This window comes from Gracilinanus agilis, chromosome 2, assembly GCF_016433145.1.
Source record: "Gracilinanus agilis isolate LMUSP501 chromosome 2, AgileGrace, whole genome shotgun sequence".
Lineage (NCBI taxonomy): Eukaryota > Metazoa > Chordata > Mammalia > Didelphimorphia > Didelphidae > Gracilinanus > Gracilinanus agilis.
Window position 1 is genome coordinate 535,813,417 of NC_058131.1, and position 68,537 is coordinate 535,881,953.

At 33.3% G+C, this 68,537-nt stretch overlaps 1 protein-coding gene across 1 annotated transcript; it reads left to right on the top strand.

The window, feature by feature from the left end:
- Window positions 1–29,766: 29,766 nt before the first annotated feature.
- DPH6 (diphthamine biosynthesis 6) lies at window positions 29,767–60,463 on the top strand. The gene is made up of 4 exons (XM_044665140.1): window positions 29,767–29,789; window positions 34,083–34,177; window positions 42,668–42,861; window positions 60,254–60,463. Exons 1-4 carry the CDS (start codon window positions 29,767–29,769, stop codon window positions 60,461–60,463), a joined length of 522 nt encoding a protein of 173 aa, XP_044521075.1.
- Window positions 60,464–68,537: the final 8,074 nt, after the last annotated feature.

Below are 68,537 nucleotides of genomic sequence, written 5' to 3' on the forward strand. Positions count from 1 at the left end.
TTCACTGAAATATTGGAGACTTAGTAATTTCTTTCATCTTTCTACTATTTTGAATAATAAACCTGAAATACATAAAGGACATAAAATCTGCAGATCTTTACATTGTAGAGGTTGTCTGGTCCCCTTAGACACTGATGTTCAAAGACAGTCATGTGTACAAAACATCAGTGATAATCATGCTTTCTATTAATGAGAGGAAATTTAGGTCAAATGACACATTTTTTTTTTAACAGTCCCATCACCTAGGTGTTCAAAACTCTCATCTGCCTAGGGTTCAGCAGTAAAATATTAACATTTTCTCTTTCAGTATCCTTCCCTTTCCTCTAAATGGATCAATCTCTCCTAGATGGCAGCTAGATAGTCTGACAAACTAATATATGCTAATTTGTTAATGAGTACTGATGTAGTTTTATGTTTTCTTATAAAGATAATGTCTTTGCATTTTAACAGACTTTCTGTTAAGATCCAAGAGAGTGACTGTTATAAAAGGAATTTTACAGATAATGTAGATAGGAAAAGAGAAAGGAACAAATATTTATTAATAACCTACTATGTGCCAGGCATTGTCCCAAGCATTTTACAAATATTATCTCTTTTGATGTAAAAGAAGTTTTTGTTTGTTTGTTTAGCATAATGGAATTTTCAGGGCTTCTTGCATATTCCAATATGGTAGTTGCTTACTGCCTTTAATAGGACTAATTCTGGTAAGGGATATGCCTCATGAGTAAGAAAAAAATGGATATGGCTGGATTACATTACACATCCATAAAATTATCTTCATGAAGTACTGGTGGCCACAGATGATAATGAATAATGATAGTCAAAGAGAATTCAAATGAAGCTTAACAAAAAAGGTTGATCTCATTTTTAATTGACATTTCTTTATTCCCACAAGTTCCTTCTTTTCCTCAGACAACGTTTAGAGATTATGAAGTGAGTACATGAATTGCATTAGGTATGTGCAATCAAAAGAACCAGTAAGTTTAAAGTCAAACTGATAAAAATGAGGAAAACTCACAAGATAATTAGAGAACCAAGCAACATTAGCTCACTGACTGAAAAAGAATGCTGGTGTGTGTGTGTGTGTGTGTGTGTGTGTGTGTGTGTGTGTGTGTGTGTGAGAGAGAGAGAGAGAGAGAGAGAGAGAGAGAGAGAGAGAGAGAGAGACAGAGAGAGAGAGAGACAGAGAGAGAGAGAGACAGAGAGACAGAGAGAGAGAGAGAGAGAGAAAGAGAGAACAGAGACACAGAGACAGAGACAGAGACAGACAGACAGACAGACAGACAAAGCTAACTATGTGTTAGAGTACTAAATGCTAAAGATATAGGAAATACAAATAAGTAAGATATTCCCTGTCCCAAAGAAGGAAAAACAAAATGTAAAGAGGAACTAAAAGGTTCAGGAAGCCTGTTGAAGTTTGACTTGAAGATGACTTATTGGCAAAATGAGGAGGTTAGACTAGATGATCTCTGAAGTCTTTTCTAGTTCAAAATCTATGAAATTGTGATGAACCTAACCAAAGTGGCATGAATGTTTTGTCTTTCCTTCTCTGATTCCACTTTCTCTCTGACAGTCTTCCTTTTTCCACATCCCTTCTCTCCATTCTGAAGCCCAACAAAAAATAATAGATCTTATTATCAAACATCAAAAGATATTTGGTTTTAAAGTCTTTCCTTTCCCAGAGATCTGACAAGTATACTATTCTGTGTTCACTTAACTTATTTATAGTTTCCCTCTTTATATTCAAGTCGTTCACCCATTCTGAATTTATCTTGGTGTAGGGTGTGAGATGTTGATCTAAACCTAATCTCTCCCATATTGTTTTCCGAATTTCCCAGCAGTTTTTGTCAAATAGTGGATTCATGTCCCAAAAGTTGGGCTCTTTGGGTTTATCATACACTGTCTTGCTGATGTCATTTACCCCAAGTCTATTCCATTGATCCTCCTCTCTGTCTCTTAGCCAGTACCATATTGTTTTGATGACTGCTGCTTTATAGTATAGTTTAATATCTGGTACTGCTAGGCCCCCTTCCTTCACATTTTTTTTCATTATTTCCCTTGATATTCTTGATCTTTTGTTATTCCAAATGAAATTTGTTATAGTTACTAAAAAAGCTTTTGTACAAACAAAAACAATGTAGTCAAAATCAAGAGGGAAACAACAAATTGGGAAAAAATCTTTATAACGAAAAACTCAGACAGGGGTCTAATTACTCAAATATACAAGGAGTTAAAGCAATTGTATAAAAAATCAAGCCATTCCCCAATTGATAAATGGGCAAGAGACATGAATAGGCAATTTTCAGGTAAAGAAATCAAAAGTATCAATAAGTACATGAGAAAGTGTTCCAAATCTCTAATAATTAGAGAAATGCAAATCAAAACAACTCTGAGGTATCACCTCACACCTAGCAGACTGGCTAAAATGAAAGAAGGGGAGAGTAATGAATGTTGGAGGGGATGTGGCAAAATTGGGACATTAATGTATTGCTGGTGGAGTCGTGAACTGATCCAGCCATTCTGGCTGGCAATTTGGAATCATGCTCAAGGGGCTATAAAAGAATGCCTGCCCTTTGATCCAGCCATACCATTGCTGGGTTTGTACCCCAAAGAGATCACAGATAAACAGACTTGTACGAAAATATTTATAGCTGCGCTTTTTGTGGTGGCAACAAACTGGAAAAGGAGGGTATGCCCTTCAATTGGGGAAAGGCTGAACAAACTGTGGTATATGCGGGTGATGGAATACTATTGTGCTAAAAGGAATAATAAACTGGAGGAGTTCCAGGCGAACTGGAGAGACCTCCGGGAATTGATGCAGAGCGAAAGGAGCAGAGCCAGAAGAACACTGTACACAAAGACTGATATACTGTGGTAAAATAGAATGTAATGGACTTCTGTACCAGCAACAATGCAATGACCCAGGACAGCTCTGAGGGATTTATGGTAAAGAAAGCTACCCACATTCAGAGGAAGGACTGCAGGAGAGGAAACACATAAGAAAAGCAACTGCTTGAACATATGGGTCGGGGTGGACATGATTGGGGATGTGGACCCGAAATTACCACACCAATGCAACCACCAACAATTTGGAAATTGGTCTTGATCAAGGACACATGACAAAACCAGTGGAAATGTGCATCGGCCATGGGTGGGGGGATTGTGGGGGGGTGAAGGGGAAAGTAGGAGCATGAATCATGTAACCATGTTAAAAATGATTATTAATAAATGTTTAAAAAAAAGATATTTGGAACAATTTCGGAATACAGGATATCATTTTCTCCCTCTAGCTCTAGCTATCTACCTATCTATATATCTCTCATTCTCACTCTCTCTCTCCTTGTTGGAGCTAACTTCTACAGCTCCAAGGTGGATTGTTAAAATTTCAGAGTAATTATTTAGACTTCAGAAGTCAGCAAACTACAAACTAAAGATTGATTGATTGATTGATTTTTTATTGTCTAGTCTTAAGAAAATGAAAGAAAAATTATTAACAAAACACATTAAACTTAAGGTGTGTCCTGCATATACTTTTTCAGAGAACTGATTAAGTACTTATCCACATACTCCTGCATCTATCCATATTATCTACCTATTCATCTAGCTAGCTAGCTAACTAGCTATCTATCTACCTAGCAATGTATTGTAATTATGTGCCACATCTTAGGAAGGGCTTGACAACCTGGACAGTATATAGAGAAGGGCAGTTTCAAGTTCATGTCCTACAAGGACTGATTGAGGGAGTTTGGGATGTTTAACCTGGAGAAGAGAATTCTGAGAGAGTATCCATGGAGAGCCATCAAATACAAGAAAGAACAGGTTTGTTTTTCTTGACCCCAGAAGGCAGAAGTGGAGCAATAGATGGGAGCTGCAGAGAGGCAAATGGGGGCTTAATTTAAGAAAGAAAAAAAAACTTCATAACAATTTGAGTTTTCCAAGAGCATAAATGGTCACTCCAGAAAGTACCAAATTTCTCCTTCATTGAAAGTCTTCTAGGAAAGGCTGAAGGATCACTTATTAGGTATATTGTAGAGGAATTCTTTTACAGGTAAGGGTTGGATTATATCATTTTTGAGGTCCCTTTGTACAAGACAAGTCTTTGATATTCAAAATGCAGAAAGGAAAAAAAATCTGGAAAATAGTCTTGTAACGGAAGATGAAGGTGAACAGCAAAGCTTTTTAATTTTAATAATCGGTTAAGTGGAGCAGCTAGGTGACTCAATGAACTGAGAGCCAGGACCAGAGATGGGAGGTCCTGGGTTCAAATCTAGCCAAAGATACTTCCTAGCTGTGTGACACTGGGCAAGTCACTTAAGCCCCATTGCCTAGTCTTTACCATTCTTCTGCCTTGGAGCCAATACACAATATTGATTCCCAGACAGAAGGTAAGGGTTTAAAGAGAATAAACCAGTTAAGAATAATCATCAAAAATAGAAAAGGGGGCAAGTTCCTCTGTTGCCTTAGCAGTTTGTAGCAGCATCTACTTCTGCAGGGAAAACAAAGATTTCTAATCTTGGAATTTGGCAGGTAAGTAGAGAACAGATTTTCCAATAGTATTTTGGATTTCATGAGATAAATGGATTTGTGATTTTTCTGCCTGTTCTATATTTAGTCTTGATGTTTTATAACCTGTTTGGAGTTTTAAATGAAATATTTTTAAAAATTAACAGATATGATGGTTTACTTTTAATCACAAATCACTGAATAATTTTCAAGATCATTCAATCTTCCTTTTTGTGACAGGCAAGACAGTTCAGAATTGTAAAGGTGAATATCTCCCAGAATATGTGGACATTTTTATATTTAGACTATATGCATGTGCACACATCTGTGTGTATGAAAGAGAAGAGAACAAAAACTTAATTAATAGGTCAGAGTCATTAGTGATTCAGTGTTGCTTTTGGAATGCTGATGGATTTCTCCTATTTATTAATTCATCACTAAACTTTCTGATTTTACCAATTACTAAGGTTGAAAAAAATGCATGAAATTATTTGAGATATTTTTACCAGCCTACAGCATACCATATTAAGTTCCTTTCAATGGTATGAATGTTGTGTTAATGAATACTGTTGTCAGTTTTATGCCAATGAAACTTCCAATTAAGACAGAAAAAAAGTCTTCAGGTCTTTTTTTTATTAATGAGAAATTAGCTGGATAATCAGACTATTTTTAAATTACAATCTATAGTATCCTCCCTTCCCCCCCCCCACCTTGGTTGAATTTAATTCTAAACTGATAAAAACATTTTTGAATGAGTTCTATCTGTAAGCTCTGCTTATGCTCATATCCTCTATCCTAGGCAGATTAATAGTACCTGAAAATAGTCCTTTAATCATTCATTGCTCTAAGCAAGGAATTCTGTATTATGCTATATGTTCATATATGTGGGAAGCTAGAATGGTATAGTGCAAAAAGTACTGATCCTAGAAACAGGAAACCTGAGTCCAAATCTTCTCTGGTTATGTGATCCTGGGTAAATCACCTAACTTCTCTGACTAAAAGTTTCACCATTTGTAAAATAATAATAACAATAATAGCTAGCATTTTATAACATGCTAATGTTTGCAGTGTTTCATGTATGCTATTTGATCTTCCCAACAGCTGAGGTAGGTACTATTGTTATCATCATTTTACACATGAAGAGACAGAGAGAATAAATAGCTTTCCCAGTAGACATTGGAAATACAACTACAAGGAACAGAAAAAGAGTTCTATATGAAACTGAGAACTTTTATATGTAACATTTTTAAGTGTATACTAAATTTAATATGAGAGCAATATAAGTTTCACAGTTGTCCATGTCCCCTTCTTAACTTCTTTCTGCTCTCTTCCAGTATATTTTACAGTGTTTCTTTGAAGATCTTTTCTTCTTTTGGAAATCACAGTCACTATTTCTCAATTGCCTCTCACCCTCAAAAATACAACTTTATATATATATATATTGGCTAATGACCTCTCTATACATCCATATCAATTCTTTAGCCAAATTTTCTTTTTCTTCTCATCAGAATTTTTCCACTTCTGCAATTTCGGAATTTCATTCTTGAGAATTTCCTATCTCTTCTGAACTAAATTTCTCTATTGAGTTCTATTCCATACAATCTTATCTATCCTTTTTCTAAACCCTTCAAAATCTACTCTTCAAATTTTTAAGATGTATGTCTAGAATATGCTCCAGAATATTTTCATCATTACCACAAATTATAATATAGATTGATCCCTCTCCTTCCTGCCTTCCAGGGTTCCTATGATTTCTACTTCAAGAACCAGTTTCTCCTGGTTGATTAGTATCAGCCCCAAAGTATTGATTATTTTAATTGATCCTTCCATCTTTTGAAGGAATCATAAAGCAAGGCAAGAAATTATTTGCTCTTCTGTTTTTGGCAGAAAGAGAACTCTAGATTCCCAGTTAATTAAAGACCATAGGCAATGAAATAATATTAATACTAAACATATATGTACCAAATGCCATAGCATACAAATTCTTAAAAGGAAAAGTTAAATGAATTAAAGGAAGAAATAGACAGCAAGATTGCACTATTGGGAGACCTCAGATTTATACTCTCAGAACTAGATAAATCTAATCATAAAATAAATAAGAAAGAAATCAAGGAGAAGAATAGCATCTTAGAAAAATAAGAAATGATGGACTTGTGAAGAAAGCTAAATAGTAATAGAAAGGAGTATATCTTTTTCTCAACTGTACATTGTAGCTTCACAAGAGCCGATTGTGAATTAGGGTATCAAAATCTCACGCTTAAATGCAGAAAAGCATAAATATTTAATACATCCTTTCCAGATCACAATATTATGAAAATTACATTTAATAAATGAATGAATGTGGATACATAAATTAAAAATTAAATATAAATGAAATGATCTAATTCTTAAGAATGAGTGGGACAAAAAACAAATCAAAGAAACATTCATTTCATTACAAAGAATGACAACAATGAAACAATATCCCCAAATCTGTGGGATACAGTCAAAACAGTACTTGGGCTGAAAAGTATATCTCTGAATGCATACTTCAATAAAAGAAAGAAAAAGCAGATCAATGAATTTTGGCACAGGACTAAAAAAACTAGAAATAGAACAAATTAAGAATCCTCAATTAAACTACAAAATGGTAATCCTGAAAATCAAAGGAGAGATGAATAAAACTGAAAGTAATAAAACTTCTGAGCTAATAAGCAAAATTGGAGCTGGTTTTATGAGGGGAAAGCCAATAAAATAAATAAACCATTGGTTAATTTGATTTAAAAAGAAGAAAAATAAATCACTAGTATCAAAACCAAAAAGTGTAAAAACTACAAGGACTATAATCTGTTAGATCTGTGAATAAGTGAAGAGTTTATGACCAAAAAGTTAGAGAGATTATGGGAATTATGAAGATAAAATTAAAGTAATTATTAGGAATTTTTTTTGCTCCATTATATACCAATAAAACTGACAATGTAAGTGAAATGGGTTGATATTTACAAAACATATAAATTACCCAGATTAACATAAGAGGAAATAGTATATTCAAAAAATCCTATCTTAGAAAAAGAAATGGATGAACCATCAATGAGCTACTTAAGAAAAAAATACAAGGACCAGATGGATATACAAGTAAATTCTACCAAATATTTAAGGAACAATCACAATACTACATAAACTATTTTTAATTAGGCAAAGAAGGAGTCCTACCAAATTTTCTTTATGATACAAATATGGCTTTGATACCTAAACCAAAGAGGACCAAAAAAAATTTAGGTAATGAATAATCTAGGCAAAATTTTTAAATAAAACACTCACAAGGAGATCAAACAATATATCACAAAAATCATAGGCTATGATCTAATGGGATTTCTACCAGGAATGTAGGGCTGGTTCAATAGCAGGAAAACTATTAGCATCATTGAACATACCAATAATAAAAACAGCAAAATCATATAATTATATTAATTTATGCAGAAAGTCTTAAAAAAACAATAACATCCATTTCTATTAAAAACATGAGAAAGCATAGGAATCAATAGAGCTTTTCTAATGATAAGTAGCATCTACCTAAAACCAACAGCAAGCATTATCTGTAATGGGAATAAACTTGAAGCCATCTCAGGAGGCTCATGAATGAAACAAAGATTTCTATTATCACCACTATTATTCAACATTGTACTAGAGTTGCTAGCTATAGCTGTAAGATAAGGGAAAAAATCTGAAGGAATAAAAGTAAGAAGTGAGGAAACAAAACTATAATTCTTTGAAGAAGATATTATGGCATACTTAGAGAACCCTAGAGAATCAACTAAAAACCAAGTTGAAATAATTAACAACTTTAGCAAAGTTTCAGGATATAAAATAAGACCACAGAAATAATGAGCTTTTCCATACACTACCAATAAAACCCAGCAGCAAGAAATAGAAAAATTCCATTTAAAATAATTACAGATAATATAAAACACATGGGAGTCTACCTGCCAAGGCAAATATAAGGTTTATATGAATACAATTACAAATTACAATTACTTTTCACACAAATAATGATATATCTAAACAATTGGAGAAATATCAATTGTTCTGAGATAATAAAAATGATAACTCTATCTAAGTTAATTTTCTTATTCTCTGCCATACCAACCACACTACCAAAGAATTATTTTATGAGGAAAAAATCATGAAATTTCTCAAGGAGAACAAAAGGTCAAGAATATCAAGGGAGTCAATGAAAAAAATATGAAGAAAGGCAGCCTACCAATTCCAGATTTAAAACTACATTACAAAATAATAATCACCAAAACAATTTGGGACTGGCTAAGAAAGAAAGTGGTAAATTAGTAGAATAGATTAGGTACTCAATAAACAGTAATAAATTACCTTAGTAATCTAACATTTGATAAATTTAAGGTTCCAAACTTTGGGGGTTAGAATTCACCATTTGGGAAAACTGGAAAACACCTTGGCAGAAATTATACATAGATCAATATCTTACACTATATACCAAATTAAGGTCAAAATAGATTATAAATGATTGAGACATAAAAGGTTATATTATAAGTAAATTAGGGAAGGTTGGGAAAACATACCTATCAGATTTATGGATAAAGGAAGACTTTATGACCTAACAGATAGAGAGGATTATTTTACTTCAGTAAAATAGATAATTTTGATTGTATGAAATTTAAAAGTTATTACACAAACAAAACAAATGCAGCAAAAATTAGAAAGAAAACACAAACTTGGGGGAAATTATAGAAAATTTCTCTGTTAAATGTCTTATTTCTCAAATATGTAGGGAATTGAACCAAATTTATAAAAAAAAAATAAGAGCTATTACCCAATTGATAAATGGTCAAAGGACATGAACAAGCAAGCAGTTTTCAGAAGAAATCCAAACTACCTTTAGCCATATGAAAAAATTAAGTCACTAGTGATTAGAGAAATGTAAATTAAAACAACTCTGAGATACCATCTCACACTTATCAGATTTGCTATCATTACAGAAAAAAATGACAAATGCTAGAGGGGATATGGAAAAATGTGGACACCAATATCCTTTTGGTGGAATTGTGAATTAGTCCAATCATTCTGGAGAACAATTTAGAACTATGCCCAAAGATCTATAAGACTGTGCTTACCCTTTGTCATAGTAATACCACCATGGAGTTTATTGTACAAAGAGATAAAAGAAAAGGGGGAAAGGCCTATCTGTACAAAAATATTTATAATAGCTCTTATTTTGGTGGCAAAGAACTGGAAATCAAGGGGTACCTATCATTTGGTGATGGATTAACAAATAATGGTATATATTATTTTGATGGAATGCTATCATGCTATAGGAAATGGTGAGCAAGATGCTTTCAGAAAAACCCTAGGAGGACTTATATGAACTGATGCAAGTAAAGTGAACATAATCAGAAGACTATCGTACACAATAACAATATTATTTGTAAATATGATCAACTGTTCAGTAATTAAGACAGTGAGGCAAAACAATATTGAACAATAGTGAAAGATCCTATCTACCTCCAGACAGAGAACTAATGAAATGTGGATACAGAATGAAACAGACTTACATTTTTTCTTTAGTTTTATTGCTTTATTTTGTTTGTGTTTTCTTTTTCTACAAGGTTAATATGTAAATATGCCTTGCATGACTTCACATGCATTATGGATATAAAATTGTCTTCTTAGTGATAGGGAAAAGGTGAAGAAGGAGGTTTTGGAACTCTAATTTTTTGAGTGTTAAAATGTTTACATGCAATTGAGAAATATTTAATGAAATAAATGAAAATAATTTTTAAAAAAGAATGTAGCCTTAAAAGACTCTCCTCAGATTGGTTGCTATGTATATATGGTGATTATATATAATACTGTGGCAGATGCAGCCATATTGCAACCATGCAATTTTGTTCAAAGATCTCCTGAGAATTAATATTTATTGAAGCACAAAAACAAGGAGAGAAATCTCAACAAAGATGTTTATTAGTATCATGGAGGTTATTTTATGCAAAATGCAAGGGGGAAAATATTTCCTACTAATAGCACTCCTGTTAGAAGATGATAGTATGCTGACTTCATTCAATCCATAAGGCCTCTTTAATGATACTCAAAGTCAAGCAAAAGAGAATGGTCTAACCATCTGCAATGGAAAAAGCAAATTGGATGTATTCTCCATTTTGTTTGCATTATCATATGCTTCATCAGAGCATATATTGTGGACTATGGAAATAGAAGTATAATGAATTGGGCCAGAACTGAACAGAAAGAGGCAATCTGTTTGAAATTCTTTTGGGAAAGTGTGCAGTACTTGCAGTTAGGCCAATCTACTTACTATCACAAAAGTTAATATATTTTAAAAACTAGGATTTCCCCCAATAATACTATAAGCTACAAATCATAGAATATCATAATTTCAAAAGAATCCAAATTACAGATTATTCAGTAATTGAAATAATAACTGAATTCCACAGCATATTTTGGTTTATAGAGCATTTCATATGAGCAAATATACCTATTGAAATTTTATTTTTTTGTTGTGAATTTGAAAAAATCAACAAATATGAAACATTAATCAACAGAAAGAGAATTATGTAGGAAAATGTGAACTTTTATTATATATAGTTATTATATGTATATTGAGGAATTTTATGACTGAGATATTGTAACATGGAAAATGGCAGGGTGGAATCCTGCCCTGCCATTTTCCATGTTACAGATATATACATGAGAAACCTTTTGTTGGATGAAGGTTTCAAGGCAACAGTTTCCTCTTTTGAATCAAATGTTCTTTTTTAAATAATCACTAACCAAGAACTGTATGATATGTACTTTTTATATCTTTGAGTCAATTGTGTGACTGTCAAGAATATCATATGTGAAAATTTGCCTATCCCTTTATCATACCTTCAATAAGAAAGTATTCAATAAGTATGTAGAAGCCAGGATGTTTTCCAAGCTTTTGTTATATTACCTTTCTTTCAGATACATTGGGAACCAATTCATCAATGCCCTCAAACTCTTCTTCCTTCTGTGAATACTCCATCTTTCAGCTTTTCTTCCTATCTATATTCTTTATAATGGCATTTCCTACTTTTTCCTGTTGCCCACAGAAATTGAGGCACTGAAATTGAAATCTCAATGTAGAGGCTATGATGTCCTTGTGTTGAAAAGAGTTTGTTATAGAGTTCTTTATATCTTTTCTATTTCTCTTCTTTTTGGTAGTTTGGGATTCTGTAAAAGTTGTATTTCTTGGCAGAATTTCTTTCAATTTGTTTTTTCTTTTCCAGTGCTTCTTGCTGTGGTGATACTCCTGATGATCTTGTACAATCCTCCTACATAAAATTTGCAAGGGAGTTTATATTCTAAATTAATCTTTCTCTTGGCTTCTACTTCTTTTCACTTAGCAAGAAACAATGCTTATTGGCTGAAGCAATTTCAAGGCTCCTTTGTTCTCTTCATTATAGCAATGGATATATTTTATTGAATATTTTTTAGGCAAAGATTTTAATCTGGGTTGATGCCTATTCTTCCATTGATTTCCCATTTTTGGAATCAAAAGTTCATCAGAATAGATCAGCTTGAAATTGTTTTAATTGTACAACAGTCATTTTCTTATTTTATTCTTTCTTCTAGATTTTAATCTTTGCCTTAAGAATTCAGTAGTCTAATTGTACACAGGAAGCTGATTTGGAAATGACTTTAGCATAGGTACTAAACTGTTTCCATTGGTCAAAAAATTTTAATATAATATTAAAGAAACATATTTAAAATCTTTTTTGATATAATGTTAATTGGTATTTGCCATGCATGTCAAATGTCTTTTGACCCTTTTTTCAAAAAATTATATATGGTGATTTATCAATGGTTTATATGGGTATAGGATTCTGGGTTTGGTTGTAAAAGATTACTCTATTACAAAAATGAATAATATGGAAATAGGTATTGAGTGATAATACATGTATAACACACTGGAATTGCTAGTCAACTCCAGGATGGGGGGAAGGGAATAGGGGAGGGGAAAAACATGAATCTTGGAATCATGGAAAAATATTTAAAAATAAGTAAATAATTTAAAAAATAAAATAAAATGAATAATAGATAGAAGTAAATATCCTATGTATTCCATAAGTTTTTGCCCTCTCTGGTTTCTTGAGCCTAAACTATATATTCCAATACTTTTTTTTCACTGTTCTCCCTTTATGCTTCCTTTTCTATTGAATCTGGAGGCAGAATGGTTCAGTAGAAAGAGTACAGGATTTGGAATTAGAAGACCTTGTTCTAATCCTTCTCTGTCACTAAATGAATATTTTGACATGAGTCAAGTAATTTAATTTCTCTAGGCTTTAGTCATGTCAGTCGTAAAGTGAGGGTTGGACAAAAATCAGTAATATCAAACTCAAATAGAAATGCGTACCTGTGGTCTACATATTAACTTAGAAAACCACAAATTAACACTAACTATGTTGTATTACATTTTCATTTATTCTGTTAAACATTTTCCAATTAATTTTCATCTGGTATAACTGCATTCTAGAGTTTTGCAAAAAGCCTAGAACCAGAATGTGAGTTTCTCATAGGCTCCCAATGATTTAATTATATTTCCATGCTGATAATTCACAAATCTACTTTACTAGCTCTAGTCTCTCTGTGGTTCTCCTTTCTTTCCACTCCAATTGCCTTTCATACACCTCAAGCTGGATGTCCAATAGACATCTGAAACAGGACTCATCTTTTCCCCTAGACCCTCCTCCCCTCCAACCTTCCCTATTATAGTAGAGGGTAACTCCATCCCTCCCATCTCTTAGGCTTGCAACCTAAGAGTTGTCCTAGATCCCTCACTATTTCTCATCCCTCTACAAAAGCTGTTGCCAACACCTACTGATTTCACTTTTACAATATCTCAGCAATATGTGTATCCTTCTCTCTGATACTGCCATCACTCTAGTGGACTCAATGTCTCACACCTTGTTTATTGTAACAGCCTGTCGGTAGATATGTTTGCTTTGTCTGCTCCCAATCAGACCCTTCTACATTCATCCACTAAAGTAATTTTGCAAAGGACAGTTTTGATTATGTCACCCTTCTACTCAATGAACTGTATAATGCTCTGCTTGGTATTGAAAGCTTTTCATAACCTAGCCTCTCCTATATTACAAGTTTTCTTACTCCTTCATTCTTCAATATGTACTTTTCAATCTAGTGACATTAACCTCTTGGTTGCGCCACAAATAAGACATTCCATCTCGGCTCCAGTCATTTTCTCTAGTTGCTCCCCATTCCTGAAATGCTCTCTCTCTTCCACTTGAAATACTGAACTTTTTAACCTTTCAAATCCCCCAAATCCTACTTTCTTTTTGTTTTGTTTTGTTTTTTTGTTTTTTAAACCCTTAATTTCGGTGCATTGTTTCATAGGTGGAAGAGTGATAAGAGTGGGCAATGGGTGTCAAGTGACTTGCCCAGGGTCACACAGCTGGGAAGTGGCTGAGGCTGGGTTTGAACCTAGGACCTCCTGTCTCTAGGCCTGACTCTCACTCCACTGAGCTACCCAGCTGCCCCCACAAATCCTACTTTCTATTGGAAACCTTCCTAATCCCTCTTAATTCCAGTGCTTTCCCTCTATTAATTATTTCCTATGATTCTATATAACTTTATTATATCCTTTTAAAGCTTGCTTTGTGCTGGGGAAAACAACATGCAAATATATAAATAAATATACATAGATATATATACAAATGTATATATGTGGATGCGTATATTTGTCTTGCTACAGAAACTGTAACCTCATTAAACCAACAAAACCAAGGATCGCCTAGTCTGGAAGATTGCTCTCCAACGGAGTCCATGATGCGTGCTGGCGAAAGCCTTTGGGAAGCCAGTTTGTTGCCAGACAAGCATTGAGCTGGAACCCACCAGGGAGGAGGAAAGTCGGAAGGCCAAAACAGACCTGGCGAAGATCTGCCGAAAACAAAACAAAGACCGTCGGAATGACATGGGCCCAGTTGGGGGAAGTTGCCCAGAACAGAGTCCGTTGGCATGAGATGGTTGCAGCCCTATGCTCCTAGGGAGTCAACAGGAATAATAATAATAATAATAATAATATTTGTATATGTATGTTTATATGTATATATATGTATATACATATGTTATATTTTTTGTTGTCTTCCTCATTAGATTGTAAATGCCTCTTTTTATATTTCTAGTACTTACAACAGCACCTGGCACTTAGTAGGAGCTTAATAAATGTTTATTGATTGATTAATTGGATTAGATGGCTTTGAAAGTCTACAAATCAACAATCCTATGCTGGACTCAACTCTTTTATATAAAAACTGCAGTAATTACAAATCTCTCCTAATAGCAGCACTTTGCATCATCCAGAGCCAGGACAATTGGAATTTTTTTTTAGGAAAAAGTATAAATGTCTTCAAGATTTGGGTGATCTTGTTATAATGGAGTCTGGTGTGTCTGGAAGAGGACGGTAGAGCTAAAAGTGGAGTTGAACTAAAGGGGTACAGTAACACTGTTCTTTCTGCTCCTCTCCATTCTGGATATCTTTAAAAACTAAAGAGGGAAGTGTGAGACATAATTTGACTCCTACCATATTTAAGTAGAACTCTGCCCATGCTAAATCACTTTTATCCCTGTGTTAATTTCCAATCAATATTATTCAGTTTAATGTAATTCCATTGAAGTAGTGATTAATTCTCTCATATTAACAGCCCTTTATATATATTTAATGAGTTAAGGATAATCAATTAACCCTGAATTCACAATACAATTATGGGTTATCATCTTAAGATGGGCAGTTGAGTAAGTTTTCTTCACAGTAGATAAATCTTAGCACATGCCCCCTTCTTGACCATAGTTAAAGAGTCCTCACCCTAGTTTTGATCATCCAAGTTTCTCATGGCACAGGATGTCACACACTTATTCCTTATAGTACAGGATGTCATATGAAAAATCCCTGGCTATTTTGGGAGCCCTATGTCCTAGCCTCTTTAACTGATTGACTAACCCTAGGAAGAACATGACCTTCTTAACTCTTTGATAATAATCTTTTGCTACTATTTGGTCACTTCTGCTCCTGTTTAATTTTAATCCACATAATAAAATTGTATACATTGAGTAGTACCAGTCCAGAAAGGTCCCAACTAATGGATTATTGTTTGAATTTAAAGATTATGAATGCTGTACCTTGGAACAAAGGAGAGTCTTAGATGGCAAAGAAGGTCTGTAATCTTATTTGTTACACAGGAAGGGTTCCTTCATAAATAGTCATTTGTAAGACCCCCAAACATGTCAGGCCAGTGGTCCTCACAATTATTGAGTCTTCTGAGTCTGCTTAGAGACTTTATTTACAGATTGGAGAATTTGGGGGTTAGAATAGGCAAGTCATATCAACTAGCTGGAAAGGGATCTAGAAAAAAATCTTAGACAAGGAGTCAGAAGACTTGAATTCTAGTTCCAACTCTACTACAAATAGCATAATTTTGGACAAGTGGCTTAAGTTATGGGTGGCTTAGTTTTCTCTGCTCTAAAATAAAGGGGTAGGTGATTTCTAAAGTCCGTTCCAGCTCTAAAATAATTCTATCATTCAATAAATCCTATTACCACCCAGATTCTTGGGAGAATAAGAATAGAACAACCAGTACAGAAAGAGCTATGTGTTGATCAAATGAAAGCTCAAGGATAGAATAATAATTGCAATTTTGTGCTGTAATTCTAATACATTGCCTCCAATGGAATTAACTTTTTCTCCAACAAGCCTGAATTTGTTTCCTAAGGTTAGTTTCTCCATGAGTACAACCCTAGAAAATTTTAGCTAATGATTAGTCTCCAGAGGAGTCTGTATTTTTCCATTTAAATAAAATAACCTACTCAACTACACCTTTGGCCATTAACACCCCTTTTTAAAAATATCTTTTGTTGGAATTTTTAATTTATCCAACAGTTCTACAGTGCATATCTGGGCAGGGGACTATACATTAGCTTTTACCATAGTCATGAAACATTTCTATATATGATTGCAAGCTATATATGCTTCAGGACAAAAAAGCAATGACAGATGGGTATGGTGTTGATGATGCTTCCAATATTTACAAAGCTTCAGTCGACCAGCCTCAAATGATTGATCTAGGGTCCAGAAGCACTGAGATGTTTGGCAAATATTTGAATGAAATCAAAATAGGTGTAATGCTAAGCCTGATGTCATTTCATTTTAGACTAATTTTATACAGAAGCTGTTGAAAAGAATCAATGGCTGAATGGAGTCACCTCTACTTATTTCCTGCAAAATGTTCTTTTCAGATGAAGTTCTTGAGAGGAAGCAGTTTTTTTCCTTTTTTTTTCTTTTCATTATGGACAATTATCATAGACTTGGAAATTCAGAATGTGTAAGGAGAGATGATATTTTTCTTTCAATACTACAAAGTAGACAGTTTTATGGCTCTTCAATTTTGACATATTCTGACTCAGTTCAGAGTTGAAAGTCAGGAAATCTAGGTTCTGCCATTAATTCTCTATGTGACCACAATCCCATTATTTAAATTTAACTTTTTCATGTCTCAATTTCTTCATTTGTAAAATTGGGTTGGAAATCTATCCTTCATTCTATTTCACAGGGTTGTTATAAGATCACATGAGATAATGATTGTCAAATCATTTTGATTGCTTTAAGAAAAAATATATGTAATTCCATAATATAATTTAGACTTAATTGTATTTCATAAGAAATTTCTTTCCTAGAAATGAAGAAAAGTAAGTTATCAAGAAAGAGTTTAGAAATAAATTTAGAGGATAGAGAAGATTAAATATTTCTTGTTATAACTGTATAACTACAAAGAAATATTTTTTCTTAATGCAGTTATATAGAAAAACATTTGACTATGGATATTGGCTCTCTATATAAATGTCAGTTGCCTCAGGTAAATGACAAGAATTTCCTCATTCAGATTATATTTGTCACTTACTCTATGATCCATCTTTCTTAGCTAGGAGTTATGATGAGAGTCTGATACTCATTTTATTAGAGGTTAACACTACTGATATTATGTCTTTTGGGTTCTTTCCCATTTATTCCACTACCATCCATTAGAGAAACCATATTATTATTCTGGGGGAGAAGCAGAATGGCAATTATATATTTCATAAGATGTCCCTAAAAGAGATTAAGAGATATATCAGTTCCAGTTGGTGAGGCCATGAGGGAACTAGGAAATAGTACTTGATCAATCAGAAAGTGAGACGCTAAATTAAGGCCTTGGAGATGGGTGTTCTGAGGAAAAGAAAAGGATAAAAAAAATATACATAGCATTCCTACCACTGAAGTCTAAAATCTAGCTGGGAAATCAAAGTATAAATATATGAAAATAAATTAAAAGCTGAATAATAAGAATAAGACCATGTCAATATGATAATGATTCACGATTCCAGAGAACCAATGATAAAACATGTTATCCATTATAAACATGACAGATTTGGGATATAGAATGAAACATATATATATACATATGTATATATACATACATATGACACATATAGAATGAAACATATATAAATTAATTAGCTTGACCATACAAATAAATGTTACCAAAAATTGTTTTTCTTTGGGGAAAGAAATAGATTTTTCTTAATTTTTAAAAAATAGAGATGAAGAATATTACTGATGTGAACTATTGCATACACTCTCATATGTCCCTCTATTAATAGTTTTTAAAACTCTTTTGTTTGTCATAAGAGACCTCTCACAAAGTGCTAGTAATCTGCAAATGTTTGTAATACATTTTAAAAAACACATCAATAAAACTTAAAAAAAAAGAACGAGAACATTAAAAGGAACGATAATGATAGTGAATAGAGAAATGGTCTTGGAGTTAGTAAATCTTGTGTGCAAGTACAGCCTCAGATATATAGTTCTATATGACCTTGGGCAAATCACACACAAAATCTTTTAGTACTCTAGGTAATTCATAGCTTTGGTAAAGAGAGTTCCTTATAAGCAACTCCCCATTTGGATGAAATCACAGGTCAGACTAAAATAATGATGATGATAATAATGATGATGATGATGATGATGATGATGATAGCTCTTCAAAGTTCAACCCATTATCCATGTAATATATGCAGAGTAGGGAAGCAACAACAAAGGGAATTCCAGTCAGTGATGTACAGCAGGATTATATGTGTCTTGAAACTATCGTAAGTGCTATGAACTGTTAAGAACTCTGAAACACTGGTCATTTGGACTCTAAAGATGCTTCTAGCTGGGTAAGGATTCCAGCCAATGTGATGAAACTGCTCCTATGAATCTAAGAAACAGATAAGTCAGCATAAGGTTACAATCTGGCCCTACAAGATTGTTATGATGAGCAACTTGATGGAAAGGAAAGAGGAATAGTGATGTTCCTTTGTATTTTGATGCTACAAAAATGTGATATATAAGAAAAAGTCAGAAATATGAATACCTCACCTGCTTTGGAAATGCTTCAGTGCAGATGACATTGACCACTAAAGCCAGCAAACAATGAATGCACATGAAATGAACTGGAGACATGAATATTTTAAGTATTCATCTATACTATGTCATAACAAAGGCGGAAACAGATCTCATCAGTTATAAGAAAAGGCTGCATAATACTTTTTTTTTTTTTTTTTTTTTTGGTCAAAGGTATCTCACAGCTCCAAATCACACAACATATGTCAGGTTAGGTATAAAAAAACTTTAAAAAAAAACTAACTTCTTCCCAATGCCAAATTAGAAAAAAATAAGAAATTAAACTAAAGTACTATTCAAATCTGAAAATAGAAAAGTTGAAGATATTCCTTAATATGACTGAAAATCTTGGCTTAATGCAAATACCAGAAATCCATCCCAATAATGAAACATAATGCAATGCAATACAATGCAGTACAATATACATAAATAAACTCTTTCCTTCTGTCTAAGGCAGAAAAGCAGTAAAGGATAAGTGACTTGCCTAGGGTCACATCTGAACCTTAAGTCTAGACCTAACTCTCAACCCACAGATCCCCCAAATGCAATACACATTTATTAAGGATCTATAATGTGCCTTGCATTGTGCTAAGTGCTAGGAATAAATATAAGAACAATTACAAAAGATAGTCCCAAGCTTGGAGGAGTTTACAGGTCAATAGGTAAAACAACACAAAAATAAGGTGAAGGGAAGGCAGAGGGATAATGACGGCAAAAGTGAAACTAAGTAGTATAAATGGTGGGAAAAGAAGAATTGACTGGGCTTCTGAGCTCTCTTTAAAGGAAGATTTAGGGAGGACTTTTTTGCCCCTTCTTTAGGCATCAATCCCTCTGTAGATATTCAGAGGAGCAGAGGTAATTGAGGGTATTAATTAGGTATAAGTATGGAAGCTGAAGAAATTCCCATGATGATGAGTTTCCTGGTAAAACAGCATAAATACAGTAGTCCCCTTGCTATATCTCGGTTCACTTATCATGGCTTCACTGTATCATGTTTTTTTTTTGTTTGTTTTGTTTTTTAATCTAATTCTATATTGTGGAGTTACACTTTTGGCACACTATTGGCTGATGGAATGAAAGGCAACCAACCATAGCACTGTGTTCTGTATTCTGGGCACTAATTGGCACAGTAACTATGTATAGGTTAATAAGAGTGTGGAAAAGGTTTATAGGAGAGTGGGAAGGATTTATAAGCCTTAAAATCTATATAAATAATAAAATAAATATAACACTGCTACTTCACATATTTTCACCGACCATGGGGATCTTTGGAACGTAACTCTCGCAATAGGTGAGGTATCACTGTGTATCAAATCATTTCAAAAAGGAAATGGGAAAACTTTGATCGGAATTTTGAAAAATCATATTTGATTATAATGGGATGAATTCAAATAGACAAATTATACCCAAGCTGACTAGGCCAGCATAGCTGGTATCTGCTATATCTATCATGAGCAAATATATTTCTCACAGCAGCTGATGAAAAGCATAACATAATTTGAGAACCTTAAGTCCATAACATATGTAGCAGCTATTGTTAAGTTGTGATGAACCACTGAAGGAAATGTGGAATAAGAAAAAATAGCAAACCTTACCATGGCAAAAGCAACTTAGGTAGAATTACTTAAAACCTGTGGAAGGCATTTGGAAGTTGCATTACCATTTAACTAGTACATAGGCCCATGGTAATCAACCTATAGCATGCATGCCAGAGGGGCCACTCAGAGCCCTCTCAGTGGGAACAAGTGCTGTTGCCCAGCACAGAGTTCACCAGAGTTTGAAAGTCTGAGAGATATGGGACTGGACTGCTCCCCTCATCATCTCCACAAGCACGTGAGGACATTTCTCACATCACCTACTCCTTTAAAAGGTTCTCCATCACTGACATAGGCCATTTTGCTTAATCAAAGGTTACGAAGAAAGAAAGAAAAAAGAAATCTGGGATAGGAATCCAAAAACAAAGGCACTTCAAAACTTCTAGATTCCCTTATTTCATCAATTGAAACTAAAAGTCAAAGGATGATGTAACATAAGGAATCAAAGCAACATGAAGAAAAAAATAAATAATTCTATATACAATTTTTTTTTACTGTTTTACTGCTTGAAATGAAAGCGAATCAGAGATAAGAAGGAATGTCAGAAGAAATAAGATGGACAACATTTCTTATTGTTTATATAGTTACAAGAAGAATAACAATGAAAATACAAGTTGGATCAAGTGAGAAAATAAAAAAAATACTTGAACCATATTAAGGAAAGACAATAGTCATATCAAAAGAAGTGACTGAAACTCTACAAAAAGGGGTCAGCAGAAGCCCATGGTCTGAATTCTATCCATTGCCTTTTATTGCCTCATAAGGTAAGAATGGGTTTTACATTTTAAAATGAATTTTTTTTGAAACAACCACACATTCATTTAGATATCTTCTCTGGTTGTTTTTGCACAACAATGGTAGAGTAGGATAGATGGATAGATGAGATAAAGATAGATGTGGAGCTTTTATTACTTCTCATTGACACTTAGTGCATTACAAATTAGAGCAACATGGTTATAACTCAATAGTTTTAAATGCCACAGCATTGCCAAATTATGACTTTTTTTAAAAATTACCATTGTCTATGCCTCGTGTCAAAACAAGAAAGGAAAAAAATGTTTTATTATATTTTCAGACTGAAATTTTTTTGAATAAGAAGAACCACCCTAAACTTGAACACTGAATGTCTGTCTGGAAATTAGCTTTTACTGAAGACACGATAATGTTCTTAATGAATTAAACCTAAAATCACAAGGCAAAACAGTGCTTATATGAGAAAGTTATAATGAGATAAAGTCCAGTCATTGACAACTAACATTATCTGAATCACAAGTAATATCAAGCTATTTTATACATTCCTTTGCTGTCAAAAGTTAAAACAAGAAGATTTTCATTCCCACACACATTCATAGCAGTTCTACTTTCAGAGCTCAAACTACAGTAGTTCCAGTAGCATTCTTCAGATCTCAATGAAAGGGCAAAAGAAAGGTCCATATTTCACAATCCATTTAACTATACAATTAAGGAGCTTGCATCCAACCATCAAGTGGAAATGATTCATCTATAGCTAGGTGGTGGATAGAGTTGTTGGGCTGGAGTCAGGAAGAACTGAGTTCAAATTCAGCTTCAGACATTAGTTATGTGACCATGGCCAAGTTATTTAACTGCTGGTCCCTGATTATGCATCTTTAAAAGGAACTACAGTATCTTTGCCAAGAAAATCCCAATTGGGGTCACAAAGAGTCAGACTCAACAACATCAAATCTGTAATATAAAGACCCCTCAAAGGAATCAAAAGTATGTGGGAATAGGATCAGGAACATGCATTTTCTGGAGTTGTTCTTCCTTACTGATCTTGAACCTAGGATGCTTTGAGCAAATGCTTAGAGAATGGGCATACATCTTTAAGCCACCAGTGCAAGGTCTACAGAACTGTAAGTGTAAAGCAAAGTTGTCAAACATACTACATGAATTTTGCAGTCAACTCACAATATTCCCAAATGTCATAGAAACCATATTAGAATGAAATTGGGAAATATTTAACAAAGTAAATAAAGATATAATAAAGCATAAAGTTAATATGTGATTTTCTGAATTAACATGCCAGACATCCTCATTTCTGTATTCATAACTTCTCTAACATCTGTTCCCTTTTTTTCTTCAAAAGTATGCCATTATAGTTCATATCCACATCACCTCTCACAGTAAAGGGGGGGTCAAATAGAAACGGGGGCCACTAAATCATACATAAGGATCCCTGTATTTCAAATATTGGCTTCGAAAATGATACTAATTTCTTCTATGTTTTATTAAATGTTTTCAATTTGTTAAATATTTTTCAATTACATTTTAATTTGGTTCAGGCCACACCCGAATGACTGGAAATATGTTGATCCTCTCTACAGAGATAGGGATATTCAGAAGAAGCATGGGTTTGAGGGAAAAAATATTTTCAGCTTGGGATATATTGAGTCTGAGATGACTTATCCAATAAGACAGGAGCTCAGAAGAAAAAGAATAGATCTGGATATATAGATTGGAAAGACATCTGCATAGAAATTAAGATTAAGCCTATGAGCACTAATGACTTCACCTAATGAGAGTATAGAGAAAGTCCCAGGATAACACTTTCGGAAATATCCACAGTTAGGAGGCATGATACAAATGACAAATTTGCAAAGGAGCCTAAGGAGTAATCAGAGAAGGATGAAAAGGAAACCTATAAATTGTATTGGGAATTATATCGCCATCACAGATTGCTGCCTACAATCACTTGGATATAAATAATATTGATCCATAAAAACTTAAAAACAACATTTTAAATAGATAAGACCATACCTAATACTCATAATCTCCAAACTGCATGAAACCAAGAACTTTCAAAATACAAAAACCTGGAAGAAATCAAAACCCAGGAGTAGGTTCATATCATCCACCCCCCCACACTTTTTTTGGTTACTGGAATTATATTAAAGATGCCTTAAGAGAGCTTTCTGAAAATGACATTATATTAATTTTTAGAGTTTCATTTAAATACAAAGAGAAGTTATCTGATAACACCAGTGTAAGAGTCTATAGAATATTAAATATGAAAGAATAAAATCAGCATAACAACTTACCCCATGTCCAATTTTATCTGAGTACTTTTGAATGGGTTAAAAATAAGTTTTATCTATAATAACAATAAAACATAATAACATAAGCAATGTTACATGGGGAATATAATTAATTTCTAAATAAATAGAAAATATTTGTGTTTTGTGATGTTGCCCTGAAGTTGAAGAGATTTTTTAGTTCTAAGGAAGTTTTTTAGCATACTGAACTTTTCTCGTGAATCTTATTCCTCCTTCCGTAATTCAACACTCTTCTCCCCTCACATTTCTCTTCCATGAAATGAAGGGGATCTCCAAACTCCCTTTTCCTATGAGTCATGTCATTAAAAAGAATTATCATATAGGCATTTATGGTTTTCACATGTAAATGAAGCTTTATGAATTGTTCTCTTTTCTTCCATTTTCACATGGGGGAGAGAACAGAGGAACCAAGAGGTAATTGAACAGACTTTCTAGTTGATGTGGAAGTCTATATCACTAAAACCTCAGTAGTATTATTAAATATTAAGAAATGATATGAAAATGTCCTAGTTTGAAGTTCTTGAATTAAAGACCTAAACAGTCTTCCTGGAATAGAAGATTTAATCAGTTACAAAGAGGGATCTTAATTCCATCAGACAAAATACATGAGAGCATTTTCTTGTTTATAATGTCCAAACTAAGAGTAGAAATGACTTTTTGTTTCATTTAATTAAGAGCCTAACTTTTACTTAACCTTTGACCAATCAGAAAAGGGTAGTGATAGAGAAGAGTTGGGTTTTAGAAAATATTTTTCCTCAAGGACAAGTCTAAAGTTAACATTTCCATTGTTTTTTTTTGTAAATCAGAAACACCAGACTTAAACTATGTACTTTTAAATTACATTGCTATTGACTTTTTCTTTTTGTTTTATGGTTACTATAAAAAATAACTTGGTAATTACTTGGGTGAGAAAAGGAATTTGAATTAGCCTGGTGAACTTTTGTCAGTCTAGCTCCCTCTCTCCAAGCAGAAATGCTTATATATTAATAAATTGTCCCTGACAGATTTTGACTTAAAACACAAAGTATGGGCTCTTTTTCCACAGGGCAATGGTATTGTGACCTGGCTTTTAAAGCCTGTTAGAAGATAGTTTGGCTCTTTTTGGAAAAACAAACAAACAAACAAACAAAAAAACAAAAAAACCAATCCAACAGCTAAGATAAGAAATTTTTTGAAATCCGAGTTTTGTCATGGTTGTGTCTTAGAGTCTATCAAATATTCCAGTCTTGTTGGTTTTAGGCTCACAGAATCTGAATGTTCGAAAAGACCAAATCTGTCTAATACACTAAACAGTATTTGTGCATGATTCTGCTTTTGTTCACATAAAATATACCTTCTCTGTTACATTTTATAGCCCCTAATCCATGTCAGTATAATCAAGTGGAGACAATTATTATATGTAATTTATTCTAAGAATCAGGCTGTGAAGAAAAGAATGATAGCTTGAAGGGTTAGAAGTAAAGAGATTTTTTAAGGATGGGAAAGACCTGGCCCTCTTTGAAGGATGCAGGGAAGAAGCTTGCAAATGAGGAAAGACTGAAGATGAGAGAAGGGATGATCAAAAGGGCAAGTTACCAGATGAGACAAGAGGGGATAGGGTCCAGAGCACTGATGTGGGGTGGGCTTCAATGATTTAATGGATCTACATCCCATGCTACCACATATGTTTTTTTTTGTTTGTTTTGTTTTTAAACCCTTAACTTCTATGTATTAACTTATAGGTGGAAGAGTGGTAAGGGTAGGCAATGGGGGTCAAGTGACTTGCCCAGGGTCACACAGCTGGGAAGTGTCTGAGGCTGGATTTGAACCTAGGACCTCCTGTCTCTAGGCCTGACTCTCAATTCACTGAGCTACCCAGCTGCCCCCCACATATGTTTTCTCTATAGTCAACTTTGGAGTATGAAAGTCTTCATAGTTGCTCTGGTAAAAACCATCACTTAGTGGTCAGAACTTAGCGATGACTTTCTTTAAAGATAGGTGGGCTGCCCCTTATATCACGAACATAAAAGTTCTGCTGAATGCCAGTCTGATATTAAAATCCTTTTGTATTAGTAGAATCTGCAAGAGCTTGTGTTCATCAGGAGTAACCTTTGGGAACCTGGGTTGGAGGCAGCATCTCAGTGTCATAGTGAAGCATTCTATGGCTAATATTACGTGAAGGAAATGTATGAAAATTATTTAAAGATATATATAGAAATGCAGCTCAGTTTGATATTCCTGTCTCCATCAAATACTTCCACATGTCCTTAAAATATTTACTAAATTTCACTTTATCTTATTTTCCTTATTACTTGATAGTGTTTAACTTTCTCAAGTAATGAAGAGTGGTGGACTAAAAGTGAAGGCACATAATTGTTTCAAATATCTAAGAGAAATAGTTTTCTCATTTTATTAATGTGTAAACCTAAAGTTCAATTAGTAAAGTGACCTGCCCAGAATTAGAGGTTGGCCATGAAGTACTCATCAGTAAACTAGATTTCTTCCTGCGTCCTCTAAACTCTCCCTTCTATCCACATCATAAACTCATAAATCAGTAGCATTATTAGTCATTATTAGCCTGCTGGTGAGAGAGTTCACAGAATGGCCTGTGGACTGCTGATAGCCTGATGCTATAAGATAATATTGGAGTTGGTAAGTCTCCAGACATAAAGTTCCTTCACTGCCAGTATATTTCCCTTATTTGGAAAATCCCTTTCATGGTTTAGGTTTCTTCTAAGTGAAGTGTACCTATTTTGGCAGTCATTCTCTGAAGCTGATAGATCTTATTCAAGGCAATACTTCCTCCCTTGGCATACCTTCTCTTTGTCCTAAAAAGCAGAAGAAGTGTAAGTCAGCTCTTAATTATCCAATGTAGAATGGCATCTGAAGTAGGAAAAATAAAACTCACATGTTCAAATGCAGGTCTGCAAAAAAGTAGAAGGTTCTGCAAAATAGAGCACCAATCATTTATAACAAAAAATAGCATATCTGGTTAGCAAGTATTTATGACAGGTGTTAGATGTAGAGATTTTTATTCAGGTATAATATGGCCTTTTAGGTTACTTCCAACTCCTGTGATTCTGTAAACAGACTGTAAATCATGATAGTTTTGAGGCTGATTTTGTAATGCACAATAAAACAACACAAACAATGTTCAATACAAAATGTAGTAAATTTTTCCCAAGTAATCTCTCCACCACAGAAGGTCTACTTTAACCCAAGGGAGCAGGGGGAATGGTGCTGAGTATTGGGAAGTAAACATTTTTACTCTAAAGCCAGGCTAAGAAAAGGTTGCATCAGAGAATGAAAGTCAGTCAGTCAGGTTCAGAACTTCAGGGTTCTGAGGCTTCAAATGATATGGATAAGGATGGAGATAAGGGAAAGAGATTGCACCTGTGATTTCATTGGCATAGGGAATTCTGGTATAAGGAAACTTTCTTTTTAAAGGTTGAAAGGAGATGTAGTAATTAAACAGAAATTCACAAGAAAGGGAAGGGAATTTCTCGAGATCTTTTTATGACCTCCAGATAATTTGATAATGATGGTTTAGTTGATAAGAAATAAGTGGACAGGGCAACATCTTTCTGTCAGCTCATGATGATGCTGCTGATGATGCTGTGTCTCTTGCAGCATGGAGTTTATTATATATACTTCAAGACTCACTTCACACAAAAGAACCCCCCAAAAACTTTGCATTTGTGCAGAAACACAAATTATGTCATATCAAAACACAAAGATCGTCATTAGCTTCCAAAAAGAACAAGGCTAAGGTCCTTATCAGAAGGTTGTGACAGGGAATATTTTCTCCAGGGTGAAATGCCCCTCCTGGAGGAATTTATAACCTCGAGTGTCTGAACTACTTTTTTTTTTAATGATCTTTTCTTTTTTTAATTTGTATTTATTTATTTATTTTTAAGCCCTTAACTTCTGTGTATTGGCTCCTTGGTGGAAGAGTGGTAAGGGTGGGCAATGGGGGTCAAATGACTTGCCCAGGGTCACACAACTGGGAAGTGTCTGAGGCCGGATTTGAACCTATGACCTCCCGTCTCTAGGCCTGACTCTCAATCCACTGAGCTACCCAGCTGCCCCCTCTGAATTACTTTTGAAACAAAAACAGTTGTATTTCTGACCAAAGGAGAGAATGTTAACCTCTTAACAATTGGATTGTTAGGAGCTTAAAGCTTTTCATTAAAAAAGGTATGAATCAGAAAAGGAGTCAAAAGAGGAGTCTCAAATTTTTATCTATTTGAGACTGTTTCTTTTATTGGCTTCCCATAGGAATTTTTCATAAGGAACAGTTTAAGCAAACATAGTGGCAGGAGACCACATGATGTATTTGAAGAACAGAGAGTAGAGCAGTGTAGATGGAATGCAGAGTGTATTTCAGACTGTAAGATACAATAAAACTAGAAAGGTAAGATATTACAAGATTGGCCAAGGACTTGTTTGCCAAGTTAAGAAGTTTGAATTTTGAGAGGTCATAGGGAACTGCTAAAGATTTCTGAGGAAAGTAAAATGACCATATTTTTATATAAGAAATATTATTCTGGCAGCAATGGGAAATGTAAGGGAAGGATGGAGAGAGAAATACCTGTTTGAAGGACAAGGCAACAATTTAAGTAGGTGGAAGCAAAGGCCTGTACCAGGTGGTGGCAATGGAAATAGAAGAGAGAGGAAGGATTAATAGATGCTGCAGAAATGGAATGGTCAAGGTTTGGTAACTACTTGGATATTAGGAAAGTTTGGAAAGGAGATTCATCAGAGATAACTCCAGGATTTTCAGCATATATGATAGGAGGAATCTATGGTGCTACAGTCAAAAAATAGCTGTCCAATGGATGAGTAAGTTTAAGGAGAAAAATAATGAGCTTGGTTTTCAATATTCTTGTTTCTGAAGGTAGTTTATCATTAAAAGAAGAAAAGAAAATAGAGTAGAATACAAATGCTGTACTGTATAATGGTAAAGACATCCCTGCCCTCAAAGAGCTAACATTCTATTGAAGGAAGAGAATATACAACAGGAAAAAATAAAGTGTATAAGGAAGAGAGTAGAAAGTAAGAAAGTATAGAGTGGAGAGAGAGAGTAAAAGTACATTTTTAAAATTTCAGAATAAGCAATTACACTTGGGACTGGGCAAACTATATATATCGACTTATTTTGTCTCCAGTCCTCCACCTCAAAAAAAAAAAAGTGATTAAGGAAAGGTTAATAATGCAGATTAAACTTTTAAAATGTGTCATACATGTTTTGTTTTGGGAGTGTTAGGTGTTAAAACATTTATTAGCACACCCCTGGCACTGCCTGACCTTCCCCATTTGTCTCTCTCTCTCTCTCTCTCTCATATGTTTAATTTGTACATAGTTGTTTGCATGTTGTCTTCCCCATTACACTGTAAACCCATCAGGAGAAGGGGCTGTTTTGTTTTACCTTTCTTTGTATCCCCAGCGTTTAACAAAGTGCTTGACACATAGTAGGAGTTTAATAAATGCTAGGTGGCTGTCAGTAAAATGAGAAGAGATGGATTGGAGAGTTTTGAATCTCAGGGGTTCTATAACTTTGTTCCTTTAAATCTGTCTGTCTCACCATTCACACAATTTATAACGAAATGAAGTAGGGGCGCTGTGAAAATCAGTTCCATCTCTTGAGGAGAGAAAACCAAAACACTTGGGGACAAGAAAAAGAAGTGGTTTAAAAGAAAAATTAACCACAGGGACTAAACCGGCTCCAAGGGGCTTGGAAATCCAAATGCTAATCCATTTTTGAATTCTACAGGCTATGCCCTTTCTTGGGGAACGTCTCTGCCCTCATTTAGGTGACCACAGCGCGCCTGGGGAGGGGGGGTCGGGAAATCAGCCTCTTTCTGGACGGAGAATGGCGATAAAGAGTCTAAAAGGTCCTACTAGGTGTCCTAAAAGTTCTGGCGAACAGATGGAGCAGGTGTCCAACAGGAATGTGTTAATGGCCGGGGTTTCCGAGCAGGCAGTACAAGGAAAGCTCAAGTCGCGGGTCCTAGCCGCGGCATAGGAAGCCAAGACTCCCCCCTCCCCCCCAAGGCGGAAGCAGCGGTGCTGGAGGCGCGAGTTTCCAATCTTTTCCTTCCTGCACCCTCCTCGCGCGCTAGCTGGGGATCTTGACATGAGGGTCGCGGCTTTAATCAGGTAACAAGGTTCCCGCCGCGGCCTTCCTCCCTGCTATAGCGGAGAACGTGGCTATCTCCGCCACTTACGGGGCCTGAGATCTGTCTATCGGAGACCCTGTGTAATGTAGGGATTGCCCGGAAGAGGCGGGGCCTCGGGGTGGCCTCTAGTTCCTGCCCGGAGTTTCTGTCCTGGAGGCTGCCATACCCAACCTTGCGGGTCCCTTTTCACTACCCCTTTCTAGTGCTCTCCCTTTCCCCGCTCTGCTCTTCTCTCCCTCCCTTCCCTCAGTATCAACTCCACTCCCTCTTCTGTTGAGGCTGAGGGCCGGAAGTCAGAAAGCCTGGAATTCAAATCCAGTCTCAGATATTTACTAGCTGTGACCCTGGGCAAGTCACTTAACCTGTTTACCTCAGATTCCTCTTCTATAAAATGGGGATAATGATAGTACCTACCTCTCTGTTTGTTTGATTAGATGTGATAATTATAAAGCACTTGACACATAAGTGCAATATAAATGTTATTGTAATTATTATTATAGAGGAAAAGGTAACAAAAAAAGCACTTCCATTAAGTATTCTTAGATACACAGATTCCATCATTAACATGAAATTTGAAATCAAGTAGCACATCAATACCATTATATAAAGAAGTATCTTAGAAAATTGTAGTGATTCAAGTGGAGCACTGAGCTAAATTCCTTTTCCAGCATATCAACTGCATATAATGGTAAAATGAAAAAGAGACCTGGATTTTGCACCAGAATACATTCCTACATTTAAATCTGCACATCTGATTACTCCTTGATGATCTATGGGCAAGTCAATCTCTCTTTGCCTCATTTTTTCTCTATTTTCTCATTTTTAAATCTAAGGTTAGATTAGATGGACTTCAGGGTCACTTTGAATTGTGACTTTTTCTATGGTATGAATCCTTTTGATTAATTTGTAACTTGTAATAGTACATAAGAGTATTTTACTTAAAGAAATATTTTGCCATTTCCTTAGATCATTTTAGTTAGAAAGCAAGAAAAAGTAGATTCTATAGAAGATATTAAATTTGAGATTTTTAAGCCTGATAAGCTGATAAAAATAGTAAATGAAATAACTCTTTGAAAATATAAGAATGACTGATGGAGCCACTTCTAAATTCTTGATTTATGCAGAGGAGCAAGTAAAAGGAAATATGAATTGGAGCAAGGGAGCATGCCAGTGATTAAAAATTAGAACAAGCTACCAGGACTTAAAAAGTGAGTTACAACTTCTGTTTCCAGAAGATTTAGTTATTATTAAATCAGTTAAAAGGCAGCAGAAAGAGAAAGATTATCTTTGGAGGTCTTCAGCACTTTGATTTACATGATCATACAAAAATATGGGAAATTTTATAAAACTTAACTTAGACAATGAATTTCTAGTTCTTTGATTACCCAGACATTTTTTATTCATAAAAAAAAAAAACACATTTGGATATTTGGAGATAGTCACGTATTAAATCCTCACCCAAGATTCATGTTCATTCTGTTGTATCACCTTAGCTATTTTCCAAATTAGACACAGGTTTTTACTTTGGAAATTATATATCTTAAAAAATTAACTTTATCAGTCCCCTCCATGGCTTAAAATTTGATGTAGTGATTTTTAAATATAGATATTTTATGTAATATCTTAAAAGTTCTAAACTGTGATTTGTTTGGACTCTTCGCTGTAGAAGTAATGTAACCAATTTTTTTTTATTTAAGGCAAGGAAGGTTTTGAAGAGCTATAGCTCCTCTGACCAGAATACAAACAAATTTTTACCCTGTTACTTTACCAACATTTTAAGTATATCATCTCACTTTTTACCTCAATGTCATTTAATGCTTTGTTGTTACAAATTATTAAAAAAAAAAGTAACATTTAAAGTAAATTCAATGCCATTGAGATGAGAGTGGTATTCTTTAAAATGCTGGTAGCACAATATTGTGACTAGTTTATGTTCTAGCCAAGGAAACTTTAGCCAATTTTGACCTGACTGACCTCTTTAAACCTGGAATTGAGTTTTTTTCCCCTTTTCCACTTCAGTAGAGTTGGCTAGATTCTACATGGTCATATAAAAACATGTTTAGGTAGAAATCTGCCTTTAGGTTATGGATCTTTTTTTTTTTGAGATAAGATTATACCAAATTATTTTACTATTTTTAATCCCTGATGAGTTAGAGAGCCATAATCTAGAAGCATAATTAACATTGTTTTATTCTTAATACTATTACTTAGGAGGTAAAAATCAGCTTTTTTAAAACAATGCAAAGTAATTTCATTTAAAGTGAAATTTTGCCCTTAATATTGGTAAAATAGCATTATGATAGTGCATACATATTTTAAAAAAGATTATTACCATATATAAAACACTTTAAATTCAAACCTATGATTAATTCTATAGTTAATATACATTGGGGCAACTAGGTGGCTCATTGGATGGAGAGTCAGGCCTGGAGATGGGAGATCCTGGGTTCAAATTTGGCCCTAGACTTTTCCCAGCTCTATGACCCTGGTCAAGTCTCTTAACCTGACTTGCCTAACCCTTACTGTTCATCTGCTTTGGAACCAATACTTAGTATTGATTCTAAGACAGAAGTAAGGGTTTAAAAAAAAGATAACATACATTACTTATATGCATACATCAATTTCTATGGTACATTTACATTTTTAAATGTGTATTCTTGGTAAAAATTTATATGTTTATATTCTAAGTATTATGTTATTGCATCTTAACACCGTCCCATTGTGATCATATCACATTTTTATTAAATATTAGACAAAATATAAAAATACAAATGTAATTGTAAAAGGATACAAATAATCTGGAAAATACAATTTCTATTAGGTAGTATTTCTATTGTATATATGTTATAGTAAGAGCAATGTGATATAATATAGACATCTTTGACCTTCAGAAATGGAAAGACAATTGAGTTCTAATATCAGTGTTTCAGATATACTGAATAGGCTATGTTTTTTAAACCATACATACAAAAATCATGATGGATGTAGGAATAGGTTCTAATTTTGGTTATATAGCCTCTGATCTATAGCATCTCATCTCAAACTTTCTCACAGAGGAGAATGGTGTTAAAGACTAGGTCAGCATCCTTTTTATCCTATAGTGTCATGGGTCCAGTGGCAGTTCTAAAGCATGGACAGGAGAGAAGGTAGGGTGAAGAGAGAAACAAAGGAAGTCAAGAGAGAGAGAATCATAATGAGCAGAAGGATAGAAAGTATATATAATGGAGAATGGAAAAACAATCCTCCCCCACCTTTCCAAATTGCTACTCCATGGTATAGATTGTCCCCATAGTTGCCTGAGCACAATGATTTCCACCTTTGCTATTGAGGAATCTGGGGATGGGCATGGAACTGAAATGAACAAGGTCCATATACTATATTATCAGGACAATAGAGCCTCACCTATTCTTTAGGGTTCTGAAATAAAAACACTAGCAATAATAATTGATACTAATACTTTAATGTTTGGAAAGTGCTTTACAGATTGACAATTTAGCTTTAAAATTACCAAACGAAGTAGTTACTACTGATAGGATTATTCTGATTTTATGGCTGAGAAAACCAAGGCTCACTGAGATGGGTTGTCTTGCTGATGTTCTCTTCATAGAGCTAGCATCAGATCTGAACCTAAGGCTTCTAAGACTTGCAAGATTCTATCCACTAATCCAAGTGTTGGAGCAGATAGTGTTTAGTTTTCCATCTTTACAGAAGTATTTTCAATTAACAGTAAATGAGCACTGCCTTTTGCTGATTCTCAAGTATAAGATATCTTTGTATTTAAGCTTTAGTAACTTAAAACTTCACTAATAATTTTGAGACACCAAGTATTTCATTCAATCCTTTATGAAAAGTACATTGATTTTCTGATTTGAGGCTAGTTTTTTTCCCTTTTTCAAGGGAAATTTTACTCAAGAAACATATGTGATAAATGTTTAACTAAAATTTTAAAAATTGAGATCATTGTATTCACCAAATATCTTGTACATTAAATAGGGCTCCTGACATAAATAAAATACCCACCCAATTTAGCATAGAATCTGAAGTCTTTGTGGAATTTTTAGAAATTGATGATGGCAAATTATTTTATATGTATTAGCCTTAATCATTCAAATTCAGGTGCTTAGGTTCTATGTAATTTGGAAAGTATATGTTTGTTTTATGCTCTAATTCAAAAGCAGTCATTGAAAAATTATGAAAAGTTAAGCTACATGTGCTATACTTAGTTCTAGTTATTTTTGAAGTAACTTTTCTCTAAACTATTTTTTTTTCTTAGTGGTGGGAAGGACAGCTGCTATAATATGATGCAATGTGTTGCTGCTGGGCATCAGATTGTTGCTTTAGCAAACCTAAGACCAGGCAAAGACCAAGGTAAGATTATTGCATTTTTTTAATCATCCAAAAAGGATATAGTTTTTTTCAAACATATTCTCTGTATGTGTATGTATGTTTGTATCACTTGAAAATGACATGAATAATCACTATTTAGTTTTATTAGCCAACACTATGAGACACTATGGAATGGAATGTGACCATATTGTATGGGAAAACAGAGTACCACTAAGCAGGTAAATGAATTCTATGAATAATCCCCAAATTCACTTTAGCTATTTACTTCAATTTTCTTCACATCAAATTGTCTTCTCTGAGATGTTAAAAAGAAAACAAAAATAAAAACTGAGTGATTGGAATTTCACCAGTCCATCTAATGAATGACATACAGAAGGTAATAGAAAGAGAAAAAGAACATCTCTCCAACTCCAGCTCTCACTACTTCCTGACATAACAATTTTAGTTAGTTCCATCCCTTTACCATTGCCTATATAGATGCCATTCTTAACTGTCTCACCCTTCCCTCAAAATTTGAACTAATGCTTAAAGGCTTAATTGAAGACTCTCCTTTTTAAAGAAGCTTTCTTGATTAACTCTACTTCTAGGATGCTCTTTTTCTTTTTTTATATACCCTTGGAGACTTTGGCATTGTGTTTGTACAAATATCAATTACTTGCTTATATATTGATTTGAATTGATTTTCTGCCCTGTATATTTTTGTGCCCCAACTATATTATAGGTTTCTTCAGATTAAAGATTGTAGCATCTATAGGATCCTAGAATTTAGAAGAAACAGAGACCCATAAAAGAAAATTGAAATGCCCAAGGGCATACAACTAGTAAAGTAGCAGAGCTAGAATTTTAATCCAGGTTCTTTGAAAAGTTCAGCACTTTTCTGTTTCCCATAATACATGGTAGTGTGTAAATGGAATTAGCTCTAGCTAATTAGCCCATTCATAGTTAAAATTCTAGCCACCAGAGATAATGTCATCCCCACCTCCCTTAGTGGGGAGGGGAGATGAGTTACCCACACGTGACAATAAGTAACAAATCAAGAACGAGGGACTGCCGTTTGGGCAGTCCAAAACAGTGTAGAGGCTGCCATTTGTCCACTTGAATTAGAGGTAGACCCACAGGAAGTGACAAGAGACACTATCTCTTCAAGTATGTTGGTAACTTCCTGTTGAGGCAGTTCCCGCTTTGAACTTGGTGCTGAAGGATCTTGGCTGAGACCTCAGGCAGCTTCCCTTCTGAATTGTCACGTGGGTGAGTTAGGCTGACTTCCTTGGCCTACCTTAGCGTTTCCAGACTCTACCTTAAATAGGCCTCTTACCTCTCTGATTGCTAAGGCCTTGTGGCTTGTAGCCTAGTTTAATTAGCCTTTTAACCCTCTCTCCATCCCTGACCACCCTCTCCCTCTCTCTATTTCCCTGCCTTCTACCTTCCTAATTGTAAATAAACTACCATAAAACCCATCCTGACTTGGGTCTATTTTAATTATGGAATCAATATTAATTATTGATTCCCGGTGACTGCACCTTAAAATATATATCTATATAATATCTAATTTCTCCAATTATTACAGTAGGTAGTTCTTTACATCTTATAGAACTTAACAAATGCCTTTGGCTGAGTAAATGAGTAATGAGCCATCCTGAGATAGTACTAGAATGACTGAATATTGGTTGAAATTTTCAGTCCAATATTATTTTTTGTCTAATATCTATTTTTTGGATGGTACTAGAAGTTATGTGGAAAGGTAGACAACAACTAGCTAATTATAGAGCTGACCTAGCAGAGGTGCCATTGTGAAAGGAAATGTTGCTACTGCGAGGCTTTGGGAATTGCTGATAACTTGTTTCTCCAGGCCTGGCTCCTCTAGATTTAGAGATGACATTCAGGTCCTGAGTCAAAAGAAACCAGGGGAAAAAAATATAAGTATCTTTTAATTTTGTTGTTATTGATCTTCAAGGCTACCTTGAAGTAAGGGGAATCAATTCTTTAGTATTTTCAGTTTTAAAATATATTTAATAAAGCTGTTTTATTCAGTGCCTAAATTTATTTTAGATTTCTATTGTATTTTTAGTTTCACTAAATTTTTACTAAAGAATGATTATAAAATTCTTTGAACCTATTTTTAGTATTTAAATGGTCAACTGTAAATGAGGAGGAAGCTGACAAATACTTATAGGCCAAAAGAATAGTATAAAATTATTTAAAAGCCAGAATGATAGGAAGCAGGGAGACATAAAAAAGGATCCTAACTTTAGGGAGCCAGAAATCATCTGGATATGGGCAGCCAATGAATATAGCAGTTGATTTGACTTTCATCATTATCTCCAGAATAATATTTATAAATAATATCCCTAATTTAAAGTTTGAGGGTATGCAGAACAGATTTGTAGGTACAGTCTTTACCACAAGGGAAGAAATATAGAGACAAATATATGGTAGACAAATATCTAATTGAATATAAATACTAGATGTTCCCAAAATTTTAGTATAGTTATCGCCACTTAAAACTGCATTTTAAGACAGGGGAAAATTTGCATTTTATAAGAATATTAATGAGGAAAATGAGATATTTACATTAAAAGCAAGTAAAGAAATTGCATATCTGAGACTAGGGGCAATTTTTCAGACCTGTTGCATTGGTTCAGGTCCTAGAAAACTGCAAAGGAAACATTTAGGAGCATAGCTTTTTCCATCTAAAGCTTTGGGTAGAAATATTTTGTACTTTAGTCTTGGGGGGGGTGTTGTTATTCTTTTTTTCCCCCTTTCTTAATTACCTTTTGGCGATTCTCTTGAGTTCTGTATTTGGGCATCAAATTTTCTGTTTTAAGTCTGATCTTTTGTTTATGAATGCTTGGAAGTCTTCTATTTTATTAAATGACCATACTTTCCCTTGCAAGAATATAGTCAGTTTTGCTGGGTAGTTGATTCTTGGTTATAGACCCAGTTCCCTTGCTTTCCAGAATATCATATTCCATGCCTTCCAGTCCTTCAGTGTAGATGCAGCCAGATCCTGTGTTATCCTAACTATGGTTCCATGGTATCTGAAAGACTTCTTTTTAGCATCTTGTAATATTTTTTCCTTGGTCTGGTAGTTCTTGAATTTAGCTATAACATTCCTGGGTGTTGTCAATTGAGTATTAAATGCAGGAGGTGATATGTAGATTCTTTCAATCTCTACTTTTCCTTCTTGTTTGAGAATGTCAGGGCATTTTTCTTGGATAATTTCCTGTAGAATGATGTCCAAGCCTTTTCTTTTGTCATGATCTTCTGGTAGTCCAATAATTTTTAAATTGTCTCTCCTGGAACTGTTTTCAAGGTCTATGGTTTTTTCAATAAGATGTTTCACATTTTCCTCAATTTTTTCATTCCTTTGATTTTGTTTTATAAATTCTTGCTGCCTTGTGAAGTCATTTGCTTCTAGTTGTTGGACTCTAACTTTTAATGACAGAATTTTATCACTGGCTTTTTGGTCATCCTTTTCCTCCTGGTCTGATTTTCTTTGTATGCCATCTTTCACCTTCTTTGCCTTGTTTTCAAGCTGGTCAACTCTGGCTTTCAAGACACTATTTCTTGTGTTAGTTCATATGCCTCTGTTTCTCCATGACTTATTTTGCTTTTTAAGTTCTTTTCCCAATTGCTTTCATCCTTTCTTCATTGGTTTTTGAATTGTATTTTGAGTTCTTCCAAAGCCTGTGTCTGGTTCAGTGGAGTTTCTGTGTTTTTGCTTGGTGTTCCTGGGTCCTCCTCTGTTCCATTTGCTCTTTATTCATTACCTGGTTAGAAGCTGTTGATTATAATTTCTTTTTTCTTTTTCTTTTGTTTACTCATATCTTTTCCTTCTTTCCCCCCTGTAATTGGCTATAATCTTGCTCCTCTGATTATTTGCTGGATTTGTTGGTTTGGACTATTCTGTTCTGAAGGGGCTTCTTCTCTTCTCTGCTCAGGTATTGTCATTCTTCAGACTTTGAGGAGAGATGGTTTTGTATTGGAAGTATGAAATGATTCATTCATTCAACAAACATTTCTTAATTGTTTACTATGTGGTAGGTACTATACGAGGGGTTGGAGATACAGAGGTAAATCAATACAAAATCTAGATGAAGAATTTACTTTGGAGGCTATGGAATATTTACATGAAAAATAGAAGTGTTTGTATTTTATCCTAGATCCAGTAAGAAACTATTGAAACTTCTTGAGCATAGGTGTGACATGATCAGACTTGGAATATAGGAATTTTAATTTAGTAGTTTTGCATATGATATATTGGAAAGAGTATTGGAGGCAAGGAGATCAGTTAGAAGCTGTTGTAATAGTCCAGCTGAGAGGTAATTAAAGCCTAACTGAGGGTGGTGGTTGTATGTGGGTAGAAAAAAAGTCTGGGAAAGGTATTATGGAGATAAATATTGAGAAGCCTTGGCTGACTATTGATGGACAAAAACTATTACTGTAACTTATACATTAAAAACAGAAATGAAATTTCCCTTCATTTCTACTGTTTGTCAAATAAGAAAATCCATTTGCTATTTATAGCCAGATTAGTCAATTGTCCTTTTTGAGCCATACATAGAGATTTTCATTTGAAGATATAGAGATTTAATGTTTTTTCCCCTATTGAAAAATTTATATATAATTATATCATATCACTAGCACATGATCTCTTATTTTCTTATGGCTCAGTAGCATTCCAAGTAGTTTAACATGCAAGAAATGAATAAAAAAAATAAAAAGGAGAAAAGCTGATTTTAAAAACTGGTAAGAACTATAAGAGGAAAAGTTAATGAATATATACTATTTGAATAATATCAAGATAAAAAAAATATTTGTCAGTCTATATGCATTCAAAGAGAAAGATGTATATATGATCACAAAGTGTAAAGATTCAACTAATTTTGATTTAAACCAAGAAGGAAGACCTAATTTATCAGAGAATAAAAGAAGCAGTGAATAATCAAATGGTTTCTTTCTTCTCAAACAAGTTTTACATGGAGCATAAAGAGTATGGAATAGAGATGATCACAGTATCAGAGCAATTGGAGTGAATTCATATAGCTGAGTTCTCAAGAGTTAGTATTGAAATTACTTTATTCCCATCAATAAGGTGGACTTTTGTCAAAGTATTCATAAAACAATCCTGCTAAGTGAGTGGTAGGAAATTTCGTGGCAAGTTAATTGAGGTGCTCCAGGCAACAGTGGAGCCTTTTCATTTTATTTGATCTCATATTAACTATTGTGTTCAAAGCCTCAATTAATAAAGTGACATCATAGTCAGGACTAGATGAAACATTAAAAGAAATTGTGTTCTTACCAAGTTAAAAAAAAAGACATTAACATCTAGATTTTTTTTAACAACTCAAGAGTTCGGCTCTACCTTAAAAGATGTGTATTTTTAGTACTCATGTGAAATAGAGGTGAATGGATCTTGTTCTTCCATTTAGTTTAGGAATTACAGGACAAAGAATTTATAACAGTAGACTAGAACTTATAGATTCAAAAAATCTACATATAAAATATAAACTTTCTCCCACTTTTTTACATTTTTTACCATACGGCTAGATTGAGAGAAGACAGCTATTTATAGGTTTATCGTTATATACTCAATTATACTAACATTTGCCTACAAATGAAAAGTCAAATGTAAACCTTAAAAATTACAGTAAGAGGCTTATTATGCTTTCTTTAGGCCTTTTATTTTATGGCCTGGTTATTGAAATTAATTTTTAAAATCTTAAATGGAGATTACAAAAACTTGTTGGACATATTTATATAACTAAATTCATTGTGTACATATAGTTTGATGATAAGAAGAAATGAGTTAGCAAATAGTGCTGATTTCAATTATTGGTGGTCATAGGGGTCCTGGTTATTTGAATTCTGTTTGCATGACTTTTTCATATTTGTGGAAAGCTTGTGAACTATTTAAACTTGTAAAATGTCAGTGCAGTGGCACAGTTGGAATTGTTTTCCTGAAAACAGGGTGGATCAATGAAATGTATAAATACTTTATAGTAACTTAGTATTTTTGATAATGAAATTTTTAGACTAGCACCTTTTTTATGGATGCATGTATTAAAAACTTTTTACTCTAGTTTCACTTTTTGAGAATGATGCATCATACACTATCGCATTTTTTAATTTTCCCTTTGTTCCATAAATCTTCAAGGTTAAATAAATATCAAATCAAATCAGCAGATACTTATTGAATGCCCACCTACAAATGAAGTACTATGTTTCTAGAGAGAATTGACACCAAATTTATCTTGAGACCTGGACATGGTGCATACTTAGGTCAGTTTTCAATTCCTGCCATTAGAGTTTATTTCCCTAATGTAGCATTTCCTATTTGCGTGTAGACCTGTTTACATTACATCATGAACACTTGTATCATCTTGAATATCTACTTGTCAATTCATAACATGGTCTTCAAGACACATGCCTAAATCTAACCTATTGACAATAACAGTGATTCCCAACCTTTTGTAAATGAGAATATCTTTTTACTCTGAAAAATTAGCAGATCTTCCCATAATAATGATTAAGAAAATAAATAAGAAAGGAAGAACTGCTATAAATTCACTAATACTTTTAAATTAATTGGTAGTTTTTGAATCAAAATAGCATCTTCATCCATTTGGGGAAAATATTCCTATATTTGTAATTATTCAGTTTGTAGAAAGTATGCTTGATTATTTGTGAATTTGTATGTGTATCAAAGGACCTTTTACAAAAAATCTGGGTCTGCAGCCTACAGAATGGGTCCTTGTGGTCCAAGGGATAAAATCCAAATCTCAGCCTGGCATTTAAGGCTCCAGGCTCATTTCAACAAACCTTTTTATTCTTAATTTCATATTATTCCCCTTTGTGCATTCTGCATTCCAGCTAGATTAGAATGCTAACTATTCTCCGTTTTGTTCTGCTCTTTTTTTGGTCATGCTTTCATCTATCCAATTTTCTATGCCTGATTTATATTTCTTCCAATCTTCTTGTTCAAAGCTAATTTCCTTCAATTTTCCATTGAAGCCCTTGTTTTCCTCATTAGAAAGTGATCTTTCTCCCTCCTTATATTTTGTTAAATACTTGTTAATATACTTGTTAAAGTACTTTTTCTGGAACTCTCTTTTGTCCTTATTATATATTCAGTCTAATTTTTTGTTTACTTAATATTCTCTCTATTAGGTTATAAGTTCTTTTTCCTTAAAGGCCTGGGTTGATCTTCATCTTTGTATCCCTAATGCCTCAGTGAATCTCCAGTGAATTGCAAATAGTAAGCATTAAATAAATGTTTATTGAATTTGTTTGTTAGATTAATAGTGGTCCAAATAATAGGATCCAAATCTCTGAATTTCTTTTCTCATGTATAAAATGGGTAAGTAGCTGGTGAAGAGTTGGACTTAGATGATCTCTAGGATTCCTTCTAATTTTGTGGTTCTGTGATGCCATTTATTTTGGAGGAAGCCCTATAATAATCCAAAATCCATTAAAACAGTGTCGATTTGAATTGGAAAAAGAAACTAAATTGAGAATATAATTTAAAGGAATATAAGCTTACTCTGGAGACTCAAGACAGAAATTATATATATTATATATGTAATATATATATTGAATGTATGTGTAAATGTAAATATATATAACATATATACATAAATATATATAAAACATACATACACACAAATATAATAAATAATGAATAAAACATTCAGTGTGTTTACATGTATGCATATGTATACAAACCAATTGGAAAGATGTTTGGAACATGGGTGAATTCATAGTCACTCAGTGTTTCATGAAGCATATTGAGATGCTAGGGAAGCCCTTAAGAGGTGGTGCCAAAATGTTGTGGTCGACTTAATAACTAACCTCTTCTTACGTGCTGGACACTGTATAAGGTGCTGGTAGTACAAGTACAAACAGTGTAAAGTTATCCTTGCTTATAGGGAACTTCCATTTTAATGTAATTCTAATAACAAAGGATTTTCTGTTTAACCCTTCGGAGACCTCAGGCAGCTCATAGCATTGTCTAACACTTAAGCTCCCCAGAGGCACAGAAAAGAAAGAGGAATACAGACATACAGTAGAGTATACCTAGATAAAACCTCTGCAATTGTATTGCTCTACTGGCAGAAGTTTCCAGGTAGCTCTTTTTTCCTTCTTATGATTAACTAGCCCTGCAAGTAGCCGTTTAATGGGGCCAAGCCTAAAATAACAGCCCAAAGGGCTGCCTATATCTACTGCCTACAGGCAACCTCTGAGCAATGCTGATGTCGTCCTCTGGGATACCCCATGAAGATGCTGTTTGCTGGCCCCACAGTTTAGCTGCTTTGCATTACTTTAAGTAGTAATAACCACTATAGATTGATATGTAAGATTTTATTTCATAATATCAAGATATATAGAGCATTCTTTTTCAATTTCATATTAGTCTTTCAGTTAATACAGGAATATTGCCCTCATCCAATCTTCAAATCCAACTTCCTTTTGATTTTCTTTAATTGAGCATATCTGTTTTATTTTCTACAGTGGGAACAGATGAACTGGATAGTTATATGTATCAGACAGTGGGACATCAGGCCATTGAACTGTTTGCCGAAGCAATGGCTCTCCCGTTATATCGTCAAACCATCAAAGGAACCAGTATGGAGACTGGACGAATATATACCAGATGTGAAGGAGATGAAGTTGAAGATCTCTATGAACTTTTGAAATGTGTTAAGGTATGATTTCTAACCAGTTTTACTGGTTATATATTATCAACAGAAGGAAGGTAAAGTCATATATAGTCTAATATCTGCTGAAAAGCAAAGGACATTTCACAAGGAATTTTATTTGCTTAGTGAATAAGGGGAATTGTTATGACTTTTTTTTTATTATTATTTGTAGTATAAAAACATAGCCTATAACTTTTCTCATAATTTGTCCTTACTGGCTTTTAAAAATTTAAATGGACTTTGTATGTGACTTTAAAGCCATATTTTAGATTAAGTTACTTGTTGATTATGTATAAAATTTTTGATAACTATTGTTTTCTCATATTTCACTCTGTTAAATTCAGTAGAATTTAACAGAAACTATCAGTCTTCACCAATAAGAAATGATCTTTCTTTCCCGAGGCTTGTATTGGTACTTTGTATCTGTTATTTACTTATCTTGTTCTGTTTGGTGTTATAATTACTTGTGAATAGTAAATATTTAATAAATGTTTGTTGAATTATCATATCCCTCCTAATAAAATGAAAACTTCACAAGGGTAGTGACTGTCTTGCTTATATTTGTATCTCCCCAGTTTCTAGTACATTGTAGATGTTTAATAAACATTGAATTAAGTGCATTGTTGCTGTTTATCTTGCTCAGTGAAGATTCATAGAATGTTTAGATGTCAGGGTAAATAATCTTTTATTACCATTGATATTAGTTATCATTGACTGCAGTTAATGCTTTTCTTCTTTATCTGTAACATTTTTTAGTTAGCAAAAATTGTAACAAACATTTTTTAAGCATTTACTGAATGCAGAACAGTGAGAAAAGACTGAGGAGACAATAGTTTATGAACTAGTGGGAAGATAAGACAAGAACAATAGCTATAATGTGCAATAATTCTTTAAGTTTATTAGAAAGTTACAAAACTAAAAAGTTTGTGAAGTCTTAGGGGAAAAGTCCTAACTTTAAATCTTTCATTTTACATAAACAATGCCTCATTACTTCATTTCTTAGGGGAAATTTAGGCTATTGCTAATGACATTTAAGGCCTAACCCATGACCTTGTAGAAGGTACCTAGTATGTAGATTTGATAACTGTATGTTGAACTGAGCTGAATTAATAGTAGGCTATATCATAGGATCAGAGATTTTGCACTGGAAGGAACCTTAGAACTTATCTGGTCCAACTTCTATCATTTATTTATTAAAAACCTGAGTCCAAGAAATGTAAATTACTTGCTTAAAGTCTACTTTTTACTTGACTCTTTAGTAACTTTTCATGGGAAGTTCTTGTTCTACAGAAACCTGTCACTTAGGAGCTATGACCTGTGACTCATTGACAGGAGAATTTTACAGGCCAACTCTGAGGAATTAATGAAGCTTTATATATTCATTTTTATGTTACTGAATCAAAGCATAGTAGTCACTGAGGATTTGGTTCAAATAATAAAGAATCTATGTTTTTTAAAATTTATAGATAGAATCTTATTTTTTAACGTATTAATACCTATATATTTTATTTATTTTTTCTTTTCTGAGAAAGAGTAATAACTTTTACCATCATGATCATTTTCAGGAAGCATTGCATTAACTTTTTTATTACATATTTGGCCTCTAGCTCCTCCCATCTCCAAATCATCCTCCACATAGCTGCCAAAATAATCTTTTGAAACCATAAATTCAACAATGTCACTCGTCTACTCAACAAACGTCAATGGGTCCCTAATTCTAAGAAAAGGTACAAGACTTTTAGTTTGACTTCAAAGTCTTTTCTCAGTCTGACTTCTTCTGTCTTTTTTCCTATGTTTGTTGAATATTATTCCCCTTCATTTTCTCAACATGCCAGTTACATTGGCCTACTCACTGTTCCACAAATTCAATATTCCAACTCCTAATTTCCTTTCATTGTACAGGCTATCCCTAATACCCAAAATGTACTCTTTCCTCCTTAAAATCCCAAGATTCCTTAGTGATTCAGTTTGTGTACCATTTCCCATGGGAAAATTTTCTGATTCCTTTAGCTAGCGCTTTCTCTTTTCCTCAAATTACCTGTATGTACTAGTTTGGGAAAGCAATGGGGTATGGTGCATTTATGATTGGATTTGAAATCAAACCTGGGTTTAAATTTTGCCTTTATCCTATAGTAGAGACTTTTGATGCTCATGGGACATTACTTAATGTCAGAATACCATAGATAGCCCTGTAAGATAGTGTACACACTAACTGGTGTACATTTTCCATAGTTTCCTTATCCATTCTACATTGATCACTATCTGGACTCATTCAAGGTAATTCTTCTGTCATTTCTTTTCTCTTTGTCTTCCCAAACAAATTCATATGTCTCAGCTATTTGTTTGATGCTTCTTTGCTAAAATGACATTGGGTAAGCTCATATGGATTTTTTGCCTGAATGGCCTTTGATTTCATTTTTGGATCTTAGTAGTTTCATGGGCTCCTCTTGGAGGTAAGCTATTTTTGGTTACATTAGAAAAAAATTCAGTTTTGTATACCTATCATTTGCCTTGCCTGTTATCTAGTGAAGGGATATTTATTTGTTCCAAAGTATTTCTATGGATTTTTTACCTGATTATTATTATGTTATTATATATTATTATTCTAGTATTATAAGATATCATATTATAATATCTTATAAAGATGATATTATTATATTTTTATAGCTGCCTTTGGTTGGGTCTCTTATTTAGTTTGACTTGCTGTATTCTCATTAGCATACTTTCAAAATATGTAATGAACTATTTTATAAATTTGAAAGTGTACATTAAAACTGGTATTACAGAGGGATTTATGCCTTAATGAATTTTTCCCTTTTAGTTTTGATTTCAAGATGTGAGTAATTCCTAGATTGTTTCTTGATATTTTTATGATCAGTATATATGTTATTTTTGTTATTATTATTAGGATGTACTCAAAATTCTTCAGTCTGTAAAATAAGAACATTAAGTGACTCCCAAGCTCCCTTTCAGATTTAAATCTATGCTCCCATGATCTTCTAATAAGGGTACTCAACTACCTCTGGAGGCAGTCCATTCTACTGCTGAATAGCTTTAAATGTTAGGAAGATTTTCCTTATGTGAAGCCAGATCTGCCCTTATGCAACTTACTGTTCTTGCTCCTATTATTGCCTACGAGGACCAAGTGAAACAAATTTCATGATGTCTTTTCCAGGTGATAGCCTCTGAATACTTGAAGATAGCTATTGGGGCCCCATTGCATCTTTTCTGCTAAACAACATCCCGAAGATCTTTAAGTGATACTTATATGACATGATCTAGGGATGACCAGCAGTATCAAATGCTGTATCAAGCTAAAAAGTATCATATAATTTAGAAGCGAGTTGAACTTTAATGATTGATCATCTAGTTTCAATTCCTTCATTTTTCAAATGAGAAAACAGACTAAATGAGGTTAGATGACTTTCCCAGGGTTACACATCTAATAAGTAGAAAAGTCAAGATTCAAACCCAATTTCTTTGATTACAAATAAAATATCCTCTACATTATAGTCTGTGATCTCCATCAAATTAACTTTAAATACAGAGTTTTCATAGTATGTGAAACTGGATATAAGTTTTTAATATAATATTTTTGATAGATCTCAAATTAGATGTAATATCATTGATTACATTGCTTAAAATTTTTACACTTCATCATTTTAGAGAAAAGACTTGCAGCATGCTGACAGTTTGAGCTTTGTGATAATAACAACCTTCAAAGTCTAAAAAAGATAATACATTACTGATCAATTTAATTAAAAATGGACAGATTCGTGGTAATTAAGGTGAAATTTCACTTTAGATACATGCTGTCTGATGAAATGGATGCTTTGCCATTATCTTTATAGTAACAGTCAGTTATGACATAAATTAATGCTAATGTTAAATCTTGACAACTTCTGCTTTGGAAGTTCATACATGATAATTATAACTATAAGTTGAAAGAGATGTTATCAAGTTGTCCAAGACTAAATAGCTGCTTCTTTTCCTGTGTAGAAATATTAATTTTACTATAGGATATTTTAGAGACATAAATATCAGAAATATATTGCTTTTATGGGAGACACTGTATAATCAGGCTTTTACAGTTAAACCCATTTATGGAACTGTGGTGCGAAAATTGCTATTGAGGTCTTACATATTTAAATGAACAATTGAGTAATTATAGAAAAAGAGTCTGGAAAAGCTATAATTCTTCTTAATCTTCATTTGTTCTAAGAAAAAGATTGAATTGCAATTTTAATCCTTTAAATATTAAAAACATTTTGATTCATTTTCATTTTATACATTTATTTATAACATTGCAGTTTGTAACTTTAACATATATTTAAAATCTATCTGTTATTACTGTTACCTCTTTCTTTAAAAATTAGTATTAAGATTTTTTTTAGGAAATATGTCTGTTTTTAAGAATTTAAAACTCTTTGAAAAGAAGCTGAAGAATCCAAGGGGATCACTTGTAGAGTTTCATGTTTTGTCAGTTGTTTTACAGTTGTTGATTATTTATTCTGCAGTAGCAGAAATGAATGCTAAAGATTATGGTGTTATAATTCTAATGCAATTCAGAAGAACCAAGAAAAGTAGAAGGAAGTCTTTAGGATGGTTATTTAAAAAAGAACCAATTTCCAAGGAACTATTTCCCCTAAGAATTCATTAGTAATAACATATCACAATTAAATTGTCATGTGGATTAATTTTGTTTATAGGTAACTTGTTGGTGCATGAAAATGATCTGTCTTTATAATTCTATGCTTTTAAAAAAGTAATACAGAGTAATCATTTGTAAATCATGTGTGTAGATAGCCTATTAGTTTTAATTTATTTTTTTTGGAAATAAAGGCTACTTATCAATAAGAGGAGGTAGATGATACCTTGTCTCTACTATGATAACTTCCTCTTTTAATTCTAATTGCACAGCAACCAATCTGTCATCACATTTTTGGCCCTCATTGAGAGCATAGCATAAGTAAGAAGCATTGATATCATTGTTCCCTCTCATGATAAGGCTAAATTACTGAAGAGATTTCATTATGTTGCTCAAATTAGACCAGTGAAATCCTAATGGTTTGCTTCTTGAATTAAATTTGTATTACTATCTTTTTTGTTATTCACATTTACTGGTATCATTTCCTTTTTCTCCCAGGGAATCCATATAATAAAGAAACTTTAAAAAAGACAAGTTTAGCAAAATAAACAATAGATCATTCAAATTCAACATTATGTCCAGTGCTCCATACCCATGGTCACTTACCCTTACAAAAAAAAGGAGTATATAGTCTCATATCTTCTTTGGAGGCAAGCTTATTCATTTCACATAGCCTTCAGTTTCAAATTTTATTGTTGTTATTTCCATTTATCTTGTGAAGTTGTTGTGCATATTGTTTTCCTGGTTCTGCTTAAGTATCTTTGCATCAGTTTATATGTCTTCTTATATTTTTCCTTATTTTTTCACATTACTCATTTCTTGTAAAGCAGTAATATTTCTATTATATTTATATACAATAATTTTATTAGGCATTCTTCTGTTAAGAGACACCCCTGTTTCCCATTCTTTACTAATACAAAAAGTGTTGCTATAAATATTTTGGAGTATATAAAACTTTTCTTTTTATCATTCACATCTGTGGAGTATATGTTAAGCAAAATGGAATTTCAGGATCAGAAATTACAGACATTTTAGTCATTTTCTTGGTATAATTCCAAATTGTTATCCAGAATGGTTGCACCAATTCATAGATCCATAACATTGCATTAGTGTATCTGACTTTCCACAATCCCTTCAAAATGGACTATTCTCAACTTTTGTCATCATTACCAGTTTGCTGGCAAGGCCAGCCAAGAAACATTTATTAAGTACTTACCATGTGCCGGGCAGAGTACTTAGTCATGAGGATACAAATATAAGCAAAAACAAAGGCAGTCCCTGCCTTCAGGGTGCATACATTCTATTAGGGGAAGACTGAACACAAAAGACAATCAAAAAGTAAGTGGAGAGGGAAAGAGAATAACAGAACCCATGCAGAAGCATGATTTTGAAGTCCAGAAAGTCAGAAGCAAGCCAATAGGAGAATGAAAGTTGGCTGACCTTAGCCTCTTTCTGTAATGGAAGCTCTAGGAGGGACTCATGAATAAGAGCAGGGAGCTAGCATTAGCAAATAGATGTTCCAAGGCAAGAACACATTAGAGACATGGTACTGAAGTTCTGAAAGTCAGAAACATTTCTGGGAAGGGAATAGTGGTTCCAAAGTGGGTGAAAATTATTTCCTCTTGGTGGCAGCCAGCAGTACATTCGTCTTTTACAGATGAGCGCAATATATGTGAAGAAGGATTTGCTTTCCAATATAGTATATTTTTGATGACCTGGTGAAGATGGAAATTTGACCTTTCTGATTCTTTTCACTTATAGTCTTCTTATATCCTTTTCTCTTCAAAGTATCTGGGATTCATTGTTTTGAAATAAAACAGGGGATATTCTACCAGCTCTTTTTATTGGATATCAGATTTAGGCATTATCTATTTGTCTCCCTCTAAGAAAACCAAACCAAAACATGAACACTAGCTTTAGATTTATTTTAAGCAAAAAAATTATAGAATAGAAATCAATTAAGCACAAATGACTTTGTAAACTGGTAAAATAAAACTAGTTGTTAGTAGATATTTTCTAGTAGTTTATATATTTTTATGAACTTTGACTGTTGACCTGAGATGTTTTTCTATACCTGCCCAAATGGGATTGGTACTTCTATATCTCCCATCATGATTGGCATTTTGAATAATGTTTTTAAATTACATAATGATTTAAGTTATTATAGTAAGAGGAGCACTGGAATGGGATTTAGGAGACCTAGGCTCTACTATTGGTTTTGCCACTAACTAGTAGTGTAACCTTGGGCTGCACATTTAGCCTAGATAAATCATAGTTCCTTTCTTTATAAATTGAGTGAGTTAAACTAAATGGTCTTTTTGTAATATCCATTCCAGTTATCACATTTTATGTTTCCATTAGTTATTCTTTTAAATATCTTGCAAAAGGAGTTTGAGCTATCTTAAAGTATTGTTTATGTCTGCCATTTTGCCCAGTCTCTCCTTCCTTACCCATGTTTCCTTAGACATGAGATTGGGAAAATCTGTTATCACCTCAAGAGAATTAAGGAGCCAGTAATCTAGTAAGTGATTGAGCCATGCCTTTTGATTCTACTTCTTTCTGATATTTTCTGCTTTAGTCATTTTTTCTGTTTATTAGCTCCTTTTAAATAAAGACTAAAAGAGAAAGGGGAAATAGGACAAATCATCAAAAAAATTAAACAGGAGAAAGGTAGATATTAGGTTTAGAGTGACTAAAATTATATTTCTTTGTGACCTGTAGATTTTAGTTGTCTTTTTCTATTAGCTTACATATTCCAGGATTTATATTATATTTTATTATAAACTTATCTAATACAAGGAGAAAAATACTTATCAAAGAAAAATATCATGTTAAAATTAAAATCATTGTTAAATTAATTGCATGTTATCCCTCCTAGGCAAGAGCTTAAATGGGCATAGGCATCACAGTGACACATTTCAGGATAGGGTGTCCTATCAAATTTGGCAGTGGTTAAATGAGCTATGATTGACTTTTCAGTTGCAGCATTATATCATAAACATGATGACTGGTCAAGATTCCAAATTATTTTCAATGTTTGCATTGTAAAAGCTTGCTTTGGGGATGGGAAGGGGAGGGATTTAGTTCTGTAACTCTGTTTTCCGTTCAAAACTTGGAAAAATGCCCTTGAGGATCTGATTTAGGGATAGGCAAACATGAAAGGTTCCTCGTGGAAAGAAGTCACAGGACAGTTCCAAGTTTTGGCACTGGGTCTCAGACTTGGCACTAGGTACCAGGCACTGAGCCCTATACAGATTGCTTCTGGCTCTCCAAAACTGCACAGCTTGTCTTCAGCCTTGGCGGTTCCCAAGATATTGGACATTAAACCTGGTCCCTTGGCACAAGAAATGCTTTTTTTGGTATTGATCCTGGACTCAGAACAGGAAGAATTGGACAGCAGACCAATGTAATTTTCAATCCCAGGTGCAGCTTCACTGAGGTTGTGTCAGCTCTGGGTGTTTTAGATGCTAGAATGAAATATGTATGATGAAAAAGAATATGTAAGATCTGCCTGAAAATAAAATGCCACTGGATCATATGAACTAATTATGATTATTATAGGTACCCAGTAAAATTATCCATAAGTATCCGTTTCTCTGAGTCTTTAGAGACTCGGCTTCCTTATTCTATCAAAACCATATTTATATATAGCCAGTCTCCCCCACTTTGTGTACTCTCTCCATGATGTGAAACTACTTGTGCCCTAGAATGGAGACATTCTATTGTTCTACTTTTATTTCTGAGCTATCACATCTCTATTAATTTTCCAACTGATCTTCTCAAGAAGTAGGTCCTGGGAGAGCCTTTCTTTTGTACATTTCTTGATATTACGACCTTTGCTCACTATTCTCAAGTACATCTGCACTCATTACATTTCAAATGGCAAACTATTGACTGAACCTGACTCTTTTGTCTTATGTCTATTGTCTTCCTTTTATGAATTTTGATTTTCCTTCATGTTTTCTTCCAGTGGCATCTGTGTACTCTGCTAAATTTCTTCTTACTTTGCAATCTGTTACAAGCATTTCCCTAGAACTTACTCTTTCCTAAAAGTCCAACTTTCTGAATTGTGTTTTGCAAGTTTACCATATCTATCAGTCCACCCATTATTTTTTTCCTATTTCTTGACCTACCTCTTGGACTATCTTTTCTAGATTGTGTTCCTAGAATTTAATGTATAACCATCAGTAAGATTAACATTTATGAATTTATTTCCTACACTGCATCCACTAATGTGGTGCTTGATCCTAGAAAAATCACTAATTTTTTTTATCAGTTTTCTTTTAAAAAGCACTATTCAAAAAATTCCTAGAGCTTAAAGTACAAAAAAAAAATATAAGAGTTGTCATTTTGAAAGATTGGTTAGTGAAGGTGAGGGACTTGATGACAGTGTCCAAAGCCAACTTTTTCCATCTCCAGTCCTCAGGACAGGGCACCATGCACTCTTTATATAAAGAAAACTTACTGGGGAGTGGAGAGACACCCAGTCTGGACATTCTTCATTATATACTCTTACATATTGAAAACAGAGTTTACATGGTCCTGACTTTTTTTCATGCCTTTTAAAATTCAGGATAGATTTTATTTTTCAATATTTAGCTCATACTTTATACCTGCATCTTCTTATAGCCTATTTGCATATCAAATATAGAATTTTTTTGTAAAAAGGTATTTTCACAAGACAGTATATTTTCTTAAATCATACTTACTTAAGATTATCAGAAAGAAAATTTGTTAAGTCAAAGAAGTGTATTAGGTAGCCATTTTTTACTTTTAATTACTACCCTCTACTTCCTTCTCCCTTCTATTACCCCTGTACTTCCCTTGTCTTATTTTCTTCCTACTTCTCTCTAGAGTAAAATATGATTCTATTCCTGAACGAGTATGATTGTCATTTCCTCTCTGAGCCAGTTATGATCACCCCTTGATTTTTTTCACATATCAGATCATCCTAATTATCTTACTCCCAATCCCTCTGTCTATGCATACTTTTAACCCCTCTTAATTCTAGTGCCTTCTTTCATTATTACCTATTTGTCCAATCTACAGCTTGTTTTTAACATAGTTGTTTGTTGTCTCTCCCATTAGATTGTGAGCTTATTGAGAATAGGAACTGTCTCTGCCTCTTACTGTATCCCTAGTACTTAGCATAGTACTTGGAACTTAGTGGGCATTTAATAAAACATTTATTGATTGATTAATACCCAATTGTATATTTTTTAAAAATGTATGGGGGCAGCTGGGTAGCTCAGTGGAGTGAGAGTCAGGCCTAGAGACAGGAGGTCCTAGGTTCAAACCCGGCCTCAGCCACTTCCCAGCTGTGTGACCCTGGGCAAGTCACTTGACCCCCATTGCCCACCCTTACCACTCTTCCACCTATGACACAATACACCGAAGTATAAGGGTTAAAAAAAAAATTGTATGATTTTGCTACATGAATATCTTTTCCTTAACTTGTTATAGTAAATCAAGTTGGACTTAATTCAAGGACTTTAAAATTACTTTTTCTAAATTACTACCTAGTTTATGTCCCTAGAGTGGAACATCTGGCATTTCATTAATAAACATATGTAGTATATACATTTAACTCCAGTGATTCATCTTTTAATCATTGTCTACAAGTATAAGTATAAAGTCTTGAGTAAAAATAGGACTCCAGGTTGAGTTTTCAAAGGCAAACAAAATGCCTATTAAGAATATACTTTGAGGGGGCAGCTGGGTAGCTCAGTGGAATGAGAGTCAGGCCTAGAGACGGGAGGTCCTAGGTTCAAATCTGGCCTCTGCCACTTCTCAGCTGTGTGACCCTGGGCAAGTCACTTGACCCCCATTGCCTACCCTTACCACTCTTCTGCCTTGGAGCCAATACACAGTATTGACTCCAAGATGGGAGGTAGGGGTTTAAAAAAAAAAAAAGAATGTACTTTGACTTTGGTAAGAATAAATATGTTGAATTAAAATCCTCCTCACAGTTTCATTTTAGAAATTAAGCATTTGCAAGTTAAGCAAGGTAGGTAGTAGTAACAATAGTTCTGAAATTCCTTTTGGAACTTTTAAGTTAACCTGGGCCCTTGGGCCAATAATTTAATTTCTTCCAGACTTAGTTTCTCTCACTGCAAAGTGAAAGAAACACCTTTCCCTTTCTGAAGGTCACAGAGGAATTTGGAGAACAAATGAAATAATTTTTGAGGTCTTTGAAGTTTCCTAGAAAAAGCATTTTTTTTTCTTAGAATGACAGTATTATACCACTTACTCATCTACCTTTTTCTCCTTCCCTTTTGCCTATCCAATTTTCCAAAATAATGTAGTAAAGTTAAAGATGTCATTTTTTGGTCCATATGAAGTTCCATTAGCATATTAATATTAAATAATAGCTGCAAGTGGTCACTTAAATGAGTGTAATCCCTCTTGGCTTTATTAATAAGTTAATGCAGAGAAGAAAAGCAATAGTAATAGTTCAAAGTGTGAAATAGCTTTAATGGAGGCAAATTTATATTATATATTGGACTGGTTTTATCCTTTTGCTTTTGTTGCCTAGGATTTTTTTGCCCTCTAGAGACTTTCTTTTAGCCATTTTCAACCATGATATCATTTGGAATTGACACTTTTAGTCACCTTTTTCGTGTGAGTAAACTGAGGTTTAGAGACATTTCAAAATAAAATGATAGCCTGAGTTCAACAACTAACAAAGATAAAATTAATAAATTTCTAATTTCCATTGAGGATAGTTGGTGCAAAAAGTTTTAAATCATATTAATTCCAGTGATTCTTTACCTTTAAGCTATTCTTTGGAATCTATATATATGTAGAGGGCCTTAAGCAAGGACTCCTTTAAGTAGGCAAGTAGTGGATTTTTGAGTAGCTGAGTGAATAAAATGTGTAAAGAGTAAGAGAGGAAAATATTAACTAACATTAAGAAATACCCTTTTAAAGTCAATATGCATCAAATGGAATGACTTTTATTCATTTTTAAAGGCACAAACCAACAACAAAATATCCAAACTGTATTTATTGTTAAAAAGTAGTGTAATTTGCTCCTTTTTGAAAGACAGCTTTCAGGAGCGTGGTTAAAATGCTCTTGCCAAGGTAAAAAGTTAATAATAATACCTAATGCCATTGAAGATGATCAGTGATAGTGAATCTTAAACTCAGAGAAGCTGTGAATCAGGCTATTTGTACCCACCCTGTTGGAGGATTCTTTGCTATCTGTTTTATTCTCTGTTTGATCTGTGTATGCTGACTATTTCTAGAACCACTGAAAATGGGAACTAGACTGTTTTCTAAAGTAAACTGAGATAAAATAGGTTTTCACTTTCCCATCGGTGACCTGAATTGAACAGAGAGTAATGAATTTTAGGACAGACAAATTCAGAACTTTCATTAGGCCATACTTAAAACTTCTCCTACTAAGAAAAACCAATCTTATTCTATCAGAAAAGGAGACCCTCTAGCCACCTTTGATAATTCTCCCTTAGGTTTCCTTCTAATTGTTAACACTGGCTATCAAGATTTTTTGCCTTATGCCTATGTTGTAATGTATGTTTATTCTTTTTTCTCTTTAAAGTGGATATTGGATCATCATCTTCCCTTTAAGAGTCCCCCTTTAATAAGCTTTTGAAGCATACTACTAAATTATATCTTTCAATTTTTTATCTATTTCTTTGAATTTTATAAATTTGAGTTCTTTTTATTGGTGGTGTTTACTACTCTTTGTTATTCTTTCTAAATTCCTAAGTTTTGACTATCCTTTTTAGTCATGTCCTCTTAAACTGGATACAGTAAATGTCATATATCTTGGTTTTGCTAATGTAATCACAATAGAACATTTAAAACATTTAATATTTCATACAAATGTGCTGCTTTTTGAGATTGTGCCATCAGAGAACCCTGACGGCTGGGACTGATTAATCTGCTTAAATCAAAGAAACTTTCTATCATATCTATCTGTATCATAAGATCTAGAACTTGAAGGGTTATCATCTGTGTAATCTAGTGTAGATATATTGCAAGATTAGAAAAGACTTCCAGGAATTCTAAAGAAAAGCAAGAAGAGATATAGGGAAGCAACATGAGGGATGAAAAAACATTATTCTTAAGTATATTGAGATTCTCAAGATCAGGTGCCTAGATCCTAAAATATGTGTTGACTACTTCTCAAGGTCAGAAAAATCACCCATAAACCTGATAGTTTCAAGATGGGTGAGGATGTAACATGTAACTAAAGGTATTAATTTTACATAATTTGAGGAAGGAGAAAGTATTGATAACTCAGAAGAGTAGGAAAAATTTCGTAGATGAGTTGGAGGTTGAGTTGAATCTTTAAGGAAGCCAAGTATTTTAAGAGGTAAGCAAGGGGCGAATTCCCAAAACAGGGAGGACAGCCTGTGTAAAGTACAAGAAATGGTTGGTGGAATGCCAAATTATGTAGGTCAGTTCTCCTGGAATGTAATGGGCATAAAGGTGAGTAGTATGATATAAATCCAGAAAATTAGTGTGGAGTCTTATTAAGAAAAACTCTAAATGATAGTAATTTATATTTTATTCCATAGGCAAATATGTAAAAAAAATTTTTTTTTGAGATTTTTGAGTAGGGAAAGGATCTCAGAGTTGTTCAGATTGGTACTTTATTTTTTTGTCTTGGTTTTTTTTCTTTTCTTTTTAAGTATTTTTCCATGGTTACATGATTTATGTTCTCTCCCTTCCCTTTTTCCTCCCCCTTCTCAGAGCTGACAAACAATTCCACTGAGTTATACATGTATTATCACTCAATATCTATTTCCATATAATTCATTTTCATAAGAATCTTTTAAAACCACAACCCAAATCATATACTCATATAACTAAGTGATGAATCATATGTTTTTCTTCTGAATTTCTACTCCTATAGTTCTTTCTCTAGATGTGGATAGCATTCTTTTTCATAAGTTCCATGAGATTGTTCTTGATCATTGCATTGCTATTAGTTAGCAAAGTCTTTTACATTTGATCAGCCCATAATGTTTCAGTTATGTATGTCTGGTTCATTTCATTTCATTCTGCATCAGTTAATAGAGGTCTTCCGGTTTTTATAGAAATCAAGTAGTTCATCATTCCTTGTAGCACAATAGTATTCCATCACCATCATATACCACAATTTGTTCAGCCATTCCCCAATCAGGGACACCTCCTTTTTTTCTAATTTTTTTGCTCCCACAAAGAGCGTGGCTATAAATATTTTGTACAGACATTTGGGGAACAAACCTGGTAGTGGTATTGCTGGATCAAAGGGCATACATTCTTTTAGCCCTTTGGACATAATTCCAAATTACATTCTAAAATGGTTGGATCAATTCATAACTACCAACAATGCATTAGTGCCCCAATTTTTCCACATCCCCTCCAATATTCATTATTTTCCTTTACTGTCATATTGGCCAATCTGCTAGGTATGAGGTGGTACCTCAGAGTTTTTTGATTTGCATTTCTCTAATCAGGAGAGATGTACAACACTTTCATGTGATTATTGGTAGTTTTGATTTCTTCATCTGAAAACTGTGTATTCATAACCCTTGACCATTTGTCAATTGGGGAATGGCATGATTTCTTGTACATTTGACTTAGTTCCTTATATATATTTGAGAAATTAGACTTTTGTCAGAGAATTTTGTTATACAATGTTTTTCTGAGTTTGTTGCTTCCCTTCTAATTTTGGTTGCATTGGTTTTGTTTGTACAAAAACCTTTTAATTTAATATAATCAAAATTGATCATTTTACATCTTGTAAAGTTCTCTATCTCTTGCTTGGTCTTAAATTCTTCCTTTTGCCATAGATCTGACAGGTATACTATTCTATATTGACCTAATTTACTTATAATTTTCCTCTTTATGTTTAAGTCATTTGCCAATTTTGAATTTATCTTGGTATAGAGTGTGAGATGTTGACCTAAACCTCATTTTTCCTGTACAGTTTTCTCCCAGTTTTTGTCGAATGGTAAGTTCTTGTCCAAAAAGCTGGAATTTTAGGGTTTATCAAACACTGACTTCCTGAGGTGATTCATCCCAAGCCTATTCCATTGATCTACCATTCTTTCTCTTAGTCAGTACCATATTCTTTTGATGATCACTGCTTTATAGTACAGTTTAAGATCTGGTACTGCTAGGCCACCATCCTTCACATTTTTTTTTTCATTGTTCCCTTGATATTCTTGATCTTTTGTTTTTCCAGATGAACTTTGTTATAATTTTTTCTAATTCTATAAAAATTGTTTTGGTAGTTTGATAGGTATGGAACTGAATAAGTAAATTAATTTAGGTAAGAGTGTCATTATATTAACTTGTACTGCCAATGTGCAATTAATGTTTTTACACTTGCTTAGATCGAATTTTATTTCTATGAAAAGTATTTTGTGGTTGTGTTCATATAATTTCTGAGTTTGTCTTGGCAGATAGATTCCCAAATATTTCATATTGTCCAGAGTGACTTTAAAAGGAGTTTCTCTTTTTAACACTTGTTGCTGTGTTTTGTTGGAAATATATAGAAATGCTAATGATTTATGTGGGTTTATTTTGTATCTTACAACTTTGCTAAAGTTATTATTTCCACTAGTTTTTTAGTTGATTTTCTTGAATTCTCTATGTATACCATCATATCATCTGCAAAGAGTGATAGTTTAGTTTCCTTGTTGCCTGCTTTAATCCCTTCAACTTCTTTGTCTTCTCTAATTGCTACTGCTAGCATTTCTAGTACAATATTAAATAGTAGTGGTGATAATGGGCATCCTTGCTTCACTCCTGATTTTATTGGAAAGACTTCTAACTTATCCCCATTCAGAGCCATACTTTAAAAAGAGTATTTTGTCAATTATGTGGAAAGATAGATTAGAGGAGAGAGACTATAAGCAAAGTCTCTTCTCTATACTTAAAGAGGATCTTGAGATCATAGATTTAGTGTTAGAAGAGATTTCAGACTCCCACAGTTTACCCATGAGAAAACTGAGACTCATGGAGGTTATTCCTTCCCGCCTTTCTCCCCCTACAAGTCACATAGATTAATGACGGAGCCAGGAATTTTTTTTTTTTTTAGTCAAACAAGGTTAAGTGACTTGGCTAGGGTCACACAGGTCATGTGAGAGGTTAGATTTGAACTCAGGTCTTCCTGATTCTGGGCCCAGACCTATCTACTATACACACCTAGCTGCTCCTCAGAGCCAGGAATTAAGCTAAGGTCCTTAGCCTTCCCATCTAGCACTCTTATACTAACCTATAATGTCTTCCCATGGCTGGATATAGAGGGAAAAGGTTTGCTTGAGTAATGGCTGTGCTTCTGGATTTTTTTTTTCTTGTCCCACAAGGAGAAATAATGATAATATAAAAATAAAATATGACCTAGATATTTGTATTTTTTTCTTTTTAAACTTATTCAGGAACATGTGGTAGGCTGAATTAATACTCTGGAAAGAGATCATAGAGAACAAAGATAGTGGGCAGATACTCTGGGTGCTAGACATAATATGGCATGGTAGAAAGGTGGAGTATAGGGGGAAATGGGCAAGAAATAATAAAGTTTTACGTGTATTTATTGCTCATAGCTTTAGAACACAGTTATCTCAAGTCTTTGTGTTTTAAACTTGAACAACAAAAACAGAAAAGGTGTCATCTGTGATCTGAAATTACGTTTTACTCTAGTTAAACCAGTTTCCCAGGCTAAGTCTCTATATTTGACTATTTTGTCAGTTTCATGGTTCTGTGAAAAGAGGCCCAAGATTGTATTGATTTTGTTGGCAGTTTTCCTTTTTCCATACTTATACTACCTTTCTCTAGAATGACATATTTAATTAAGTCCTCTATCCAAGATAATAGCATGAGGGACTTTTCCCTCATCCATAGTTACATTATCCTGTTTCAGCCAATCAAAATAGCTACTAGTAAAGTGATTTCTTTTGCTTGTTTTGTTTCAATTAGTCAGTTGCCCAACATTACAGGAATCTTCTCTTATTGTTGATATTACAGTGATATTATGACAGAATTATATAACTGGCAAAAAGAGAGTAACAAAAACAGTTTCTTTGAAGTTAAATCTTGGACACCTATAAAGGAGATTTTTTTGGAGGCATTCATTCTTTTATATTAAGGTATCTAATAAACAAGACTAGTGTAAAACTACTTGTGTCATTTATTTCTATATTCCTGGAATCTCCTCATGAGTACCATTTCCTCTTTCAAAATCATTGTTAACTTACATGCACATGAGGAACCATGATTATTTATAACTCCAATAGTCTTCTTTTGGGAGCTCCTTGCAATTTTTTATGTTTAATGGGGGTGGGCAAACATTCCCTAAAACATATGGATGAGAGGCAGAAGTTCTATAGCACTGTATTTTCACAGTATGTCAATGATAGTTCTGATTTGTTGTCTTTTCCATTTTATAGGTTGGGGTTTTCACCTCTATTTAGAAATTAACAGAATGAAGTTGTAGTTGGGAAAAAAGGAAACTTGGTAATCAACAGGATGCCTGCTATCCCCTAGTCTTAATGGAATGTATGGGAAGTTTTTGCTTTTAGAGATGGCATCTTACCTTGAGAAATATCTAATCTTCGTATAAATAAGAAAGCCAATGTATTTTTCTTTTTGTTAGGTGTGCAAAATGGTTTTCATTTACTTTTAAACCTGCTGTGTTAATATTGAATAAGCAGAGACAGCCAGGCTGGTAGTGAAAGATGGTAAGCAAGCCTGAGGGCTTTTTCTGGTCAATCTTAAACCTCTGATTGCCAGGTTTTCCTAATTTCCCACTTCCGGGGCATCACTAGTGTGACCTTGCCTGCTGAATATGATGTTCTGAGTCTCCAAGATTCTCACATACATTTGGAAGTGGGCAGCCAGGCAATTGTTTACAGGACGCCAAATGAACTGTGCACTCACAGCAAGTTTGATAAACACACATTTCCTCCTTTTATCAGTGAGATTGCAGAATGTGAAGTATGAGTTTCCAGTTTTACTCATTCCCCTCAACCCTTTTCCTGTTTAAAAACTGAGACATACTAATTGGATGCTGATCTGACCCTGTTTTTGATTCCTCTTACGGTAGTTGATGGCTTATTCCAATACTTACCTAGGCAAGGTTTGGCAAGCCTTCAAAAAGAAACTTTCCATTTATTCCACTCAGAGGAGGTTCATCCCCATGAATGTAAAGTGAACACTAATTAACAGTAATGACTGCTAATCACTTTGCTTTTTATACTCCTTTAGGAGCACTGCTATTATCCAATGTAGTTAAGTAAAATGCTTGTATATGAATCAACAATGCTGCATTTCTTTTAGGAGCTATTGCTCACAATCAAGCTTTGAATAAATTAGAGTTAACTAAAATTGACTTTATTATACCACATTTCTGTCTGCTTGGTAAATGAAAGTATCTGTTAAATATCTTGAATATTAAGAATTTTCACCTACTTGGAGCATTCAACCATTGTGGCTTATGGGAAAAACAAAACAAAATAAAACTTCAAACCAGTTTTAAAAGTTAAGAAAACTTCCTTTGATATTTCAGGGAAAATGCTTTTGAAGTGTTGTATAACCCCCAACCTACTAAATTTTGATATCGTTGTAGATTTAAGAATGAATGACAGTTGACTTACGTTTCATTTTTCTGAGTTTGTGCTTTTAGCTTCACTTGTTAGTAGTTCCTAAAAATTTTCCTAAATTTAGAGTTCATTTACTGTAGGATTAGGCACTCAGTTTTCATTAAAAGAGGTTTACTTTTATTTGGAGCATATTAGTAATTCTTTATAAAAGCTTTCAGTTTATTTACATGCATTCAACACACCTACCAAAATGCTTTGCCTCAGGAGAAGACTAAGCAAAACTCATAAATTAATAATTTAAGGGAGCAATACAGAAATAGCATTTGGTTAAGTTAATAAGTTGAAGCCTGTCTTAGAGTTAGTGTTAGCCACATTTTCCCGTACTTTACTTTTGGCTTTTATTAGCTGAAAATAAGTTGTTAAACCGGTGCTTTTTTAATAAAGTAGAAATCTACATACCATCTGAAGCCCTCCCTCCTCTTCCCCCTTTATGATTTAAGAGCAGGTTGAGACATTATCGAGGAATGTTTAACACTTTCACAGCTCTGCACTCTGATTTTAGAGAAGGTGCTAAGCTCTTTGGAAGTTTGAGACTGACAAAACATGGAGCAGGCAGCTTTTCTAGTGAGCTTAGATTCTTCCTTAGAGGCCTTAGTTTTGTGGATGGTATCATCATTAACATTTGACTTATTTAATATGTAGTGTTCTGGTGTGATTTATATTCTGAGTTTGCATGATCTTTATAATTTTAACATCGTGTCTTTAATTGACTGCATGGTGGACATTAGGGATATTATATAAGAATTTCTAAGGTCTTTCTCAGTTTAGTGCTTAAAAAAAAAAAAGAAAAAATTAGGACTGTATACCCACCCAACTGCCAAGGTTAAATAAATACACTTCCTCTTTATTTTTTGTATTGGTTAGCCTTAGTAGCACAATGCCGAGAAAATTGCTTTTATTTGTTTAGTAAAACATTGGAAAAAATTAAACAAATGAATGCTTCATATTTCTTATGCTGTGTTTATTGGTTAGCTATTTATAAATAATTTTTAAAATCCCATTTTAATTAATATTTAATTTGGAGGTTTTCAACTAAGTAGAATAGGAAAAGATGTAAAGTAATAAATATTCTGTATACAAATTTCCTATTCCAAAAAGTAGAATAGGAAAAATGTATGTAAAGTATTAAAAGTATAAAAAGATGTTGAAAAAAGTACTATATGCTTTTAAGGAAATTTTTATGTATGTAGATTTTTAAAATAGTGATATATTTGCCACATAGGACACATTTTATTTTTCGGTGCTACCACAAAATACGTCTATGGAATCATAGAAAAAATTTCTATTTTGCCTTAGATAATAGCAGTTAAGTGCTCATCATTGTATTTACATAAATTATCTTTTAGCAGTAAAGATTTACTTTTGATTGCTATTTTCTCCAGTGTCCTCATTTTCAGAAGAGGGTGATTGATTTGGAGCTATCATTTTATCCAAAGGTAGAAAAAAACAGAATTGGCCTTTGAGACAAAAGTGTGCAAATAGAATGTATTCTTTGTGTTGATAGAATTATAGAAGAATTGTATAACTGGCTACACTCATTTTCATATTGATTGTGAACAGGGTTCTCGCAATAGGTAGCTGTTTGCGATGGATAAGGAGTTGGTATGATTAGTTACCTTTTCCATGAAAGCACCACAAAGAGAAAATGGCAAGTGTGCATGTGTACTGTGTACAGTGGTCTCCACAATTTTACAGTGGGTGTTGTGAAGTTTTTGCCCCATTGAAGTAAAGTCCATTTTAGAAACAGATCCATTTTAGCAGTTTGCCTTAGTTTTAGATGTAGTGTGTTTCAATCTATTTAGTTATATTTTTAAAAATCTATTTTGGATAGGTTTTTTTTTTAATTTCCATTGTAATGACTCAAAGCTGATACAACAGTGCCCTCTATAGTCTGTTAGTAAACAGTAGAAGAATGTAGATCATTGGAATATTCAGGTAAGAAGCAGGATATTTATTTTTAGCCCCAACAAGAGGCCCCTTTTTCTTAAGGCAACATTCTGGTTTTTCAGTAGCGGCTTTCCTTTAAACAAAGGGAACAAAAGACCATTCTGAGCCTTAGTTTGGAAGTATTGGCTACTTCTTGTCATTACTCAGTGGCAAATCTCAAGTTTATCACGTTCATCAGAGTAATTTGAGAGAGAAGGAATCTTCTGAGCTGTACAGTCTCTTCATGAAGTATCTTTTTGAAGTTGAGCTGCAGTAGAAGAGTATTTAAAAAAAAATTTAGCTCCTTTGTACTTGCTACTTTACTTAATTAGAGACTGAGTGGGCTGCTTAGAACTTAACTTTTACTTGTTCTTGAATTGGATAACCCAGGCTTTATAACATGACATTATTTAAATTCAAACCATGGGAGTTACACAATGACTAAAGTATTTGTCATTCATTAGCATTGATTTTTCTCTTGATTCAAACTAATTTAAAATTTAGATTTCCTTTTTTTGTATACTTATTTGGTTATATATTGTGCTGATAACTGTCATTTTTGATGTGAAGCAAAACTGTATGGACAGTTATTAACATAATAGTATGTTAATATGAAGCATCATGTTTGGATATTATGAATAATGAAAAAACATACCAGTTGACTTTCAAAAGATAGTTGTATTTAAATTAACTCCTATTTGCACAGTATTATAAAAGTAATTTGATGCAAAGTTAAATGGCTTTATTTTACAGTTGAAGAATGTTAATGTTAAGTGTAGAACATATTGTTAATATACTTCTCTGAATTGAAAATCTTACATCTTTGTGAGAAATTACTTTTAATGATTCAGCTATTGATAATCATTTAAAACACCCATGTAACTCTGAAGCTTTAAATGAATCCAAATGTCTATCTCTTGCTAAATTTGAAAGAGTAAGTAAGAAGTTAGAAGTTTCAAACTGTATCTCAGCTTCCAAAAAACAACAAAAAACATTTTTAATAATCTGATTATGTTTGTGATTCATTTGTAATAGATAAATTTGCCTTTGCAAAACCACTGTTAGGAAATATTTGGAGTGTGATAAAGATGAAGATGCAATTTAACTTAATACATACCTTTCCAGCCACAAGTGAGTGTCTTTGCGAGAGCACTTTTGGGTAACCTTTCACTCAGCCTTTGAGGGGCCTCAGTTTACTCATCTATAAAGTGAGGGCATTGGATAAGATGATTTCTACTGTCGTTTCTTCCTTAGACCATTTTAAATCTACATTCACTGTAATAGCAGATTCTAGTTATAGAAATCCTTTATTTATCGATGAAACATAGAATTTGTGTTGTCTTAAGTGCAAAGATAGACAATTTAATGAGCAGCATATTATTTGCTTATAGTAAGTGAAGCTAGTAATTGTTCCTGAATATACCAGTTAAATCAAGTAGCCTTCCCAGAAACTCATCAACTTATTTTTTAAGAAATCAACCAGAAACTGTTTTGGATAACAGCTACAAATATTAATGGGAAAATAATGAAAAATGTCCAAAGCTGTCTTTAAAATGATTAAAAGCTGTTCTACTCCAATATGATGGATTTAACAACAACAACAAAATTCAGACATTTCAAATGATCTGTTGAAAATAATTATCTTGCCATTTTCACAAAGCAGTTTTGAATTGTATTTTCTTAACTTTACTGAAAGTATTCTCTAATCATGGTTGATCTTTCCATACCTTGCCAGCTTTGTTTCTTTAGTCAAGTTCTTATTTGTATTGCATTTTCCCCTCAGTAACTTTGATTTAATAGCCCATACTATAAAGATAGCTTAGGTGTTGGCTTTTTTTTTTTTAAAACATATAACTACTAGTATTCACTTCATATAGAAAACTACAAAAATGGGTTCCCCACCACCACACACACATTTTGGTCTAAGTAAATCAATATGCCTATATAGAAATTTTAGAAGATTTTTTTACTGTGATAAACTGGGATTTTTATTTTTGCTTTTTATTTTTCAAGAAGCTAAAGTTAAAATAAACTCATAATAAACCGAATATGTCAATTCTTTTTAAAAATAAGGTTAAGTTGCAGTTGGAAATACATTTAAAATTAAATAGTGGCTTGCAAGACAGACAAGATGCTGTCTACCAAAAAAAATTGAATAAGGTATTTTTTCCCATTGCAATGAAAGTACCAAATTAAGAATCCGCTTAATTAAAATAGTGATAAATGTAGATTACATTACTGGAGACAGTGAATTACAGCTGCTCTGTCTAGTGAGAGCCTGCATAATTTACCAAGACTGTACAAAGAAGTGACAGAGCAGCCACTGCACACTGTTACAGGAAATGTCCTGTTTATTCGACATACATTTCTTTTTTTAATTAAAATGTCAATGATCATTTTACAGAGGTTCTGAAAAAATCCTTTAGAGTCTAGATGGAGGTGTATATGAAAGAAGATTATTACAATTTTTGAAACAAACCAAACTTAATTTTCTCTGAAAAACAACACTGATGTTTAGGTTACTTTACATGTCTTGTGTCACTGTTAATATCTTACATAGCTCTACATTTTAAATAGAGATCCATTTTACTTGAGGAAAATGGGGAGAATACCTTTTTGCTTTTCATTTTGGAATATAAAAGTATAGCTTAAATGGATTATAAGCAGTATTGCTTATAGCCAAAGGTTTTAAGTAGACTGTATGTTATGCTTTGTTTTTAATGATAACTAATGATCTTCGTGAAAAAAATGTATGTAAAAGGATCAGAACATGTGACCTATAGCTGTTTCCTGTTTGGAATTTTAGACAAGTGTCATAATTGTTGCTTATAAAGACCATGAACTGTGTAGGACACTTTCCATTTGAGTTGAGGTCAATGGAATGTTTCTCATTCAAAACCCAACTAAGAAATGGTTTTACTTACATATGCCTTGTCTGTTGCTCTATTTTCCAAGACAGATAGAGACACAACTTTATTACAGTGTTCCCAAGTGGTGTTTCTTAGGAAGTGCTGCTGCTGCTTATTTTCTGCTGAGGCTTAGTATTTCACATAGCAAGGGCTTTGGCATGGATGGGTGTGACCTGAACAATTATGCTTTTCAAGACCGCTACTGTACTTTGGCTTGCTCACTAATGTGCCATTCGCATTTTGGATGAAATGGTTCAACTTTTTCGAGACGTAGATAGCCTTTTTGAATAAATGTCCACAGGTGACTAAAAACTTCAACTTTTCTAATCTTATAGCAATTGGACATGTGAATAAAATTTGTGAATTTTATAAAAGAAGACATTATACAGAGGAACATTAAAAGAACTTCACATGCATGCAAATATATAGACATCTAATTTCTGTTCTTTTAAATGATAAATGTAAAAATTGCAAAAATAAGAAATCATGTCCTATATATTTCTCTTTGCTAAAAAAATCAGTTATTTATTTGTTACTTATAAGCATTGTAAACTATATGATATATATATATATATATATATATAAAACAGTTTATGGACATAGGTTTACAAGTGGGAGTTTTAAAGTCACATTAATGTCTCTACCTAATTTTTGAAGTTCTTTAATTATGGTTTTGAAATGAAGAATATGGAAAAAATGATTTGCAATATAATTAATGACAAACAAAGATCCAGTAGAGTAGTATTGCTTTCTACTAATTCTTTTTTAATAAAACTATTGATATTTCCAAAAGGAGTCTTTCATTACTTGCTTTCATCCCAAATATTAATTTTTATTCTTTGTTGAATAAATGAAGTCATTGGACTGTCAAAAAATATGGACAATAGTATTACAGATGAATTGCTGTAATACGAACAAGGTTTTGAAGTTAAATACAGGAAAAAAATTTAAAACTTTCATGTGTCTTAAAAAAATAGCTTTTCTCTGCCTTTGAAATCTGAATAATACCTGCCCCTTTCTACTTCACAGAGATTCAGTGATTACAAATTAACTAAACTATAAAAGTACTTTAATTTGTAGAGAGAAAAGTCTTTCTATATATTAAATCAAGTTTTTGGCATGCTTTTTTTTTTCCTCTGTAAATTTTTTTCCTTCATTACCTCTTTCCTGATTCCTACTTTATGAATTGATATCTTATTTTCTTTGATTAGCCAGTGATGACTAATTTCTTATACAAATGGTATATGGTCCTATAGTTCATGAGACCATTTTTTGTGAGCCTTATTGAGCTTTAAAATGGTTTTATCTGAGTATAAATGAAAGTTGACATATTAAATTCCTCAGGTATAGATTTCATCTTTTTTTCTCTTTGATTCTATTTTTGCTTGTACTTCTCTACCTGGTTCATATTTTGGTTGTATTTTAATTTGTGCTATAAATTTATTTTTTTTATATTAGTGTAGTACCAATATTGATATGAACTTTAACTTCTCCTTTGCACATACTCAGGATTTATTCTTCATTTGAAATTTTGATTTGTCACTTGGAAGAATTTGCATTTAATCGTAACATTAGTAGGCTTCTTCTTAAGATCTTGAGCTAATCCCTCATGGGAAAGATAAAAAAAAAATCTGGTTTATTCATTGCTTTTATGTCATTTATTTCTCTATTAAGGTGCTTTGCCAAAATAAAGTATGGTTCATTCAGAAGCAAGATTGATGAAGAATTTTAGGTCAACTCATCCTGAGGTAAAATTCACTAATCAGGTAGAATAAAAGCTACCATTTCCATTTTTACATAGGCAGATTTTATAACATAGGTATTAAATATTTTATCCTTCGTTTTTGTAAGGATGGACAATGAATCACTTTTGCTATGTCAGTCATTATTTAGTACCATTATAGGTAAATTTCTCTTTTTTACATTTAATTACATATGATTTCTTCTGTTTTAAATTTAAGTATTGAAGGACTTTGCTATTGGATATAATTGATTTTTTAAGACTTTATATTTATTGGAGGATTTATTCCTGAGGCTTTGCTGGCTTGTTTTTAATTTACTAACATTATTTTTCACTGAAATAAATAGTCCTGAGAAGCCTCTTACTATATTAAGTTTCTGTTCATCGTGCCATTCTTCATATCGTTCTTTTTTAAATTCTGAATCTAATACGTTTTAGTTGAAGTCACACTATTAAAGTGTATAAAATACCAATTTCTTGAAAGACATTTTTAGGCACCCCTGAAATAAATACAGCATATTAAGCTTTTAATACTAGTTTCTTTTTTCAAGATTAATTAGATACTTTTTCAGCCCCTACTATGTGTAAGACACTGTTCATTGAATCATCAGTTTTTATATTTGCTTTTCCATGAGACTTGATTCATGAGAGAGAAAAATATTCTATTTATTACCTTAATTTTATATAATGAAAAATCAGTCAATACTATAGAATGAAATGTGAATATGATGTAGAATTGATTATGTAGCTTTTGCACATGAAATAATGTTTTAATGAGTTTGTATGCTAAATATATGTTGCAGCTTCCTTTATGTTTTGCTTAAATATCATTGGATTTT

Bases quoted from the DNA above. Each gene is read 5' to 3' on its own strand.
- DPH6 (XM_044665140.1), top strand. From the start codon at position 29,767: ATGAGGGTCGCGGCTTTAATCAG. The intron at 34,178-42,667 runs GTAAGATTATTG...TATTTTCTACAG, and splicing joins AAGACCAGGCAAAGACCAAG to TGGGAACAGATGAACTGGAT. The intron at 42,862-60,253 runs GTATGATTTCTA...TCTGATTGCCAG, and splicing joins AACTTTTGAAATGTGTTAAG to GTTTTCCTAATTTCCCACTT.